General features: G+C 37.7%; 1 protein-coding gene across 5 annotated transcripts; it reads left to right on the top strand.

Annotated features, from left to right (window-relative positions):
- Window positions 1-14,930: 14,930 nt before the first annotated feature.
- Window positions 14,931-40,270, top strand: LOC103704337 (B-box zinc finger protein 19-like). 5 transcript variants are annotated; one of them, XM_088712978.2, is made up of 5 exons: window positions 14,931-15,473; window positions 35,281-35,377; window positions 35,457-35,572; window positions 35,697-35,939; window positions 36,736-40,270. In XM_088712978.2, exons 1-5 carry the CDS (start codon window positions 15,381-15,383, stop codon window positions 36,760-36,762), a joined length of 576 nt encoding a protein of 191 aa, XP_088569104.2. In that variant the 5' UTR covers window positions 14,931-15,380; the 3' UTR covers window positions 36,763-40,270. The 5 variants fall into 5 exon arrangements, with proteins under 5 accessions (XP_088569104.2, XP_008785801.2, XP_088569106.2 ...); XM_008787579.6 differs by lacking the exon at window positions 36,736-40,270 and adding an exon at window positions 36,092-36,515; XM_088712980.2 differs by lacking the exon at window positions 36,736-40,270 and adding an exon at window positions 36,038-36,073.
- The last annotated feature ends 31,819 nt before the right edge of the window (window positions 40,271-72,089 follow it).

Here is a 72,089-nt window from a genome sequence, read left to right as displayed (position 1 = left end):
GCTTGAGAGGAGGAAGAAGAAGGATGAAGATGAGGAAGAAGAAAGCCTCCTTTTCTTCCTTGCGTTGGATCAACAATGGAGTAGGGAGGAGGCCACCAACACCTTGGATTGCACCTTCCTTGCTTGCGGCTGAACCAAGGGAGAAGAGAGGGAGGAGGCCACGGCACTAAGGGAGAACCCAAGCATAGCTAGGGCGCCGGCCCTAGCTCCTTTTATAACCATCAAGGGCTCCTAAAAATTAGGAGCCCTTGAATTGTTACCAAGAGGGGGCGCCGGCCCCTCTCTTCATGCCGCACACAAGGAGAGGAGGAGGGGCGTGATCCCTCCTTCTTGTGATGCCCTAATCCTCCTCTAAGGAGGATTAGGTGTCCCTCTTATGGCTAAGTCCTAATCCTATTAGGCTTTAACCAAATCATGAATCAATTGGGTTCAATCCATGCTAGTCCTAATCCAATTAGAACTTGAATGAACCATGACTCAATTGAACTCTTCAATCCTAATCCAATTAGGAGTCATGTTGATTCATTGGATTAATAATTAATTAGGACTTAAGGAATCCTAATCCAATTAGGATTTGTTTAATTCTAGTCCTAATCCAATTAGGACTCTAATTTAAATTCGGAGTCCTAATCCGATTAGGACTCTAGGAATCCTACTCCAAGTAGGAATCCAATTTTAATTCAAAACTCCTAATCTCATTAGGATTTTAGGAATCCTATTCCAAGTAGGAATCCCAGTCCTACTCCAACTAGGATTTCCAGTCCTAATCCAATTAGGACTCTAGGAATCCTACCCGAAGTAGGACTCTTGTTTTAAGTCCAATTAATTAATTCCCTTTGTTCCTTCTTCAACTTCTTATCAATCAAATTGATCACTTGTGATTCCTAATCACGATTTCAACCATCGGATCGGTCAATACTTCTAGTGTGTGTGACCCCATAGGTTCTACTCTGACTGGTAGTGAGATATATTGTGATCTCTATCTCAATATCATTGAAAACTCCTTTCAATGGGTTGGAACGATTCCAACTCAACTCATTAGGGTTTATCGATCATCAAGATAATCCCTATGAGTCCCACCATCCACCAGTGACACCTAGCAGCATGTAGTGGCTACCCAGCAGAATAGAATGATGAACCTCTAGGTGCAGTTAACGTGTGATACAGTCCTACTATCGTGGATTCTTACAGGACGGAGGTCATGGACAACTCGTCAAACCCCATCGTCTGTCATATGTCAAGATTTATTCGACTCGAGTTCGATAGTGGAAAACTCTTTTTCCACTTAATATTACTGCCCTGGCCAAGGTCTTAGAACTCAGTCTAACAAATCACATAGGATCACTCCTCTTCTATCAAGGTCGATAGATTCCTTATAGGTGCATACCCTACTCCTATAGTGAACTTACTGCAGCCAATCCACACTGCATGGACCCATATGGCTAGAGACCATGTATGTGTGCAGTCAAACTACAATAACCTTACTGTGAGTAGCCGAAGCACCGCAGGTCAAAGGATCAGTCACACTACTGCAACATCAAGCAAGTCACTGACGAGTGGATAGACATCCAAGTGACTTCTTGTCTTGGTCACGCTCAGTACCCTTGTTCTCTAACAAGCACCTGCACTATCACTTCAGTGTCCCTACACTGTGGACTCAAGTCTCGTCCATCCAGAAGGAAAGTGATCTGTGCACTGATCGGATCGATCACCGTCCTCGTGATGATCCATTGATTATGAGCATTTAGAAATTAATCACCAATGATACATGGCTCAAATTCTCAACTCTTGAGAATATGTATCATCATCTTATTAATTCCTTGGACGATTCATAGACACATAAATAATATGAATGAAAAGATGCCTTTTATTTATTCAATAATAAACAGTCAAGTACAAAATTATGTCCCTAGAATCAACAATGTGTCAGCCAAATTGGCTTCTAGGGCATACATCTAACAATTAGAACTCCTAGAGTCCTAATTAATTATTGGTCTAATAGATGAAGATGACTCCTAATTGGATTAGAATTGAAGAGTTCAATTGAGTCATGATCCAATTGGGTCCTAATTAGATTAGGACTCCAAGGATCATAATTGATTTAATCTTATGGATAAGGATCTTGAATCAAATAGGAAGACAATTGAGTCCTAATTAGATTAGGATTTAATGAACCAAGGGCCACCTAAATTCTAATTCGATTAGGATTAGAAGGGAGGGGCAAGAACCCCTTCTTTCCTTGGGTACTGATGAGAGCACAAAAGTGCGACCTACATGTTACTAAAATTAGTGTTATTGTTAACCGATAATAATAAATTCACTAGATTAATATTATATTTGGATTTAACATAGATTAGTATAAATTATAGATAAAATGCACATTGAGTACAAATTTGACTTCAAATCGGGTCCGAGTCGGGTTCGGGTCCGAATCGGATCCATTTCTTTTTAGCCTTTGGAAAATAATTTTGGGCAAATCTAAATTTGCCATAAGGTGCTGGGTGACCCATGACTTGAAAGAATTGCACTTGACCTCCAGCCAGAATAGATGACCCAAAATTTCATATCATACTATATGACTAATCGGATGGAACTTGATGTCTCCCATATCCTCCCAGCCGTCCGCACGCATCACAAAGCTCCCGGCTCCTCCCTCCTTCCGCGTTCAAGATCCACCGCATCCGTGACACACCTCTGCACCCACGGATCCATGTCCTTCCCATGGTCCCGTTCTTCAACGCCTCAGCCCGCCAGCCAGCCACACCTTCCGCTCCTTCCCAGCAACCAAAGAAGGAAGTCCTTCCGCGTGCCAGCCACCGTGCCAGCAACGCCTGGAATCCCATCATCCCAAAATCCCAGCACCCGAAGAAGGAAGCCCCAGCCGTGATCCAATCTCCGGCGATCCCGCACCGCGTTCCCACCTTCTGTTTCAGCTCCCAGCATCTTTCCTCTTCCGCTTTCAATCTCCTCCACGGATCACGCCAAGATCGCTCCTCCTCCGCCTCGCAGCCGTCCATCTCACCGCATCCAGCTCCTCCCAGCAGCCGTCCACGAAGCTTCCGCCCGTGATCAGCGATCCAGCCTGCTCCCAACGCCCGGATCTCGTCCGTGATCGACTCCTCCCCGCATCTGCCATCTCCCTTCCGCATCAGGCGTCCGTCCGCGGCTATAAGAGGAGAAGGAGGAAGAGGGAAGGGGGGTGTGCTCGGTTGGGGGTTGAGGCCAAGAACCAGAGAAGGAGGAAGAGCTCGGTTGGGCCAAAGCTCTCGGCTGAAGGGGGGTGGCCGGCTGGTCCAAGGGAGAAGAAGAAACAGGGGAACGGAACCTTCTGTTTGTGAGAGAAGAAAGAGGGGAAGAGTAATGCTCTGTTTTCAGATTTGAAAACAGAGCATCACGCTTCCTTAGTTTTTTTTATTATTGCTTTTGTTGTTTATTTTTTTAGAAGTTATGTTTTTAATTTGTGTATTAGTGATTTTAGGTATTATGTTGTTCCTATTTCTTTAGTTTAATTGAGAGCAATGTTTTAATTTTTTTTAGTAAGAGTTTTATTTTGAAACATGTTGTTTTGGGGTTTTTAGATTTAGTTTAATAAAGAGTTTTATTTATGCTAAAGTTTTTAATTTATGTTGTTTTTAATTTCTGTTCCTCAGATTCTGTAAGCTTTCTTTAATACATTAAAATTTCTTTCATGAAATCGATGTTCTAGTCTTCAATATTCCTAGCACTGTTTTCATCCATTTTAGTTCAGAGCTTTCTTTTTTTTATTAAATATATAAACGTTTTTTAAATCTAAGTATATGTCCTCTAGTTGATTTCAATAAAAAATAATTCTCTGGTAGACCAGGAAATCAGTCAATATCCCCGACATAATGTTTTCTTCCATCATTCAAAAGTTGATTTTGAATCCGAGTGAATGTTCTAATTTTTATGCAACTCCAATTGCCTCCCTGTGGATCGACCTCTTACAACCGCTATTCTTCGAGTAGAACAGGTAAGAGTAGAATTAAATTTAACTTTTGTTCGTTGGTTCTAACAACGATCGGTCTAGCATATTTTTAGTTAGACAGAAAAAGGACGAACAAAATTTTGGCGCCGTTGCCGGAGAGGCAAATCGAGAAGCAAGAACGATCATGAAGATCAAATCGGATTTTGGATGCCCGGAGTGAACGCACTCCGGTAGTAAGTTTTTATTTTTATTATTTTCAGTTAATAATTTTGTAATTATTAAATTCTGAAATTTGAAATTCAAAAAAAAAAATTGGAAAAACAAATTTCAAAATTCAAAAAATTCAAAAATTTAAATTCAAAATTTGAATTCTGAAATTCGAAATTTGAAATTTAAATTTAAAAAAAAATAAAAAAAATTCAAAAAAAAATAAAAAAAAAATCTATATTATTTTTGCTAGTAATTGATAAGGTGCAATCCCCCGAGGTTATCATACTTTTATTGGGGCTCCTCACGGAATAATCTCCAGAGCTTATTCAACGGGCATTCGGAGATTGACTGATGCATAAGGATTGTGTTTAGTTTACATTCAAGTTATTGCTAAAAAGAAAAATTTAAAAAATCTTTTTTTAAAAAAAAAAATTAAAAAAAAAATTAAAAGTAAAAAAAAATTGCTTGCTCATTTAATCAATACAACCTAATGACATTGCATAAACTTTAAAAAAATATTGATTATTTGCTGCATTTAGTATTAAGCATTTGCATAAAGTAATTAAGGGCAAAACCCATTAAAAAGATAAGGTCGGAAAGTCATTACCTGTCCTTAGCCCAAAAATCACCACCTTGCATACTTATCCTAAGCCAAATTAAATTAAAATCAAATTAGACGTTGGCCTTAGGGTTTTCGAGCTCAATTAGGCTCTTGGAAAGAAGCGGCTGAAAGCCACTCCAGTGAGGATTTAGTAATTGGTGATGTCTAGGAAAGTTTTACAACAGTGAGAACTGTTACGGATATTGTGGTATCGGTGTATCCCTTCTGGCACCACCGCACACCCTGGGACTTTCCTGGTCACTGGTTACTGGATCAGTTAACTGGTAAGCTTAAGCTTAATCTGAAAGGAAGATTAGGAGCTATCTGATCTAGAGAGAATTTCAGGAACTTTTTTTTAACCTGATAAGTCTCTGTGCAACTAGATTTAAGAAGCTACTAAACCTCACTTAGCTCTAAGACTAATAGAGTCAAATTGTTGTGTGGTGTTGATTGTGGTCATCTTGGTCTAGCCCTTCTTCTTATCTTTTAGGATTTCGTTTAAAAAATTGAGTCTAATTAAGTTGTGGAAAATGTATGCATGGTAGAAGGTCATTAAGGGATAAGTTAACCCCATTTGATCCTGAGATTGACAGAACTTTTTATCATAACCTGCGAACTGTAAACCAACCGTCGATCTCTACAATGGGTGAACATATTAGAACCCTGAATGAATTATTCGCTCCTGCATCCGCTAGTCCACCTACATGTATAGTATTGCCAATAAATAATGCAACCCAATTTGAAATTCGGGCTGCAACAATAAACATGTTACCCAAGTTTCATGGGTTCGAGAGTGAACAACCCTATATTCATCTAAACAAATTTTTGACAATATGTCAAACGTTTAGAAATCAAAACTTAGATGAAGAGGGTATTAAATTAAGGTTATTTCCCATGACTTTAGAGGATCGTGCTGCTGCATGGCTGTATTCCCTAGCTTCAAATTCCATCACATCATGGGAACAACTATCTAGGAAGTTCATGGCTAAGTTCTATCCTATGGTAAAGACTGAAAAAATTAAGGATGCCATCAGAACTTTTAGAGGAAAATCTGAGGAGGAATTTTCCCAAACTTGGGAACGGTTCCATGACTTGTTGGTCAAATGCCCACACCATGGGCTTGATAAGGCTGATCTAGTACATTTCTTTTACAAAGGACTACCTCCGGCACATAGAAACATGATTGAGTCCATGCACAAGGGTAGGTTCATGGACCAAACCCCGGATCAAGCCTATGAATTTCTTGTTGACTTAGCCGAGAACGCCCAAAATTGGAGTAGCTATGGTGAGAAAGTAAATAGAGATGAGTTCGGGTCTAGAAAACTAAGTAATTATGAAATGAAAGTAGACCCAGAACTCAAAAATGTCATGTCCAATCTGGTGACTGGAATGAACAACTTAAGCAAAACGTTTGATGCTTTCACTGTTTCCACTAGCTCAAGTTCATATAAAGAGTTAAAACCCATCATGAAAGTGGATCATGAGTTACAAAGTTTATGTATCTTGTGTAACAGTTCTGAGCATCTAGTGGAGTGTTGTCCTAGTTTACCCACCATAAAGGCCGAGCAAGCAAATGCTCTAAATTCATATAGTGCCTTCAAAAAGCCCACTCCCAATTCATTCAGTCCAGTCTACCACCCTGATAATAGGTTCCATCCAAATTTCTCATACAAGCAAAATGAACCTATTCAGCATCAAAGTGGTCCACCAGGTTTTCAGAACAACTTCCCCAGGATAGGTCCACCACAAATGAACCAACCTTTGGTTCCATCTGTACCGCCTTATAATGCCCCTATCCCACAGCAACCTTCACAATTAGAAACCATGATGGCTAATATGATGAAACAACAACAAGATTTTATCAAGCAACAACAACAGACCAATACAGCCCAAGCCCAGACTAACCAATTCCATGCACAAGCAATTGCAAAACTTGAGGTTAGTCTGAGCCAAATAGCTAACTCTCTAGGGGATAGGAAGAAAGGTGAACTACCTAGTCAACCAGTGCCTAACCCTAGTAGACAACAAAATCAAGGTCAGATAGGTCAGTATCAAATCAATTCTATTGGAAATCCGACCTATGAAGTCCAAGCAATTACCACTTTAAGGTCTGGCAAGCAAGTGGACAATAAAGTCCAACTTCCTGAAAATGAAAAAGAAAATAAAACTGAATCCAATAAAAACCCTATTCAGAAGAGGGGTCAAGAACAGGACAAACCGGAAAAAAGGGAAGAACCCATAGAAATATACAAACCCAAGGTTTCCTTTTCCAGTAGACTTCAGGACTCCAAGAAACAATCTAATTTTGATGAAATCATGGAAGTCTTTAAAACTGTTCAAATAAATATACCTTTTCTCGATGCCATAAGACAAATTGTCTCCTATACAAAATTCTTGAAAGACCTCACCACGGTCAAAAGAAAAACAAGTATTCCTAGGCAAGCTGTTATGGCTGCACAAGCCTCATCCCTCATTCAACAATAGATTGCCCCGAAATTCAAAGACCCTGGTTGCCCAACTATTGAAATAAAAAAAGGAGAGACGATCATCCAAAGAGCTCTATTAGATTTAGGAGCCAGTGTAAATCTACTTTCCTACTATGTGTACCAAAAGTTAGGTTTGGGGGAATTAAAGCCTACAAATATTACCCTTTCCTTAGCAGATAGGACAGTGAAGTACCCCAAGGAGATTGTAGAGGATGTAATAGTGAAAGTAAATGAGTTTTACTATCCTGTGGACTTCGTTATCTTTGAGACCGAACCTGTAATACATCCAGACAATCACACACCTATAATCTTAGGTAGACCCTTCTTAGCCACAGCAAATGCTGTGATCAATTGTCGGAATGGGATGCTGAAGTTATCTTTTGGCAATATGAAAGTCGAACTTAATGTCTTTAATATAAGTAAACAACCACCAGATGACAAAGAAATCAATGAAGTTGACATGATTGAAAGTCTGGTTCAGGAGACTTTCTTACAAACTTATAATAAGAACCCTTTAGAAGCTTACCTTACCCATTCTGAGGAAGTGGTCGAGCATGCACCCCCTAGTTCTGTTCCTCTTATAAGCATAGATCGTCACCAGCCAACTGTTCTTCCTTGGACTCTTCCAAAACCATTCTTAGATAATGGTTGAAAAAAATGGGGATTTACATTTTGTCTAGCTGAAGACATAAAACTTAGCGCTCTTGGGAGGCAACCCAACATGTAAATATTTTCAAAAAAAAAAAAAATTGCAGGTTTGTGATTTTTGCCCCTATTGTCACTTTACCTACCCATATCAGGTAACTTCTCCTCTATCCTATTACTGTTTTAAATTTTCTTTCACATTGAGGACAATGTTAGATTTAGGTGTGGGGGAGAGAATATTTTTGATGCAATTAAAAAAAATATTAAAATTAAAAAAAATAAAAAAAAGGGATTTCAAATTTTTAACTCAAAATCTAATCTTTTTGGCTGTATAAAGTAGGAATTGCTTTGACAATAGCTTTGAGTTAAGGAATATGATAGCAGTTTTAGCTTGAGTTGTCGTCCCACCTATCTTCTGCTAACATGATACAAGATGAGTTAGCACCTACACATAAGCACATGAATAGTGGGGTATGTAAACTTACGACTAAAATGAATACTTTTAATCTTCGGGATAATTTAGAGTTATATGTGTGATGAACACCCTAACCTAACCAAAAAAAAAAGAAAAAAAAAGAAGAGATAAAATAAAATAATGAGTTTAATTTAAGTCTCCTCACTGAGTAACCGGGCTTCCTGCTTGGCAAGCAGCGAGTGTTCGCGTAAAAAGGTGAGGACATTGAGATTAAACTCTGAGTGACTAATTTGGCCTTGAAGCCTAGTTAACTTGAGTTATTAAGCCTGTTAGGGTGTCTCTACACCTAGTGCCCTGAGCTATCTGGATCGGGAGTCATTGGCCTAACACTCGCTACATGGGTTAGCTAGAAAGCTTAATAAGGCTAGATATTGCACAAGTCATTCTTCTTAGCATTCAGTCTGAAAAAAAAAAAGAATAAATAAATCCGGGGTGTTCATTACCATTTAACTCTAGAAAGTCTTGAAAATTGGAGTAATCATATTGGAAGTAAGTGAAAGCCACTCATTTATATGATACTATCTTGCACCTCACTACATTCTTGACTTGTTAGCAGATAGATGGGGTGTAATAAAACTTGAGTTAGAGTCTGTTTAAATATGATAACAACAAGTCTCTATTGTCCTTGCAATTCTAGTTTCATACAGTAATACTTGTTCAAAATTCGAGTTAAAATTTGAAAATTTCTGACTGATGAAGTTTGTGGGTAACTTCACTGCAAACCCTCACGAGACAACACTCGTCCACTAGGGTAACCTAGGGGTTTAACGGCTTGTTGCACATGCTAAGTGCAATGGTAATGCTCTACGAAAGTGAGTATTTATCTTAGGATATTTATATAATAAATAACACTTTTGCTCTCTCATTTTATCATTTTCGCACTGAATTGCTAGAGACTAGCAATAAGCTAGTTGGGGGGTGTGATGAGAGCATAAAAGTGCGACCTACATGTTACTAAAATTAGTGTTATTGTTAACCGATAATAATAAATTCACTAGATTAATATTATATTTGGATTTAACATAGATTAGTATAAATTATAGATAAAATGCACATTGAGTACAAATTTGACTTCAAATCGGGTCCGAGTCGGATTCGGGTCCGAATCAGATCCATTTCTTTTGAGCCTTTGGAAAATAATTTTGGGCAAATCTAAATTTGCCATAAGGTGCTGGGTGACCCATGACTTGAAAGAATTGCACTTGACCTCCAGCCAGAATAGATGACCCAAAATTTCATATCATACTATTTGACTAATCGGATGGAACTTGATGTCTCCCATATCCTCCCAGCCGTCCGCACGCATCACAAAGCTCCCGGCTCCTCCCTCCTTCCGCGTTCAAGATCCACCGCATCCGTGACACACCTCTGCACCCACGGATCCATGTCCTTCCCGTGGTCCCGTTCTTCAACGCCTCAGCCCGCCAGCCAGCCACACCTTCCGCTCCTTCCCAGCAACCAAAGAAGGAAGTCCTTCCGCGTGCCAGCCACCGTGCCAGCAACGCCCGGAATCCCATCATCCCAAAATCCCAGCACCCGAAGAAGGAAGCCCCAGCCGTGATCCAATCTCCGGCGATCCCGCACCGCGTTCCCACCTTCCGTTTCAGCTCCCAGCATCTTTCCTCTTCCGCTTTCAATCTCCTCCACGGATCACGCCAAGATCACTCCTCCTCCGCCTCGCAGCCGTCCATCTCACCGCATCCAGCTCCTCCCAGCAGCCGTCCACGAAGCTTCCGCCCGTGATCAGCGATCCAGCCTGTTCCCAGCGCCCGGATCTCGTCCGTGATCGACTCCTCCCCGCGTCTGCCATCTCCCTTCCGCATCAGGCGTCCGTCCGCGGCTATAAGAGGAGAAGGAGGAAGAGGGAAGGGGGGTGTGCTCGGTTGGGGGTTGAGGCCAAGAACCAGAGAAGGAGGAAGAGCTCGGTTGGGCCAAAGCTCTCGGCTGAAGGGGGGTGGCCGGCTGGTCCAAGGGAGAAGAAGAAATAGGGGAACGGAACCTTCTGTTGGTGAGAGAAGAAAGAGGGGAAGAGTAATGCTCTGTTTTCAGATTTGAAAACAGAGCATCACGCTTCCTTAGTTTTTTTTATTATTGTTTTTGTTGTTTATTTTTTTAGAAGTTATGTTTTTAATTTGTGTATTAGTGATTTTGGGTATTATGTTGTTCCTATTTCTTTAGTTTAATTGAGAGCAATGTTTTAATTTTTTTTAGTAAGAGTTTTATTTTGAAACATGTTGTTTTGGGGTTTTTAGATTTAGTTTAATAAAGAGTTTTATTTATGCTAAAGTTTTTAATTTATGTTGTTTTTAATTTCCGTTCCTCAGATTCTGTAATCTTTCTTTAATACATTAAAATTTCTTTCATGAAATCGATGTTCTAGTCTTCAATATTCCTAGCACTGTTTTCATCCATTTTAGTTCAGAGCTTTCTTTTTTTATTAAATATATAAATATTTTTTAAATCTAAGTATATGTCCTCTAGTTGATTTCAATAAAAAATAATTCTCTGGTAGACCAGGAAATCAGTCAATATCCCCGACATAATGTTTCTTCCATCATTCAAAAGTCGATTTTGAATCCGAGTGAATGTTCTAATTTTTATGCAACTCCAATCGCCTCCCTGTGGATCGACCTCTTACAACCGCTATTCTTCGAGTAGAACAGGTAAGAGTAGAATTAAATTTAACTTTTGTTCGTCGGTTCTAACAACGATCGGTCTAGCATATTTTTAGTTAGACAGGAAAAGGACGAACAGGTACTCCCGAAATCCGCATCCTGGTTGGCCAGGACGTGCGTCCCGGGTGCCCGGGATGTGAGACCCGGTTGGGGCGTGGCTCCTCCTAATTTTAAGGAGGAGGCCACACCTAGGGCATCTACATGAACAAAATAAAAAAGGGGGCCAGCCCCCCTTGGGTTTAGGCTTTTCTTTTCATCATGGCGGCCATCTCTCCCTCTCTTCCTTCTTCCATCCGCGAAGGCAAGGGAAAGGGGCAGCGAGCATGGTTCTCCTTCTTCCTCCTCTTCATCAGCCGCATGGAAGAAAACATAGAGAGGAAGGTGTTCCTCTCTTCCCTCCTTCCGTGGTAAAGAAAAGAAGAAAGCGTTTCTCCTTCTCCTTCTTCCTCCTCTTTGAAGCAATCAAGAGTTGATTGCTTAGAAGAGTTCTAACCATCAAAAGGGATCTCTACAAGGAAGCTAGCACCCCAGTGAGATCACGACCTTGATCGAGCAAGATCTTCGTATGGATATCCATAGAGGCCGGACGCTTGTGCGGCTTCAAACGAACCCAATTTCTACGATCATCAGATAGCGGTGAAGATCTACCTGCTCAAAAATAAAGATTTAATCTTTACAATTATTTTTGTAGATCTGAAAATTAATCAAGTAATTAATTTTAATCTATCCTTTAGATTTTATAATCTTCTGAGTTAGAGAACTCAGAATTTTTTTGAAATCTACGTTTCTAGGAATATTCATGAGATGAACGATCCCGCGCGTGTCTTTCCGCTGCGATCGTCGCAACGCGTGCGGGGGTAACCTGACAGATCCTTGGTCTCTGAGCCTTTAGACCTCTTTCCTCGCCATCTCCCAGGAAAAAGAAACTCAAAAACAAGCTCGACTAGCTCATCAATAGTTCGCAGGAGGAGTAGAGTGATAAGCGAAAATTGGAGATTGCTCGTTCGCTAAAGTCTTGTCTGCCTGTTGATTTAGTATGTTCCTATCCCCTTGGGAAGTTTGGGACACCCCTAATGGTTAGTATTGAGCAGCTAGGTCGGGCAGCTGTTAAATCCTTACTCTTTTTCTTTTTCTTAGCCTGTTACAAATCAGTTACGAGTCTGGTTATGAACTATTATACACACTGGTCCCATCCTTCTTTGTGCTTGCTGCGCTTCTTATTATGGAGCTGTCCACCAGGGGATGTTATCATCAGCAACATCAAAATCAGAAAATGAGCACTTCGTGATTTCATGATTAGGTGGTTAATGCTCTATATGCCTAAGCAGTCTTTGGTTACCAATCCTCTTCTTTGATCCTTTCTGATAACAGTAAGGTTGAGTTCAGAAAGAAGATATTTGTGTACAGAGTTGGCTAGTTTTTTAGCTAGCTAAAAACAAAAGGGTTGTTTTTGGGCTCATGGAAGGATGCTTGCTTGAGCCGAGTTTATTGGTTTCGAGTGAGAGTTTCCATGCCATGACATAAGAAGAACAAGCATGTGATTGTTAGTCCTTCCTCACTCGGTAGTTTCCACCGCCTGTCCAGGGTTGAGCCCTAGTATTTGACGGTGAACTTGAAAAGCCACCTACAATCTACCGATGCTTTATGCCCAAGCATGTCAAATATCTGATTATTCCGTGTTTAGGAGTGGGAGTCTTTTCTAAAGAGTGAAGCTCCTCATTCATATAGGGCTTGGTAATTATCGAGGTTTGCAAAGTCTAAAACTTCAGCATGCTGGAAGCAACCAAACCCCTCATTGGATGTGCCACATTGTTGGTTAGAGCATGCCACTTGAAGTTGGAAATTAAGTGTTACTAATTTTTCTAGGAGCCAAACATTTGAAATCGTGGAGTATTATTTACCTTTTTCTTTCTAGGCCTCCCACTTTTAGCACCTGAACTATCGGTTGCCTTGGCTTTTTGTCTAGAGGAAACTTCCCTCTTTTGGCCCACTTGTTTCCTAGGAGGTCTATCCTTTTTAGGACATTTATATGTTTTGGCATTGCGGCCCCACTCCAAGCAATTGCTATATATGAGAGAGGAGCCGCTTCTTTTGATTCTGTGTTGGTCCTGAATTTCATCCTCCTTCCTTCTACACTTCTTTGGCCTACTAGGAGATCTCCCTAGTGGGGGTGCATCTATTGGATCAAACTATAAGGGCTCCCAAAACTGAATACTAGGCACAGATGTAATAACTAACTCATAGGCTTTGAACAACATATCCTTGAAGTACCAATGGTCTACAAAATCCTCTACCTCTTTCTTTGAAAACATGATAGCTGCAGCTACATGACAATAGGGGATTCTGATGAGATCAAACTTCCAACACCCATAGATTCTCCTCTCTAAGTCAACTGCAAACATGTCATCTGGATGATTAACCTTGAAACTGTCCCCACCGCCCCATGTAACATGGCAATCCATGTTATGCAGAACACCTAACTCTACCTTCTTCTAGATTTTATGACGTCTGGTACCCCCATTTCTCTGCATAGCTTGTCTTTTAACCTAAAACTATTGCATAAGAAGCCTTCTTATAATCTCTAGCAAACTTATACGGAGAAAGAGAAAGGTAGTAGCTGGGGCTATAAGCCTATGCTAACAACTACGGGCTAGAGATAAACTAGGACAAAACAAAGTAATAGAGTAGATAAATAAAGATAAATGCAAGGTAAAAAATAAGAATAAAGATAAATGAAATGATAGATATTTGATCGGCCAAAGAGTTCTATTTTTTTTTTTTACAATTATATTCCAATATTTATATGCAACATTATAAAGATCAAGTAACGTCGGCTCCCAATATCAATAACTGTTTAGGTCTGTCCTTCACGTACCTCCAACAGTTCCCACAGCTATGTTCCATGATTTTCCCATTTTCTTATTTCGGCAACTCCTCATGTACTTCCCCATATCATCACAATTGTTATTAGGCCGAAGATTTTGTTTCCACACGTCATTAGACTGAGTTGACCTTATGCCTATGATCTCCGTCCCTTTATTACAATCGAGAAAAAAAATAGTTAATTTAACAACAACTATGTAAATAGACCTATTGAGAATGATGTAAAATTTATCATGGATGTGTGTGCATTTTTGTTTTATTATTTTCTTTTTGAAATCTTCAAGATTTTTATCAAAATTGTTTGTTATATAATCCACTATTATTCTACAGTATTTTGCCAAGCATATTAGGACTCTTTCAATTTTCTTTTTCTTTCTTCTAGAAACACAAAAATATAAAATCCATCAACTATAAAATATATGCAAAAAAACTATGAAAACGACAGATATTGACTCATTCTCTTGACATATAGCCACGCCCGACTAATTTAGATTCGATCATCATGCAACTAAACTATATGTCAGACATGACAGCTCGCTTTTTTTAATGTCAGTTTCATTATATTTTTTTTACAAAATCTTCATAATTTTATCAAAATTACTTGTTATAAATCTACTATTATTCTATAGTTTTTGGCCAGCATATTTTCAATTTTTCTTTTTTTTTACTGAGTAAACAGAAATACAAAAATCATCTACTACAAAATACATGCAAAAAATTATGAAAACTATAATTATTGCCATGGTCTCTTTAATCTACAAGTCAGCCGTGACAGCTAGTTTTTTTTTTTTTTTTGGAGCTTGTTTCTGGTGAAATAAGCTCCTAAAACGCATCCTCTCCCCGGTAATTATAATAAGACATATCAAGCGAAAAATTTTCAAACATGTCTACGAAGTCGCCGCTCACCACCGGCATGAACCAGTAAGAAATATTATGATCTTCCAATGAGAGAATTTTGACCAGCCAGACTTAATAGATTTATTCGAGGCCACTCCCTTTTCTCCGCCCCAGACATTCTTCCTATTTTAGGTTGTGGCTGAGAGCGAAGCCTTCCTCCAAAATCCAAATCTAAATGGCATCCTCGCCCGGCGCCGCCAGTTAGCGCGCGCCACGCAACCGCGTGCAGGGACTCTTCTCGAAGCCCTTCTCCGGGCTTCGCCCCACCACCCCCTTCCTCCGGGCCCCACCAAACCCGGCCCGAGGCCTCGAAATCTTATAAAACTGGCCACCAAAGGCCGCCGCCGTACCACCACTGGACACCACACCTGTCGCCAGTCGCCACTGACGTCTCCTCCTCTTCTCGCCGTCGTCGAGCTCTTGTTCTCTCGCCGCTGCTCCCGTGGGACGAGCACCGGCGGGTTCTACGAGGAGGAGGAGGAGGAGGAGGAGGGGATCGGGGAGGGAGTAGATGGGTGGGGGAGGACAGTAGTGGTGAGAGGGGAATGAAAGGGAGGGCAACATGCGAACCATCTGCGACGTCTGCGAGAGTGCCCCTGCCGTCCTCTTCTGCGCCGCCGATGAGGCCTCCCTCTGTCGACCATGCGACGAAAAGGTCTCCCTTCTCGAACTCCCTCCCGCCTTCCTCTTTCTCTTTCTTAAACTGAATTCTTTGGGATTTTGTCGCTGTTGGAGCCATCAGTTTTGCTGATATGATAACTCGAGCAATTGGCTCTGTCACGATGGTAATTAACAGATTTTTTTTACATTATCTTCTTTGGCCGCTATTTCGAGTGTTTGAATGGATGCTAGTGGTTTGGTTATAAGAGAGAGAGAGGGAGGGCTTCGAAGGTGCGGGAGGGGATCTGAATGTGGCTATTTTGTTGCATGCTTGTTTATTTCCTGGTCTTCTATTCCATAACATCCTTCATATATATATATATATATATATATATATATATATATATATATATATCTGTGTGTGTGTGCGCGCGCGCGCGCCTCTTATAGGACACTTAATTATGTCAATGGATTGAATGAAAATCTTGTGGCCAGTTACTTGTGCATTGCTCACCTTCTGAGATGTCAATCTTTCTCCCTTTACCGACTGAAATGAAGTTGTGAAACTTTATAGTGTAAACTTAATTGTTGTTCCTAGCAGTTAGTTAATTATTCTCTGCAGATTTTTGGAAGTAGAGGAACAAATTATATTCCTGATGGCCCATTATTTGTATTTTGCTCATAAGGTGTCGATTATATTCAGTTGTGCATCAGATGTTTAAAAAGTTGCTACTTTTTAATTTTTTGAGGGATTAAGAATAATTTGAGGTTGCAACTAAAGGTTCTGATTCAAGTCCTGGGTGATGCATCCCAAGTATTTGGACTTGGTAATTATAGTGGGCTTGGTCTCCCTACCTCCCTTGAGAAAAAAAAAGGAAAAAAAACAACAATTTGAGGATGCTATCAATGTTAAATTGTTTAACTTGTATGATACGTTTATTTAAATTATTTTACTATCTAAAGTGGTAATTGCTATTTATCAGGGATATAGTTCATTGACAATGTCTATAGACTAGGCTATTTTTCCCCTTTAGGTGTTAATGTATTATTAAATTTTGTGTACGCTTTCACTGTAAGCTCATTTCCTGTAGGTGATTGTTATATATCTGAGGCTGCTGCTTTCTAGAATATATTTTACCATTGAACTTTCTCCTGGTTGTCTTGATTGTTTTTATGTAGCACTCCAATGCGTCTTAAGTGAATAGGTATCTCAGTGGTTGTTGTATTCCAGCATACTAAGCAGCTTTGGATGTCTACTGTGAGAGATCGGCTCCCTCAAAGTGGATTGCAAAGATTGGCTTGGTCTTACTTTCACAAAGTAGGAATACAGTAAGAGTGGAATAGGGATTAAAATGGGGAATGTGACACTGGAACCAGAAATATTTAATCTTTTTTCAAGACAAGGTTTTAAAACTTGATTTCAGTTTTGATCCTTCAGGTGGAGTTTTGGTTTTAGTAGTTTTGGTGGTTTGATGGTTTCACTTAAAGTTTTGGAAGGTTAAAAAATGTTTGTACAAAATTCAAAAAAAGTGGAAAATAGAGATAATTATGGCAAGTTGTTTCACATCATTTTTGTTGGATTTCGAGTAATCTAGGACCATAACCTGTGTAGCTTAATTGATGAACTTCCATCCTCCTTTTCACTTTATCAATTCGATGGTTTGACACTCACCACACGTGCCTCAAACTAGTAAGTCATAAATTGAGCAACAGATAGAACATGTACAAGATTTTTTCTCCATTTTTGAATGCTTGGAAGAGTTGACAATGAAGAGAATGACTAGATGCTTCCTTGATAAATATTTAGCACTTATTCTGAAGCATGGCCTTGATGGGATCATGTTACTTTTTTGACCATCATCGATGAGTCATTAGAACCGAACTGATGTGGCCCTTCCTTTAGATCTGGTTATCAAAATGCAGTTGAAGCAGTTTCATTCACCATTAGTCTCCATTATGATGTGACACTATGTCCAACTTCCATAGGTTACTACATGCACTTAACCGTATCAGTTATGCTGATCCTTTATTCAAATATTCTAACTTTCCTGTTCTCTTAGGGATTAATACCTAAAAACTCAGGACAGCAACATATTTGATCTTCTCAGTAGATATGAGACAACATGCTTGCTGTTACTGATGTCCTAGATCAGTAAGACATAGATTAGAGGTTGCCCTTAATTTATGCATAGTATTCAGTTTTTTCAAAAGATTAGGGGTGCAAATTGGTTGGGTCGGACCGGGTCATGAATGACTCTGATCTAATCCGGTTTCTTGTTCGAGTCCTAATGTTTGACCCAAACCTAATTTAATGGAAGATCGGGTTGGGTCAGATCGGGTCTATTGTTAAAATTTCTGACCCAACGGGTTATTCGAGTTGGATCGGATCTATGTATAACCCGATTCCAACCCAAAAAATTCGGGTCTAAGTCGGATCTAGGTCGGATTCGAGTCGGATGTAGGTCAGATTCAAGTCAGATCTTTGTACTTGTCATTTCTTGTACTTAGTTTTTTTTGCAACGAGTAAAAATTACAGAAAGCAGGTTATGCAGTGCCATACAAGTGAAAGTGTCTAAGTGTCAATGATTGATGTCATTACAGACTAACCTAATAATAATAGGCTTAACCTTGTTAGCTTCAAGAAAAATTTTTTGTTCATGTATGCAATATTTTTTTTTTTTTGAGTAGAAAAGAATTGCATCTATTTTTACTCAGCAGTGATATCTCCTGAATTTGTTAGAATACATCTACTACTATTTTTCTAAATATACTATTATAAAAACATTCATGGGCCAAGATAAGAAATATAGTTTTGATAATGACACATGATAAAGTTCAATAATTGCAAAGGACTCATCATGAACCCATCTTCTTTCACATCGCAAAATTAACTCTATTTTGTCTTCATTAGTCCGAACTTCCTTCTTAAGGAAATAGTGTCCTATTTAATGTAACTAACCTAAGACTTAATATAAAATTAATGCCATTCGACAGTACACAATAGACAATCTCTTCCATTCCTCTCGTCCTCAAACACAAGAAGAGATTATAGAAATAAAGAGTTAGAGACCCTTAATAACCTTGCAGGCTCTAACGGTGCACCGGGTTTGGGTTGGGTCACAGCATAGGAAACTCAAAATTGCCCCAAAAATCAAACGGGTCAGGTCAAAATTTAGTAAACCTAGACCCGACCCAGAAAATGGAACGGGTCCAATTTTAGAACCCAACCCGACCCCATGTATCATTTAAATCGGGTCGAATTGGGTCTAAGTGAGTCGGGCCGGGTCAAGTCACGGGTCAACCCGACCCATTTGCAGCCTTATCAGTGATAATGAGATTAGTAAAATCTTTAAAAATCAGGTGGGCTTTTGTTGCTCAGCTATGCAGCCCAAGAGAGGGGGTGAATAGGATTTTTCAAAAACTTTTAGCTAATAATGCAGTGGAATAAAATTTGATAGAAGAATATAGATTTTTATAGCAAACTAATAAGTAAATATGCTAAAGATAAATGCATGTAAAAAAATTAATGCAAACACAAAAATTTATAATGGTTTGGTGCCAACTCTGCGCCTACGTCTACTCTTTAAGACTTTCTTCTTGAAAATTTTACTATAATCTTTTCTAAATTACAGCCCGATTGTTTTACACGGTATCACAATCAATCTAGTTGATTTTTTTAGAAAATCAACCAAAACTATATCTATTGTTTTACTCGAGCTCACAATCAATCTAGTTTATTTTCTCAGAAAATCAAACAAAACCTTCTCTGAGCCTATTCCAGCCTCAACACAATCCAATTCAAGGTTTGAATTTACTCGGGCTCACAATCAGCCCAGTTTATTTTCTCAAAAAATTAACCAAAATCTTCTCCGAGCCTATCCTAGCCTCAACACAATTCAATTCAGGGTTTGTATGGACTTTTTTTAAGTTTCAATTCTTGAAACTTGTTATAGTAGAGTATAGAAAGAATTAAGTGCAAATACAATGAAAACAACTCCAAGACAATAAATACAAAACAATAAATGGAGCTTGACTATGTTGGTTGGCTTTAATTGCTCTTGAAGGTGCTTCACCAACTTTCGGATGTTGAAGATGTTATCTTTCAGCTCACAATAAAAGCTTTTGAATGATGTTCTCTTTCAAGTAAGGTCAGTGAAATCGTTTCGAATCGGGCGGTTCCGGCCGTTTCGAGCCATACTGGTGGTTTATCGGTACGGTTCCGGTAACGAAAATGAGACCCATTGCCGGAGCCAGAGAAGGAAAGAGGGAGCAAGCGGGGGAGGGAGGGAGAGTGAGAGGTCAGGAGGACCGGCGGAGACCGTGGCAGGCAAGGTTGAAGCCGGTTCTCCTGTTTCGAACAAAAAAGGGGTCCGACTGCGACTTAAAAATTTCGCAATTTGTCGACTTTACGTAAAAATTGCAAAATTTTTTAAGCTATGGTCGGACTCTTATTTCGAACAAAATAGGAGAACTGGTTGTGACCTCGCCAGCCATGGCCTCCGCCGGCCCTCCCTCTCTCTCTCCCCCTTCTCTCTCTCTTATTCTCTTCCACAGTACCGTGCCCTCTGTCGTTACAGGCCCGGCATGGCCCGTACCAACTCGTGCTGCCGGAGAACTGGTATGGTGCCCGGTACTGGTTTCTCCGATCTTGCTTTGAAGTTCTTTCTTTTTGCTTTCTTTTTCTTGATTTTGTGGATTTTTCTTTATAGTGCTTGAGCTCTCTTGTTCTTTGGGTGTTCCCATGTATTTATACTATTTGGAAGAGCTTGGAACACTATCCTAACCATTAGACAGGTAAAAGAGCCGTTGTGACATGAAAACAACCATTCTGATTCACAGAAAAATTAGTTGTTACTGTTGTCAGGCATAGAGGGGTCGAGTCGCCATTTTCTATGGTCGAGTCGAGATTTTCATGAGTTGATTCGTGATCTTCAGGGGTCGACTCTTTAATGGACTAAAGTTTGCAAATTCCAGTCTTTCCACTATGGCTATTTAGGGTCGACTCATTATTTTCTGGGGTCGACTCTTATTTGACTAAAGTCGGCTCGTGATTTTTATGGGTCAATTCGCCAATGTGATGAATTGTTTAGCTTTCTGTCTTTTTTCTATGGCCATCTGGGGGTCGACTTATTTGTTTCTGGGGTGGACTCTTGTTGGACTGGAGTTGGCTCGTATTCTTCAGGTGTCGACTCATCAATATGATGAAAACCACAACTTTATGTTTGTCTTCTGAGAATGATCTGGAGTCGACTCGCAGTCTACTGGAGTCGGCTCATGAAGGCGTATCAGTCAACGATAGTGTGCCATGGTTGACTTGTTGCAAACTTGTGGTCAACTCTTGAGTTAGCTTAGAATGAAATTCTGTCTTTGCAAGTGAGCTTCCAAGGATTGTTTTTATGTTCTTTTGGAGTAGTTCTTCTTGATGTAGAGCTTCATATAGGTGATCCTTTTTCGAGAGTAACTGAAGGCTTTCTTATTTGTTTTCTGAAATCAATCAATTAAACTCAAAGCAATAGATTAGTCAACTTTTCACTCAACTGTTTCGCATCATCGAAATCAATCCTTTAGGGTCAATAGGTTTGTAACAATACTCCTATCACAAGAAAAAAGAACTAACAATTCTACTAGGACCAAAAATTTGAAAAATTTGAAACTGGCTGAAATTGAATAGAATTGGCTGAAACCGACTGAATCTCAGTGAAATCAAAAAAATTTGGTCGTTTTAATATTGGTCTAGATCATAACTGATCTGCTTCAATTGAAACTTAAAACCTTGGTATAAGAGGAACATGAGACTATGATAGATGAGAAGAAAGTAGGAAAAGGGAGAGTTCCAGTGGAATCCACAAGTAGATTCGAAAAACTACAGAAAGCAGGTTATGCAGGACCAAGTCGGATTTAGGTCGGATTCGAGTCGGATTTTTGGACTTGTCATTTTTTGTACTTGGTTCCTTTTACAACAAGTAAAAACTACAAAAAGCAGGTTATGCAGGACCATACAAGTGAAAGTGTCTAAGTATCAACTATTGATATCATTACAGACTAACCTAATAATAATAGGCTCAACCTTATTAGCTTCAAAAATAATTTTCTGTTCATATATGCAATATTTTTTTTGAGTAGAAAAGAGTTGTATCTATTTTTACTCAGCAGTGATATCCCCTGAATTTGTTAGAATGCATCTATTACTATTTTTCTAATTATACTATTATAAAAACATTCATGGGCCAAGATAAGGAATATAATTTTGATAATGACACATGATAAAGTTCAACAACTGCAAAGGATTCATCATGACCCCATCTTCTTTCACATCGCAAAATTAACTCTATTTTGTCTTCATTAGTTCAAACTTCCTTCTTAAGGGAATAGTGTTCCTATTTAATGTAACTAACCTAAGATTTAATATAAAATTCATGCCATTCGACAGTACACAAAAGACAATCTCGTCCATTCCTCTCATCCTCAAACACAAGAAGAGATTAAAGGAATAAAGAGTTAGAGACCTTTAAGCACCCTTGCAGGCTCTAACGGTGCACGGGTTCGGGTCAGGTCACAGCGTAGGAAACTCAAAATTGCCCCAAAAATCAAATGGATCGGGTCAGAATTTAGTAAACCTAGATCCGACCCAGAAAATGGAACGAGTCCAATTTTAAAGCCCAACCCGACCCCATGTATCCTTTAAATCGGGTCAAGTCACGGGTCAACTTGATCCATTTGCAGCCTTATTAGTGATAATGAGATTAGCAAAATCTTTAAAAATCAGATGGGATTTGTTGCCCAGCTATGCAACCCAAGAGAGGGGGTGAATTAAATTTTTCAAAAACTTTTAGCTAATAATGCAGTGGAATAAAATTTGATAGAAGAATATAGATTTTTCCAGCAAACAAATAAGTAAATATGCTAAAGATAAATGCATGTAAAAAAATTAACGCAAACACAAGAAATTTATAATGGTTTGGTGCTAACTCTGCACCTACGTCCACTCTCTAAGACTTTCTTCTTAAAAATTTGACTATAATCTTTCCTAGATTACAGCCCGATTGTTTTACACAGGATCACAATCAACCTAGTTGATTTTTTTAGAAAATCAACGAAAATCTATATTTATTGTTTTACTCGGGCTTACAATCAATCTAGTTTATTTTATCAGAAAATCAAGTAAAACCTTCTCCGAGCATATCCCAGCCTCAACACAATCCAATTCAAGGTTTGGATTTACTCGGGCTCACAATCAACCCAGTTTATTTTCTCATAAAATTAACCAAAACCTTTTCCGAGCTTATCCCAGTTTCAACACAATCCAATTCAAGGTTTGTATGGAACTTTTCTGAAGTTTCAATTCCTGAAACTTGTTATAGTAGAGTATAGAAAGAATTAAGTGCAAATACAGTGAAAATAACTCCAAGACAATAAATACAAAACAATAAATGGAGCTTGCTGTGTTGGTTGGATTTGATTGCTCTTGAAGGTGCTTTACCAACTTTCAGATGTTGAAGATGTTATCTTTCAGCTCACAATAAAAGTTTTTGAATGATGTTCTCTTTGAAGTAAGGTCAGCGAAATCGTTTCGAACCGGACAATTCCGGCCGTTTCGAGTCATACTGGTGGCTCATCAGTACGGTTTCGGCAACGAAAACGAGATCCATTGCCGGAGCCAGAGAAGAAGGAAAGAAAGAGCAAGCAGGGGAGGGAGGGAGAGATCGGGACGCCGGCGGAGGCGGCGGCAGGTAAGGTCGCGGCCGGTTCTCCTGTTTCGAACAAAACAGGGGTCCGACTGCGACTTAAAAAATTTCGCGATTTGCCGACTTTACTTAAAAATTGCAAATTTTTTAAGTCGCGGTTGGACCCCTGTTTTGAATAAAACCGGAGAACTGGTCGCGGCCTCGCCTGCCGCAGCCTCCGCCGGCCCTCCGCCAGCCTCCCTCTCTCTCTCTCCTTCTCTCTCTCTTCCTCTCTTCCACAATACCGTGCCCTCTGTTGGTAGAGGTCCGACACGGCCCGTACCGACTCGTGCTGTCGGAGAACTAGTATGGTGCCCGGTACCGGTTTCTCCGATCTTGCTTTGAAGTTTTTTTTTTGCTTTGTTTTTTTTTGCTTTTGTGGATTTTTCTTTATAGTGCTTGAGCTCTCTTGTTCTTTGGGTGTTTCCATGTATTTATACTATTTGGAAGAGGTTAGAACATTATCTTAGCCGTTAGACAGGTAAAAGAGTCGTTGTGACATGAAAACAACTATTCTGATTCACAGAAAAACTAGTTGTTACTGTTGTCAGGCATAGAGGGGTCGACTCGCCATTTTCTGTGCTTGACTCGAAATTTTTATGAGTTGATTTGTGATCTTCAGGGGTCGACTCTTCAACGGACTAAAGTTTGCAAATTTCAGTCTTTCCATTGTGGCTATTCTAGGGCCGACTCATTGTTTTCTGGGGTTGACTCTTATTTGACTAAAGTTGGCTCGTAATTTTTATGGTTTAACTCGCCTATGTGATGAATTGTTCAGCTTTCTGTCTTTTCTCTGTGGCCATCTAGGGGTCGAATTATTTGTTTCTGGGGTGGACTCTTGTTGGACTGGAGTCGGCTCGTGTTTTTCAGGTGTTGACTCATCAATATGATGAAAACCACAGCTTTATGTTTGTCTTCTGAGAATGATTTGGAGTCGACTCGCGATCTACTGGAGTCGACTCGCGATCTACTGGAGTCGGCTCGTGAAGGCGTATCAGTCAACGACAGTGTGACAGGGTTGACTCATTGCAAACTTGGGGTCGACTCTTGAGGTAGCTCAGAATGAAATTCTCTGTCTTTGCAAGTGAGCTTCCAAGGATTGTTTTTATGTTCTTTTTGGAGTAGTTCTTCTTGATGTAGAGCTTCATATAGGTGATCCTTTTTTGAGAGTAACTGAAGGTTTTCTTATTTGTTTTCTGAAATCAATCAATTAAACTTAAAGCAATAGATTAGATAACTTTTCCCTCAACTGTTTTTTATCATCGAAATCAATCCTTTAGGGTCAACAACTTTGTAACAACACTCCTATCGCAAGAAAAAAGAACTAGCAGTTCTAGTAGGACCAAAAATTTGAAAAATTTGAAACTGGCTGAAATTGAATGGAACCGGCTGAAACCGACTGAATCTCAGTGAAACCAAAAAAATTTGATCGTTTTAGAATTGGTCTAGATCATAACTGATCTGCTTCAATTGAAACTTAAAACCTTGGTATAAGAGGAACAAGAGACTATGATAGATGAGAAGAAAGTAGGAAAAGGGAGATTTCCAGTGGAATCCACAAGTAGATTCAAAAAAGACATTAGCTCAAACTATCAATTCTTTTGTTGCTTTTTTTTTCTATTACATGGTTTTATATGAAGTTATAAACGCTATATGACTCTTCATATTCTTATTTTAGTACATCTCAACGTTCTAAAAAGCAAAATTACTACTTTTATAAAATCTAGGAGAACTATGCATGAATCATGTTAATAAATCCTAGTAATTCTAAGTGCATATATCCACATTCATGGACACATCTAAAGCTTAACAACCAACAATGGAATACCTAATAAATACTATTTGGCTGCTACTTAATTTAGACTAAGACATAGGGCTACTCTAAAATGACTAGGTACATTGCTCCTATGTCAGAATGTCCATTTATGTGACATTTTCTTAAATGTGCCTTAGAAATGTTCCAACAGCTTGTAGATCCATTATCTTGCCCTGTATAGTGATTGATTGAATATGTTAATGTCAATGAACAAGGATCATAAAGCCAAACCTTGGTGGATTAGTCATAACGTGACAACTCCACCATCATTTTATATATATGTCAATGAACAAGGATCATGAAGCCAAACTTTGGTGGATCAGTCATAGTGTGACAACTCCACCATCATATTATATGTATCAGAAGAAGACATTTTTTTAACATAATTTGGAGCCAAGATCTATGCAGCAGAAACAAGTTGGTGTAAATATATCTTTTCTGGATGAGGGTTTTAGGGCTTATATTTTCGTTGTTAATGCATGATTGTAATTCAAGAGCTGTTGTTTTTTAATTTATTCAGTTTAAAGCCTTTGTGTGGTGAACAAATTTAAAAAGTTTTCCTTTAGTTATAACTTGTGAGCTGTGACTGTGGAAGAATAACTTGATTTACAAGCAATCATTCCAAAAGTGATATCTAGCCCATAGCTGTTGTTTTCTGAACTTTAGCTGATTTGGTCAATTAGATGCAATGAGGTTGGGCCAAAAGTTCAAGATAAGTATGGTAAATTCCAATGTCATTTGTCCCTTCAACTTTGACATGAGTTTAGTTGGTTTATCATAGTTTTAACAGGATCATGTTAGATAATTTTGATCTTACCAACTGTATAAAACCGGGATTCCCGAGTTTTTCTCAGAAATACCCCTACCTTTAGAAAACAACACACCTAGGAATCTTGCATGGATTGGGATACTGTTACCAGTCCTACTTGGATCAAAACTCTTTACGAACCTCACTTCTTAAATGCGCAAGTCCATCAGTGTGCCATGAAGAGATTTTGAAACTCTCGACAGAATGAGTTACTCTTAAGCTCAATTGACACTGCTGTACTTTTAGATCTATGTCCAAAAGCATCCCATTCCACGAACTCTGTCATGCACTATGCCCACTAATCTCCTTAAGCAGACTCTACATGATCTGGTTCTAATACGAATCTCAAGATCTTATTGGCCATTGGTTCCAAATTTGATGCCCGGTCATCTTTTTCCATCCCACTCTATTCCATGGATGTTTCCCCAGTCCTGGAACTTCTCTCCCCCTCTCTCAGCATCTTTCTCAACCGTCCCATAAACACCACTTGTGGTCATGCCCTTCATAACGTATTTCTGTGGTAGATTGATATGAAGCAAGAAGTGATGATGTTTTTTTTTATTATTATTTTTATAATTAATGTGGCTTCTAGTGATGGATGTCTTTTAAAGATTGACGTATACTTGATGATGAGTGACTAGAGCTAAGCTAGTAATAGTACAAAACTATCATGCATGGATTTAAGTACTGGTCATTCTGTCCATTATTGGATGGAAAGGTATCAGTACTGCTATTCACCCCAGACCAATATCGTACCTGAGACATTTTTATTATCCTCATTTTTGTTGTGTTATCCCAAGAGGCCTATTGTGTGTTGGTATAGTACAATACCTTGTTGGTTCATACCGTGCTACCAATATGAGTACCATACTGGTGCTTTAAACCTTTCCATTATGTATCAATAAACAATAGAGTTAACAGTGCTTAGGAGATTAGCAAGCCATCAAAGAGCAAAGGATTCTAAATAATAATTCTAAAGTGACTTATATGTTGTAAATAGAATTATTGAATGTATACCTAATATTTATGAACTTCATGTACCTATTCTTTGAATTGTTATTGCCTATTGGTCACTCTGAATTTCTTTTATGTATTATTATTTTTCTATTTTTTCTTAGTCATTGTTAAGAATGAACAGCTTTATAATCAATTTTTTCCTCCAACATGTGCACTTGTATGTGCATATTTGCTAGTGGCCTTAAATGTGGGATGTATCTGAATCAATGGATATTTGTTGTTCCATAAATGTGGTAGATTTGTTTGCACTCATTATTTTTTGTTATTTTGAGTATTTAAGAGTATATTATATAATGGATGGTGACTTGGCTAGATCATCCATAATCTTTTCCTTTTTTTGATATTCGAAATTAAATTTTAGATGTGGATAAATAATCCTGAAAATATATTGCATCTTCAAGGCTCATGTTTTCCTGATTGGTCCTAAGTTTTCCCTTTTACCACTTTTGTACTTTTCCGATGTTGGAGGCGATCAATCATCAGATTCGAATGTTAACATTTCCTCAGAATTATCTAAACCATTCCGCTCTCTATCTAGACAGTCAGCAGGCTGTCGCATTTCATGTTCTAAAGCTCTCTCACCTTTTGACATGTCGATATTATCTGGAACATTTTTAACATTACCTCAAAATCTATTATCTATCCTGATGCACGCATAAAAATGTTTATAGCTCTTGACTATTCTCATTTGGAACTATATTGAGTACTTTTTGGCCTTCTTTTTTTTCTGATTTTTTGATCATTTCAGAGCTCTTATACTTGTCTCATATTATGGATGCATTTTTTTAACGCGTTGTTATTACTCATTTTTTTTTTTCTTTAGCAAAACCGTGGTACAAGCTCACCACACATTTCATTGAGCGATGAAATGAGAACACAAGGGCCCAAGGGCCAAGGAGGCCCAAGAGGAAGATTATATAGGAAGATTACATATTCCAGGGAACCTCTTTCCAACTGCACATAGGTAGAACAAATGGCATACCCCTAAGGCTCACGAAAGTCTAGATCAAAATGTGAGCAGGTGTAGACATCAGGTCGAAGAGTTTGTTTGTTTTTTTTACCTTGTATGCTGCTTATGTTTTCCGTTTTGATAGGTATATGGCACCTGCTTCCTTCTGGCTGTTTCCTTTAGAAAGCCTATTTTGACTTCATGTTGACCATTTCATGATGTTGTGCTTGCCTTATTGTGAACATTCCAGATCAATTTGAGCAACTATATTTTGGTTATTCACTCTCTATGTTTATCTTGGGGTCATGATCTGTGAGGCCTTTGTGGGTGGCTTCAATGTGTTACTTATCTCTTCACCCTTAACATGCATGACATCTGGTGCATGGTCCCTTACAGCATATTTTTCATTTGATTCAGGAACCAAATCGATAAAGATTTTTTTTTTAATAATTGGAGTTCTGCTTCTGTAATTTGTCATAGATCCCTGTTATCTAGAAGTCCGCTAATGCATGTGAATACCTTTTTAGGTATTTGCAGCTAAGTCAAGCCATATCAATTTCTCCGATATTTGTACTTAAAGAGGATGAGCAATCCATTCCAGAGTAGCATGCCATGAGTTGTAGGAACTAGCAGAAGCTCATGCATATGATTTCACCATCCATATATATGAGTGTGAAGATCTTGGAAACATTAGTTTTTTGTGCTGATGTGATCTTGCTGTTTTTGTGTTGCTCCGAAGTCCTTTTTTTGATAGTGACCCCCTCATCTGGAGGTTACACTAGCTAATTCCATTTTTTTTGACTTTTTACCTTGATTGTCCATTATGATCCTATAGCTGCCCACAAGACTGTATATGTTGCTTTTCATACAACTGTAAACTTTAAGGGTTTCTTTTTCCGGTAGGTCTTTTTGATATATTTATTGCAAACATTTGTCATTACGAAGAACCCTTAATGTTGACCAGTTCATGATGTTGCTGGCATGGTATGTGTTAGTTATGCCATGCCAATACTTGGTATGCATGTGATGGCTACGTGCCAAGCACTAGCACACATCCAGTATCATGGCAGTGCCACATATTAGTAAGGTACTAGCTTGGTGTATAATATGCTATGTTTTTACTCGAAAGAACATAACATGCTGTATCATGCATTCCAACCAGCACTTTGATCCATGTAAGGCCCTAGTTATTTGAAAAGAAAAGTACAATTCCTGTAAAGATTACCATCATAAATAATGCTTTATCACTACAACTTATCAAAGATCATCAGAGAATCAGATTAATGTGGTCTTTAGACTAAGCTTATTACGTTAAACTATTTTTGATCCCTGCAACATTTGAGTTTGTCCAAATCCTCTTCAATAGCACTTGAGTCTTAAAGAGATGTTTCAGAGTACAAGATCATTACAATAGAATACCAAGGTTAGGCTTGTAGTGGGCTGTGTGTTAGGTTCAACTGGCCTTACCATTATTTTGAAGCATTGAGTCAACTTATGCATTTGTGGCTTAAACTATGCAATCAAGGCAAGGAGTAAATATGCTAGTGGGTTCAAGTACATCTGTACTAAATCATGGTAGGTTGGGTTGTGTTTAGTTTAGGTCAAGTTTTTTACTTTGCTCCCTGATCCAAAATAGCGAGAAATCATATATCGAGTTGCAACAAGGATGCAGATCTATCCCTACAAAAGCCATAGTCTCTGGATGGTAATCAATCCAAATGGATAAAAAAATTTGTGGAAAAATAAGAGATTAACTTCTCTTTGTTGAAAAATTAATGGAATTTTTCTTACATGATATGGAAACAAACTTGCATCAAGATTAATACAGTTTTAAAATGGGTTTCCCATTATTTGATGTATGGTTGAAGTCAAATGAGTGTCTTTATTTGTGTGTGTGTGAGAGAGAGAGAGAGAGAGAGAGAGAGAGAGAGAGATGGAGATGAAGAAGGATAGGGAGAGGGGGGGAGGGGGAGAGCTTGGCATCATAAATTATATGCCATCCTTAGTTGAGCTAAAGATCCTGGTGGGTAGCAAAAAGTATAGTGGTCTAGACTTGCTTCAAAACCTTAGACTTGTGATGGATGTCCAAGAAGAGTTGTAAAGAGGAGAATTTTAGTCAAATTCACAAAAATATTAAAAAAAGTTTTGGCCATTGAATGGATAGCCAACAGCCAAGATTAAATATTTCTTCTTAGCTAATTGGCCTGGACCTTCAAGCAAATTATTAAACTGCTAGGAGATTTTCTAGTCATCTTTTTAGACATGCCCTAGCTATCGTAGGAGATAGCTTCCTACTTCAATTGTGTGGCTATTACCCTCGTCTTTATATCCTACCCATCAATCCTACCTTTCCAACATCCTATAACCCAATTCCTCATAAATTTTAATTCTCCAATTTTCCTTTTCTTTTTGCCCCTTCTCTAGAACCATGCTAGCTGCTCTCTAACCAACTGCCCCAGGTACCTATATGCACACACCCATACTCCAATAAGTCTACACTTGCAGAAAATTGCACTTTGTCTTGTTATATTTTCCACTGGTTATTTTAGTCATTGTTACATATTGGTATCCATCCTAATTGCACCCTTGCACTCACTATACATGTTCCTCTAATCGATACACACACCATTTAATTTATAGCACATAAATTTACGCATGTTCTGTCACTTGCTATTCTCATCTTCTCTTCCTTATTTTCACTGCCCTTTTTAGAAGCCTCATCTTCGCATGTACACCTTAGGGCACTTGGCATACTAGCAATTGGATACTACATGATTGTCTAGAAGCATCCTAGTCTCTCCCTCTCATACACTCACCTTATGCAGTAACATGCACATCCCCCAAAGATTACAACACATGACATCTTCATATTTACTCTCTGAAAATATGTAGAAGCACCTCCACATGTAACTATAACAACCAAGATTCCCTATCCTCTCCTTGTGCTGCATGTGTAAAATGCACCACCCCATTCTAGTTTGCCATCCCTACACCATTTCTTCTCCCTTAACTTTTATATTAATGGGAGAGGTTTGTCTCCTTGTTGTTGCTATACTCTCAGTCGTAGCTGATGTTTTCTTAAAAGGTAAAATAAATGATGATGGGGAAATATGCATAAAGGGATCATATGTTTTGTATTAGAGACCACGGGGCACTCCGAATAGAAGTGGGAAAACCATTGATCTTGATGATGATTTGCTTCTCTATATCTCATGTTTTCATATTACTCCCCCTCATCAAGGAATCCCAAATATCCCTTCACCTCTTTCCATGTTATTCGAGGTTCACTACATGGAGCAGCCAAAAACAAATTCTTTGGATTTTAAAACCATCAATAATTTTTGATCTTTTCTTTCTCGCCTAATCCAATTTCATTTGCAGATGGACTCTGTTCCCTGTTTTTTTTTCTCAAGCATAATTAACTTTCATATTACATTCTAATGCTAATCACCTTAAATCAAGATGAGCATGTCCATCTCCTAAGGCATCCATGCAGTTTATTTCTCTCCTATCTATGCGTGTTGTGTTTCTCTTCAATGTGCACTAGATGTGCTTTATTCTAGTAAGATGCAAAAGCTTTCTCATTCAAAAGCTTACGGTAAGAAACTTCTACCCAGTGTTTCTTACAGGCTTTCGAAACTCTGCAGAAACTTGAACTTGCATGTGCTTTTAGAGTGCTTCCTTGGTTCAAGTGTTCTTAATATACCTGCTTCACCGGAACTACACATGTACTTGTTCCCGGTTCCAACAGCTAAGTTCAAAAGTGTGCTTAGGAACTATATGAATAAAAGGCATTTTTAATAGAAAAAATTGCTTTCTATATGTCATAAGTAATAGATTGACCAAGGGGACAACATATCTGAAAGTGAAAAAAATTTATGAAAAATAATTCGTTTCATTGATTATATGAAACCATATTTGCTGCTTGTTAGCTAGCTTTGTTCCTTCTAGTGAGGCAAGCATACCAATGTTCACATTGTTAGCCCCTTGCTCTGCTACATTTCTCCACCTTCATCTCAACACTAAATCTACGGGGGAAGCTTCTTAGTTCCTCTATACATACTTCAAAAAATACATTTCTCCACCTTCCGCTCTTCCTTTTCAGCCTCTTCCCTTACTGCTGTTCTTCACCTACTCAACAGCTTACCTCCACCTTCTCTGCTAGTTCTTGCACCACCTCCCATGAGTCCTTTAGTTGCTGCTCCTTTGCCCCTCCACTTACTATTTTCCCTCCAGTTGTACTCCTTTCTCCTTGCTTAAGTTGTGGGAGTGTAGAGCGGTCAATTTGATGGACACACGAAGCAAGGAAGAAGGGCAGCTGGTGGGAGGTGCTTCAACATGTCACTTGGTGGCAACTTGTTGGCATATGTCATGCGACATGCGATCAAAAGTAGGAGGTTAAAACTAGTGAGATGGAAGGGTTGGAGTTCTGTTGGATGGATTGTGTGATTTGGAAGAAATGAAGGAGTTACATGAAGGAAAGTAAAAGTTGATGGGAGCCTGGTTATGTCATGCTGCAAAACTAGGACATAGCTAACTGTCTGGATCTCAGTTTCTGTTGTCTCGTTCACTACTTATTATATGAATTTCCAAGAATTTTATGCATGCATTGTTGATCATTTGGGGCTAGGATGGCTAATGTCGTTGCGAACTCTACGACAATACTTTTGGCTTGATAATATCTGTGCCTGAGGCCATAAGCTTATGTTAGGGCATGATCAAGTTGAGACAACCTTGGTTCATTTAGTATCCTGTTGATAGTTAATGAGCCTAGTACGTCACTTCTAAGTTGTAGTGGAATCCATGTGATATTATTTAGCATTTTGGTGGGGAATGCTAGGAACAAATTGCACAAATAATTTTCCAACATACATCATTAAAAATCAAAGGCAACTCATTGATCTATAATTAAATTCAACAAAGAATCAAGTCTTTTAAAAGATAAGGCTGATGCTAATGATATTTCATACAGTTTAATTGATGTACATTGATTTTATCTTCTACAGTTCTTTTGCAAACCACATGCTAATTTTGTGAATAATTTTCCAACATACATATCTAAAGTATGAAGATTAGCTATTTTATATTTTCCATGATTTGTTAACTTGTTGGTGTTGTATGTGTTATGTGTTCATAGAATTCATTAACTTATGATTTATAGATAAAACCACTTAGCAACTAAAAAAAAAAAAAACTAATACACAATACAATACCTTCTAAGGCACTAGCAGAGTTTGGATTCCGATAACAGAAAGTTACATAGGAAAATCATAGATACGGGAAAATACCACGTAGTTTTTAGAATTTTGAAGCCAAGTGAAACCTTAAAACTGATTATAATATTCAGAAAAATGATCGAATCAAAACATAAATTCGAGGGCATGCAGGAAGTTACTTCATGATCCAAAACAAATCCTATTTCTCCTTATCTAAATTTCCTTCACCAGCACCATCATCTTCGTTTTCTATTCTAAAGGCCCCAGCAACCCTTAATTTTTCCTCCCTGACCAGCTCCATTGGTTTCTTAGGCTTGATATTACAGTCTAGGAGGTAGGACCCACTAGATTGGTTCCCCTAAGTAGGTTGAACTGCTTGGTCAGTTGACAGGTCAGTTGGTTAAGTGGCTCTGTAGGAAGGCTACTAAAGATAGACAGGTAGGCAAGCTGAGTTCTTTAAGACATTACATGTAAATAAAGTAGCATGCACTATTTGAATTCAAAGAAGTTGCTTAAAAAAATTAAATTCCTCAAGGATAAAATGGTGATTTCCCAACTTCAGTTCAAAATCTCTATTTTTGGTTAAAATTTGAACTTTTGAAATGTTAAAGAATTTGTTAAATTCTAAAGTTTCATCAATTATGTTAACCTAAATATTACTAAAACGTAGAAGTCCAGTAGAAAAAGTTTTATAGATCAGTCTCTAAGGCACATTACCTATTTCAGTACTATTCAGCACTTGGCACATTGATAGAAGGTTCATTTCAATCTTACATATATCCATGCATAGGAGGGATGTTACATTTCCTCTAAATTTGTGTATCATATGACTCCAATTAATAATTTCTAGCTAGCTTTTCTCGTTGGTTGAGGTACTAGGTAACGGGCTACTATAACGTGAGGTCATGGGTCCTCCACTGATCAGGCTAGGTAAGGACCAGTTATGAGGCATGAATGAAGACAAGCGGCTTCACAAGGCTGTCATGACAATAGTCGAGATAAAGAGACTTGGAGAGTGAGGAGGAGAGATGAAGAGGAATGGATGGCCAGAGAGTAGAGAACATGGGGAGGAGAGAATAGAGGCAGGGGATTGGACATGAGGTGAGGAAAGATGGGGTTGGGCTGATTTGTTGCTGGATTATTTTTTATTAGTTTTAAGGTTAAAGGCTTAGAGTTCAAGTAATTAAATGATATTGATAAATAGTATAACTTATTCATACATATGAAATTCTGACATATCAGGTCAGAACCCTTTGACCAGCTAGTGCATCAAGTTTATGGATCCATACCCAAAAGGGATCAGGTGGGGTAACTTGAGCCTAGGATAGGTTGATTTGGATATCTAGGTGCAGTCATGATTTCTGTCTTCGCATAATTATGATTTTTTTAACTTAGAAATTAAATTATTTGAGTTATAATTTTACTATTCCATGTTGCTATACATATCTATGCTAACTATATCAATGTTGCTAGATGTATTCTATGTTTTGTTTCATTTTAGAAAGGTGAATACTGATATCTTATGTGCATAAATTCCAATAGTTTTTTTATTTTTGTAACCATGCATGCATACACATTTTTTTACATATACATTGTACAGAGGGACATTATGTACTCTTTGTGTGTCATCTTAGTTATGTTCTCTATTTTGATAAATATCCTTTGATATGTCTCTTTTATATCGATAAATATCCTTGTCTGTATGCATTTCTATGCTGACAGATTCCTATTAATAGGATTGAGGTTGCAATCCTATCTGTCTGATACCGAAGATGGTTGTTTTAGATTATCGATGCATAGAATTGGTCATGATATGCTATACAAAGGACCTAAAATTGAAAATCATGCTTCTCGAGAGTCATTTATCTTTGCATCAATTGGCCCAAAAATATTCTTTGGCTCCTATACTCTTTCAATATGATTTATGGTTTAAGGACACCAAAGTTAATTGACTTTTGGTTCATACATTTTTTATGGTGTGTGGGTTGCAATCAGTGGTATGGATCCAAAATCATCTGTATTTCCATCTATTTTGACATGATAGGGCTATTGGTACTGTCTGTCTGTGTCCACTTGATGTATAGAATACGGCCCCCACAACACAATATTTTAGTTCCTAGGTATTCTGTATGCCCTCAATCTAAAACAACCTTCAAAGGTTTTGCAGATGGGTTGAATCCTCAATCCTTCAGGAAGGAGAGTATTCCTAAAATTAGAAGAGGAGATTAAAAATGAAAGTCTATTCAAATCTAGAAAAGCTGAGTTGATTAAGTGCTCGGATCATAATGTACCTCTTAATCCTTATTTTTCATAATCTTCAAATTTGGTGCAGGTCCACATGTGCAACAAGCTTGCTAGCCGACATGTACGAGTAGGACTGGCTGACCCTAGTGAAGTTCCCCGCTGTGACATATGTGAAAATACACCTGGTATGCATCTCCTCATTTTGTCTACTTTCTGTTTACTTGTACTTAAAAATTAAAGATTTTCTTTGGGATCTGGATGTAGCTTTCTTTTACTGCGAGATCGATGGAACTTCTCTATGCTTGCAATGCGATATGATAGTGCATGTTGGAGGAAAAAGAACCCATGAAAGATATCTCCTATTAAGGCAAAGGGTTGAGGTTGGTTCACCATATTGAAGTACTCATTCAGACTTCACAATAATGCATCAAACTTGCAATAGTTGGTAGTTTTTTATACTGTATGAACCCCTGAGGTAACTAACTATCAGTTGTTTGTTTGTAGTTTCCAGGCGATAAGACGGCCCACATCGAAGATCTATCCATGCAACCCAAGGACCAACTTGAAAAACAGAGGGATTATAATCACGGTCCTAAAATGACGTCGAGAGAAAAACTGCCAAATCACAAGCTTTCTACCGATCCTGCAATAAATGCTAATAGTGATGGTCATGGAAAAATTAATTCGAAAATGTTTGATCTAAACACAAGACCTATACGAACTCATGGGCAGGCATCAAATACCCAGGTATGCACATTTTGTTTTCTTGAAGTTACTTTACCGGTAAGATCTTGGATGCAGTAGTCTACCATCAAATTATGGCCACGATTATTTTCTAAAACCAGAGCCCAATGTTGCACTACTGATTCATTGTTTCATCGTCCTCATTATAAATGAAGACTCAAGAAGTGGATCATTTGAGTAATAGCAACCACGATGCTGCGGGTGTGGCTCCTTCGGGGCCTTTCCATAGAGATGCAGAGTAGCAGCATGGTGTATCCAATGCTCATCTCCGTGTATTTGCTCTGTTTTTTGCTGATCATTACTTTGGAAATGGACAGCCCTGATTAGCCATGTTTAGGCTGCATGGAAGGCACCCATAATTTATGTTGCAAGGAGTGGAATGTAAAGCATTGCTTGGATAATTAATAGTTCATGGGTCCAGTTGTGCAATTGTGAGAAATTTCTAGTTTGTTGAGCTGTATAGCCACATCTTACTTCCATGATGAGTGTGATACAGTCCAAATCATAATAAGTTTTAAAAAGTACAAATAGATTGCAACTGTAAATTGTATCAGTATATTGTCATCTTTTTTTCTATAATTTCTGCTGGAGCCTTCTCATTGTCTTCAGAAGTTTGAAATGTAGTTTTGAAAATTTCGGCAAATATTTATATGGCATTTAGAGATGCTAGTGCTATGCTTGTGTTGCCTTGCCTGCACCAACATGGTACGCATGGATTACACCAGCAACACTGTTTTTGCTTTACATGCAAATCAAATATATGCTCTAAATTATTTTCATTTAATATGTTCTTACACAGCATTTAAGGGATGGAAATGCTTCTTAGCACTCTAGAGTTGCATTGGGTTCGGTGCTGTAGGGTCATGCATCTTTCTCCTGGCTTGGCTGATGAGTTCGGACTGAGCTCAGGATGGATAACTAGGACATAACCCTATCCCCGATGTCTGCGACTGTTAAGTTCGTTTACTGTTTTAAATCACCTGAGTGGTTTTAACTTTGGGCACTCCTGTTGATCAACATACGTAAGTTTGGAAGATTAAGAAAGACCATTAAACCCCTGAGAAAAATTAAAACTTTGCTTCAAATTCTGATCCTGTTGATAGGCCTGCCCATAGTTAGACTGCTACATCATGTAATTACATAAATTGTTTAAATCTTTTCTCTGTATTCTGAATGTTCAACCTACCTATATTCTATGTTGAAAGTCTTGAATTGTTGGCCCTGTAATTTGCTAGCCAATTTACTACTCTATTAGGATTGGCAATTTCTAACATAAACCAACCAATTGACCCAAAGCCATAAAAAACACATGGGTTATGAGTGAGGCGTTTCGATAATTGCATCGGATTTAGATTAGTGAACATGAACCTAATTAGAAAGGGGTCTGGTTTTAGCTGGGTTCCGGAGTCCTACGGTTCAGCGAAGGGCTTCATAGATCCTCAAAACCTAGTGCTATGTCATTAAAATATTATTAATAGTTCAGGGGCTCATAAGATTGCCAAGGTTTGGTTCAAATGATAATGAAAGTGATACAATGGATTTGTTTTCTATTCCACTAGTACTAGGCTTGGCTGATTGCTTCCCCTTCTCTTCTTTCCCCTTGTTTCTTTCCTTTCTTCTTTTCTTCTTTTCTCTTTGCTTTCTCTCCTCCTTTCTTCCTCTTTTTTTGGTGGGTTGTTGTTTTCCCTTGGGTTGGAGGTGGTGGTTGGTGGTGGGAGATGGGTTTGCTACCTTCTGTTGTCACTGGGGTCTATCTAGCATTCAGCTCACCTCGTTCGGTGGACCAAAAGATGATGGTGGTGTTTCGAGGTTAGTTATGTTTTTTTTGATTGGTGGGGGCTCTATCTAGCAATCATTTTAGAAGTGCAAACCCTTTTCTTTATGCTTCTTTTCTTGTTTATTTTCTTTTTTTCCCCCCTCTCCCCTTAAGGCATATAACTGATGAATGAAGACATGCAAATGGATTGATGGGTATGTAAAAATAAATGGATTGAGTATGAATTTACCTTCTAAGTTTGATTATAAAAGGTCAGGGAGCAGTACAGGATTTTGTTGTCTTTCTTAAGTTGCATCCAATTCGAACTCAACTTGACACTTTTCATGCCCACCATTGATCCATAGGTACTCGAATCTTTTGACTGCATAAATGATCGTTACATAGCAGCAGTCAGCTCTGCCAGTGAAATCAAGTTAAAGTAGTTGAGCTCCAGGAGGACATGTTGCTCTTCAGCATTTCTAATGATTGATTCCAACTTTGAAACAAACTCATTTCTTAAGAAACACGCTACTTTGCATTTGCTAATCCTTTGCACTACCATCGAAACCTTAACTATTTTAATGCATTCTCCTTTTGCCAAATAACCGGCTAGTTGTTCGGCGATAAATTGCAATCAATTCTCTCTTCCATTGTAATCAACTTCTATTGGAGAATTCTCTTGGGTGTGAGTGATGGCTCGTCTTATTGCTTTCATTTTTTATGTAATTCTCGTTCTAATAGAGTTGTGATGGTCCTCTCGCCGAGGCAATATTGAACCTTATATCTTGATTCAACCAAACTTCTTGATCGATCCACTCAATTTGGCATGCTAACAACGCTATTAGCCATAGTTTAGTTTTCTCTGGAAACATCTTTTGGCACTCTCAATGGCGTGAGATAGGATATGAAGGAAAGCCTCTAAGTAAGTTAGGATCATTTGCACTACTTATCGACCCTTCAATTAATGAACCTGAGGATCCTCTTTATGATGACCTCGTGGTGATAGACAAAAGTGGTGATGAAAAACAAGACCGTGAAGTGGCTGAAGAGTCTGGCCAGAATATGGTTAATGACAAAGATAATGTTCCTGAATTGGATCATGATGGCCAAAAGGATGGTCCCGATAAAGGACAACTCAATGAGGCCTTAGTAAAAGAAATTGCAACTGTCATTGCGCAAGCACTATAACCCTTTCTTCAAGCCATTCTTGATTCTCAAAAAAACCTTCAGAAGATAGCAAGGGCAAATGTAGAGAGAAAGCTAAAACAGAATGCATGTGCTTCTCAGCAGCCGGTCCCTAAGATCAATAGAAATGAGATTGCATACACGCACAGCTTGGCCAAGAAGGCAAAGGCTAGACAATTTCAATTTTGAGGATGAAGAAATTGATTATCTTGTTCAATACAACAAGATCTACAAGATGAAAGACCATTAGAAAATAGGTTAAAAGCGACCTTAAATCAAAATGTGTTAGATGATATTTGAACCATGGAAGGGGCCGAATAAAGAACATGTGATTCATCTATTAATTGAATTAATTGGAAATACCCCAAGAAGATTTGATCATCCCTTGTTTTTTTGCTACATTGGACGACTCATACAAGTTTAGTATGAATAAATCCAAAAAAGTAAAATATAAAAAGTCTGGAAACGCTATAGGCTGCTCCCCCTCACCAATCCAGAGAAGCGCTCCGGAATGATTAGCCACAAAGAAGCCATCTAGTCCATAGCTCCATTAGCCTCCCTATATATGTGCTTTGCCCGAAAGGTAATGTCACCGCTAGCTATGTCCCAGATGTTCCGGAGCAGAGGGTGGTGGTGGACTGCAGTATCACTGTGGCCAAGTCACCTTTGAGTAGGATAGTATTGAGCCGTAGCACACGCCGAGCATAACACAAACCAGCCCAAGCCGCTCTCAGCTCCGCCCCAGAGACCGAGATGTCAAAGATTGGGCTCCCTCTAGCTGCCATCACTCTAGAGTCTGGGCCTCTAATCACGAAACCTATACCACCCCTCTCACCACAATCAAAAACACATCCATCAAAGTTGATCTTAAAGAAGCTTGGGGCTGGGGGCTCACAGGTTACGTATACCGTCTAAAACACTGCAAGAGCAAAGGTAGTGTGAGGACCCGTGCGGGTGTGTGTTTAATCCCACATCGGTTATTTGCTGGATAGATCTTGGGTATTTATATAAGATCAAGAAATCTAAATAATGCTTTCCGGCTAACCATTTTGGATGAGATCTTGGGTTGTGACAATATGGTATCAGAGCTTAGATTTAAGATCATTAGAGATTGTAACAAAATTAGAATCAGAGCATAGGTTTAAGACCAATAGAGAATGTGACAAAAATGTATGAGAGCTTATGGTTTAAGATCATTGGAGATTGTGATAGAAATGTAACAAATCTTGAGGTTATGATCACTTGGGATAGGACAAAAGTAGCAAAAAAAAAGGTATAAGTTCACTAGGCATCGTGATAAAATTTATGTATTAGGTTTGGTATTCGATGAATACAGAAGGATTGATGATCATGATTAGAGAGGGTTGACCTAAGGTTATGTAAGAAGTTTAACCATGGCATATTGTATTAGTGGGTTATACCGTATTATATTCATATGTTGTTTAAATGACTTGAAAGTTCAAATTTGATATGGGTATAGATGTGATAGCACTTTTAGTCTTACTGCTAATTATTATAGTAAAATTTGTACATGAATTTTATAGTAGAATTTGTACATGGATCTTTCATAGTATTGGAATGAGCTAAGAAAGATTTTTTATAGTATTATAAAGTAAAATATTTTTCAATGTTTGTGGATTATATTTGGAATTGGAATTTTTAGATGCTACAAATAGGTGTATTTTCTATTGGTGGATTTAATTTTATATTTAACGCCATACAGAATTTATATTGGTGGGAAATTCTAGTAATTTGAATTTCCATACTTGGATCAGGCTAATAGATCTTTCTCAAAATTGTAAGAGATTATTGAATGTGTTAATTTAAACTCAAGTCTATATTCATAATTTGAGCAAGGATCTTTTGTCATTGTTGATAAAGCCACTAGTAAAATATAAAATTGAGTAGAGACTTCGATCATGAGATGTTTATATGAATTATCACATGTAGTATTAATGATAGATTTTAAGAATCTTGGTGAAGTTTTGGAGGTTAATGGAGTTAATTCTACTCATAGTGATATTGGCTTGGAGACTTCTAACCCATTGAGTTTGGAGTAAATCTCGTTGGAAAAAAGATCAACCTAGTTTATCTAATTATCAAATTGCTAAGAAAATCTAGGGTTAACCCACTTTAAATTAATCCTCTAAAGAACCCCTCTCTGGGCAATGGCCATCCTGGTGCTACACATTGATTTGTTAATTCAGAAACATTTTCCCTGATGGATAAAGAATTATATCTAGTTAAAACTAAAACCATATGCGTCATGCATGATATATGTTATGCCTTCGATCTGAGGTGCCTCAAATATGCAAGAAGTTTAAAATGCTAGTATTTAAAGTCTTGCTGTTGTGGTATTGCTGAGCTGGTTTTTCATATGATACTAACGAAGCTGTACTAGGAGATGCTTTTGGTCATCATGGTGAAATTACAGAAGGTATTCTCATTCAATTTCTAGATTTATTTTTCCTAGCATTCTTTGATGATATGTGGACTTAAATTGAATGAATCATGCATGTAATGTCATAGAATAATTGAGAAGTCAAAATAGGGCTTTGTCCAATTTTGTATGGAAAATTAAGCTACCAATGCACTGGAAAAGATGGATCATCAGGTCTAGCCTTTGTATTGGATAATATTGCTAATATAGCAGTTATGGTCATTAAAAATCAAGGAAGTAGAATCTGATTTGAATATTAATCTTGCTAATAACCTGAAGGATCTATCTTGGATAGTCATAGTTTCATCTTGCTCAATGGCTACTAATCATCCATGGCATATTATTGAAGCATGAAGAGCAAATTACCTAATTGCACCTAGTCATCTTAAAGGCATTTGTTGTATGAGGTTCCAAGAGGTTTTAAAATTCTTAAAATTTGGAGCAAAACTCACATGAAAGGGCCAGGTTTTTGGGTTTGGCTCTTAGTTGATGCTGAAAAGCCGGTACTATTAGCTGCATTTATATAGTGGTAGGATACATACATAGTGTTGACCCCCTAATGGGTTTTGTTGAATGCAAAACACTAGAGTAAAATTTCATTATATCTTATCTATTTAATTGAGGAATTCATGTGTTTTATTAAGAATATTGCTAAGAAATGTCTAGGCAAGTTCCCATAATTTTTATGAATTTATTGAAGAATATTTTGAGCTAAAGAAAAGTTCAGGGATAGCCGAGACGTCTCCTGATAGTTTCAGAGACGTCTCTGGCACAAACAGGAAGAACTAGCACAAGCCGAGACGTCCCCGGCACCTGCGGAGTCGTCCCCGCAAGTAAAAAGCAGACCAGCGGAGACGTCCCCTGAAAAAGCGGAGTCGACTCTCTCAGAGAATTCCAGAAGACTTGTTTTTTCGGAGATATAACGGCGGAGTCGTCCCCGAAGCAGCGGAGTCGTCCCCATGCAAAAAGCGCAAACAAGCGGAGACGTCCCCGTAAAGTGCGGAGACGTCCCCGAAGCGCGGAGACGTCCCCGTAAAGCGCGGAGACGTCCCCGGAGCGCCTGGGACGCGACTGACAACTTTTTCAGGTTTGATTTGAATTTCAAACGTCTCTTTTTTGTGTCTAACGGCTATATTTGCTTTTTGGGCTATAAAAGGGACCTCTTAGGTGCTTCTAAACAACCTCTTACCAACCCAACACAAGATCACTCAAGAGAGAAGAAAGAAAAAGAGGTTCAAGGGGGTTAGAGCTTTCAAGAGGAGAAATCAAGTGCATTCAAGCCTTCCCAACTGATTTCGTGCTCAACTACTCACTCCCATTCGGCATTCAAAGCTCACATCCAAGCCAACGCGATCCACATCGGAAGAACCATCATCTCCCACGCTTCCAACGGCTAAAAGGGTTCTTGCGGGTTCCATTGTTTATATTGTTATATTTGCTTGTTTAAGAAGCTTTGATTTGTTTTAAACCTTTATTCTAATATCTTGTAACTTGATTCAATCAAGGGATTGAATCAAGGGGTTAAGGTTTGTTGGTGAGCCAAAGGAAAAAACCAACGTTGTAAGGTTGTGGTTGGTGAGCCTTTGGGGAAAACCAACCGGGTTGGATTGTGAGCCCGTGAAAACAATCGGTTGGTTCGAGTCGGTGAGCCTGTGAAAACCGACCGAGTTCGTTGTGATCTCATAAAACAACAAGTTGGGTTGTGAGCTTGTAAAACAACCGACTGTAATCTAAGAGATTATAGTGAAATTCCCAAGAGGTCTTGGGGAGTGGATGTAGGTGCTGGGGTGCACCGAACCACTATACATCTTTGTGTTTGTGATGTCTTATCTCTTCTATTTCATGCCTTACATTCATGCTTGATTGTGTAATATCTCTAGCTTTGTTTTCTATAGAGTTATAAGTGATTTGCTTAGCTTCCACTCCATTCTTACCATAAACATAGATTAAAATTGATCATACAACTATAAGTTAATTTTAGATCAATTGCACCCTAAAGCCATAGTGTAATTGCTCTAGCTTAATTTTCCACTGCTTTACTTGTAATTGCCTAGAGCTTAAGTAAATAACATCTTATTATTCCGCTGCACTCTATTCAAAATAAATTAATTAGGGAACATAATTTTTAGACAACCCAATTCACCCCCCCTCTTGGCTTGTCACCTTGGGCAACAAGTGGTATCAGAGCAGGTGCTCAAATATTATTTGTAGTCTTAACCGACTAGAGCCAAAGATCATGACAACTCAAATAGATAGTTTTCTAGGAGAAGGACAATCAATTGATACACCTCCACTATTTAATGGCACAAACTATGCACATTGGAAAATACGCATGCGCATCTTTATTCAATCACAGAACTATTATTTATGGAAAATTATAACAAATGACCCTCACACAATCTCTCAAACTTTTTATGAAAAGGACTTAGCACAATTGAACGCTAATGCTATGAACATATTGTACTGTGCTATTCAAAAAACAAAGTTTAATGAAATTTCTGCATGCTTATCTGCTAAGGAGATCTGGGATACTTTAGAAAATATTTATGATAAATCTCAGATTAGCTCTCATGTGCTTCAATCATATACTAACTATGAGACTGCAGAAAAGGGTGTTGAATCTCCCTCAGTCGAGTCGACTCCAAGTATCTCAGAGTCGACCCTCAAGTTAACCGAGTCGACTCCAATAAGGTCCGAGTCGACTCCGAGGCAAATTAGCTTCCTAAAGACAAAGAAGAAGAGGAAGCAAGAAGAAAGGAAGAAAGCGATAAAAAGGAGGAAAGCTTTGAGCAAGAAAGAGTCAAGCAAGAAAATAAAAGTTAGGAGCAACAATGGTGATATTAGCTCCAAGGAACTACAAGAGGTAACTAATTTTTGCTTTATGGCACAAGAAGATAAGGTAGAGTCTCAATCTACTTTTACATCAAATAATTTTCAAGAAGAATTTTCTTATGATGAACTTTTAAATGCTTTTCATGATCTGTATGGTGAATGTAGAAAATTAGCTGTGAAGAATAAAAATCTTAAGAAACTAAATTTGAAAATTTCAAAAGAAAGAAATTCTAATGATGAAATACAAGATAAACTAAATTCTGAAAATGAAATCTTAAGGTCAAATTCAGAACAATTGATCCAGAAAAATCAGAATTTAATTAAAGAAAATCAAAACTTAAGTAAAGAAATTAATCAATTAAAATCTTTTATTAACAAATTCACCGTAAGTTCAGAACGATTAAAAATGATGTTTGAAAGCCAATATGCTGCTTGTGATAAATCAAAACTTGGCTTGACCCCTTTACTTAACTATAAATCTCTAGAGAAAAAGGTTATCAATTCATCAAGCAAACCATTAAATAAGATAACTTATTTCAAAAATGAAAAGAACAGGCATAACAACTTTACCTATCGTTCTAACACAATTAAATCAAATGGTAAAGTTATTACTATCAAACAGATTTGGGTTCCAAAAGGAACCATATGTCCTAACTCTCAAGGACCCAAGCAAGCTTGGGTACCGAAAATGAAAATATGAGGACGTAGACATAAATGTGCCAAGATACCCATGGATCAAATAGATTCGTACAAATGGGTGTTCTAGACACATTGAAACTTAAAACATATTTATGAAAAGTAATTTTTTAAATAAACATAATAATTATAATAATAAGAAAATTAATAATCCTTGCATCTCATCATTACTTTTATTCTAGTATTTGATTAAAGTATGAATTGCATGTGTTGATTAATTTTGGGATATAGAAAATACTTTTAAAAAAAATATAATCAAATCACTTCATTCTTTACTCACTATTGGATAAGTTGCTAAATGATTAATTAATTTATTAAAAATAACTCTATGAACTCTCTATATGCTTGATTAAGAATTATTATCCACGGCATTATTTTTATTGACCATAAACATGAGAATGTGTACTTGGTATGTTTTTGAATATATGTATCAAAGAATCCTTTTTGGCATGAAAACTTACCTTATGCTAGTATGGACCTAATTTTAAAAAAGACCTTGTCATCAGTTTGCTTAGATTATCTACTTAAAGGTCAAAGTTTTGCTATGCATGCTAGCTAAGGAAACAAACAAAAATCATTTCTAAATCTAAAGATGTTGTTTCCATCTCCAAGTTTTTCAAAAGCTTACATTGGATTTATTCTTGGAAAATAAAACTGAAGTATTTTTCTGTATTTACTAAATCTTGTAAAAGTGTTTTAAATGATAAAGGCTTTCAAACTGTGAAGATAAAGAGTATCATGGCACAGTGTTGAAAACCAAAATCCTGATAAAAGTTATACAGAAAATAATATTAAATCCAATGATTTCAGCACCAAGGACACCATAAGTAAAATAGAGTTAATAGAATTCTTGAAGAAATGAAAAAGGACAATTATGTATGATAGTCATCTACTCAAATAATTTTTAAAAAAAAAAGACTATCATCACTGCTTGTCATACATATGATTTCTATTAAATCTATTGTTGATGAAAATTTTGATCTTCTGGAAAATGGACCATTGCATATCTTTCATATTTTTCAGTCGTACATGTTTGATATGCTCTTATGAAAATAATGCCAAATCTGATAAAGATATTTCTATTCTTGGATATCGTTCATCAAGCAATGCATATAGAGTATTCAATGAAAAGTTTTTAGGTGCAAAAATATCAAGGTATTTTATTCTTTATGAGACTAATGATTTATTATCAAGATACTAAAATTAAATTATGTATGTATATGGTTAATCTTTTACATATAACAATCTGAAAAACTTGTTAATAATTAGAACCAACTTGGATTTTTCAGATATGCTCTTAATGAAGAAAAAGTGATGACTATTAAAAGACTAAATCAAAAAGATGAAATAGATCTTGATAAGATTCTTGCATAATTAGAAGTAAAGATCATCATTTGCTTGCTCTATGAGCTTTATATTCTAACAAATGAGTGCGTAGAATGGACTCCTATATGCTTACTTAAAGAAGATGTATGTTAAATTACCACCATATTTGAAAACACTCATTATGAATATGTTAAAGCAATATATAATTTGGAACGAGCATCAAAAGAATGATACAAAAGCTTAAGCAACCTTTTTGATAGAAATTATTAGTGATAAATCTTTGCAACAAAAAGAAGAATGTGTGAAATCTTACTTGCTCAGAGTATACATTAATGACATCACTTCTGGTTCTACTAATGAAGAGTTATATTGCAAGGTGAGTTTGAAATATGTATGATGAATGAATTAACATCTTCTCTCAAACTCCAAATTAAGACAAACAGGAAAGGGGATCTTCATTGACCAACGTTAATCCACAAGAAAACTCTTATAGAAGATTGGCATGAAGAAGGTATATCTATGACCCCATCTTGTAGAATTTGAAAAGGATGAGCAAAGTAGATCTATTATTTTAAAAGCTGTATTGAAGCATGATAGAATAATTATTTTATTATACAGCTAGTAGACCAGAATGTATGCTCATTATGTGTCCTTGTGCAAGACTTCAATCCAACTTTAATGAATCATATTTCATTGATAACAAATAAATCATAATCTGAATTTTGATAGAAACAACCGTTTAAGATAAGTTGACTAAAACTTAGCTAACATATCTTAGTGATAATTATCTTAAGCAAATAAAATTTAAACTAAAATGATTTTGGAAAGAAGAAATTGATTTGACCTTGATAAATCTTTTCATTGCCTCACATGCTTATCCTTGAACCATCTTAGTTAATGAAACTATCTCTTTAGTTCAAGTGATATGTGCTTGCTTATATTTAGGCAATCTCTTGAGTAAAGTGACTCAACAAGCAACTATTGTCATATCTTATAATTGAGTCATCTAGTTAAAAAATATGTTGGATGAATGTTTTGTATCTTGAAGAAACTAATGGCTCTCTTTCGAGAAAGAAAAGGAGTTTGTTAATGATGCAGGATCCTTGAGCAAGAAAATGAGAGATCTCAACTTGAAGGATATCCCCATGTAAGATACAACAAACATTCACATGCAAACAAGAGAGAGGACCTTCTTCAGCCAAAAGTTCATACATAAGAAATCTAGTAGGTATTTGACTGAAGAATGCAGAATGAAATGGTAATTCTAGATACTTCTCTCATAAATTAATTGAGCCAAGTCAATAACTTAAATCTTATTATGGCATGATTAAGGTCTTTAATTATTAATTTTTGATTTCATGTCTATAATTGATTGACTTATACTTTTAGAGATTGTTTCATGGTTCGCCAAAACTAGAATATATCTTTGCATATGTCATAACCATGAAATACACAAGTTTATGCTTAAAATTTTGATCTAAAATAACTTGTGTGAAATTATAAATCCATGAGCATAATGAAAATGTTGTTTGCATGATACACATATATATGATACACAAGATTAATTCTTTATTCTGCTCTTTCGTGTAAATTACTTGAGAATAACAAAAAGAGAGAGAGATAAAGAAAAGAAAATGGATATTATTCAAGAGAAGTAAAATCCAAGTAGAGGCAAACACTCCAATCTTAAGGAAAAGCAAAACAAGCATAATATATTCAGCACATTTGGAAGAGATAAAATTCGTAATTAATTACACTAAAACAGGGAGGATTTGAAGTAAACATTTTAATCTTTCTATATTGCTCATCATAGGAATGGTGCCAATGGGGAGGCTAGTGGTAGTACCCGGCACTATTTGACCCAACTATTCGGTGTAGGGCATATTAGGGACGGCACAAGAGGGAGGCTAGTGGTAGTACCTCGTGCCCCTTCCCAACTCCACCGGATAGGGAGCAAATAGAATATAGAGCATAAGAAAGTAAAAATGAAAGACAAAGTTAATGAAAGTATATAAGAAGAATCAAGTCAATTTTTCTAATCACTTGAAAACACACTTTAAGGATGAAATCAGTGCAAAAGTATATTTAAATAGGGAGAGTTTATTTGAAAAATATTGATTTGGATCCTTGACATGCTTGCTTTTAATATTTTAATGCATGACTTAACACATGATATATTTTGCATATGGTATGATGTCTTGATTTATGGCTTCTCAATATTTTGTAATGCTACATACTTGGACAATTTGATTGAATGGTTGAGTTACTACATAACATCTTTTGTTTGGTTCTATTGAAAAGAAATTTCAGATTTGTCATTCATAATCATCTCTAAAATCTGAAAGTCGAATAAAATTGTAGAAAGGAGAAGAAAAGGATATCTCTATTTAGGCAAAATGAATTGAATTTGTTTTATCCTTCAACTTGCTAGACTTTGATATATAATGTGCTAACTCATACCAAAACTCAACATAAATACAAAGATTCTGAAGGTGCTTTAATGGTATTGAAATATGTATTTTTCAATCGTAATAATTTAAGATGAGCCACAATGTGGAAGATACATGTCTCAAATTATGACTTAGAAAGCCTCTATTGAAAATTCTATGTAATTCAGGATCTGATTTTGTATAAAAGTTTAAACTCCATATGATTACTAAATAAAATGTTAATATAAGAAAAACAGAATTTATTTTGATTGCCCCGATACGCATCCGAAACATATCATTTCTTATCTTCAAAGTATACTAGTATTGATCCAAATGATATGTCTTACGATGATCTTGATTGCAAGTAAATATTTCTAAAATATATGACCTTATTTTAATATTTAAAAAATTTATTGAGCTTCATGTATACATAGCTGAAAAACTGTGATTAAGAAATTGAATTCTATAAATATACATACGTCAATGATCATCTATATGTTTTTCTCTCCTACATTATTAAAGACCTCCATTAATAGAGTGAATGATCTTAAAGCTAGAAATATTTCACCTCACTCAAATGAGTCTAAAAGAAAGAAAATGTAAATGCTTTTGAAAGAAACTGAGCTTCAAATGAATCATTTTGATTAATATTTCAGTACATTTTCTCAAAGTTTAAGAGGAAGCATACCTTGTTCTTAAAGGATTAGAAAGAGTAATTGCTACAAATTTTGAATAATACTAGATTACTCTACATTCTCGATATCATAGAATTTCAGTGTTATTAACGTTTATCACTAAAATCTGAAATTCAACCAAAAAAAAGAATGATTAAAGAAGAATGCATCTTTTGAGGGGGAGCTTTAGATATTCAGTATCTTATCCTAAAGAAACTTTAATTTGATGCATACCTTGATTTTTATGGATTGATTTTGATGAACCTCCTTATATTGAAAGACATGCTTTAATTACCTTGAGATGAGTTCTATAAAGGTTGTCTTATCTCAAACCTTGAGTCTTATGAAAATAAGCTGAAACTTATAGAAAATATATTTTTGAGATTGATAATTTTATTGAACATTATCTTCAAATTCTAAACTCTTAAATAGAATAATCAATTGAGGGGGAGGAAGAAAATTTCAGAAGGAGAGGTATTATGGAACTTAATTGCATAAATCTATAACTAAAGGAGAGAGAAAGAATACTAAATGAAAAGTGATCCCAATACTCTCCAATATGTATCATCTGAAACTTAAATTGTGTGCCAATTCATATTTTTTGTGTATCAAATTGTGCTTATTTTCTAAAGAAATAAAAGAAAGTCTTTAAAAGAGCTTTAAGAATTGCATGATTTCATATTTTGGTTTTTGTGCCCCAATGCTCTTATTATCATAAAAGAACTTTGAAGTCATTAAGAATTAATGATCCAACATAATGATATATTTTTCAAGTATATAAGTTTTTGATCTTTTACTCTGAGAATTAATTAAATTGCTCTCATGATTGATAAAATACTTAATAGATTGGGCAAAAGATCTTAAATGAACAAGCTTTCACACTTATTATTGAAGAGAGGTTAGATTTCCACTCGTGTTTTCTTTGAATATCATTTGTGGGACTTCTTGAATTAACTTGATTAGAAAACTATCTATGGTATCAAATTAGAAAACTTCTTGGAATCACATTAGATGCGCTCTCATCATAATTTGCTCTAAAATTATCCAAAATGGCTCTGATCTATGCTCATTTATCCTTTTCACTATCTTTTTGATGTTGTCAAAAAGGGGGAGAAATATCTGAGTATATGTATACTCATAATGCTTTATGTGTTGCATTTACTCCAAGTTTTGTCAAAAAGGGAGAGTAGAACCAATATGGAATGCAAAATGCAAAATTTAAACTCATACTTGAAATTTTAATTAGAATCAACAAAATGAAAAGATAAAATTGAAGAATATTGGCTTTAAGACAATTGTCCTTCTGGAAAAGAAAGGGGGAGTCAAAAGTATTTGGTTTTTAATTGTTGTTAGCATCAATATTTCATCAATTTACATCTTAACTTGATTCAAATTCAGTTGATATGCTAAAATTGCTCAAGAGCTACTAAGATCAATACTTATGCATAAGGATAGAACTGGAAATTGAATATTTTGAATTAATGCACATTGTAAAACTGAGCAAATACTGTGTATATGTTATTTTTCAAATTTTGCATATACTCAGTGTTTTGTCATCATCAAAAAGGGGGAGATTGTTGACCCCCTAATGGGTTTTGTTGAATGCAAAACACTAGAGTAAAATTCCATTATATCTTATCTATTTAATTGAGGAATTCATGTGTTTTATTAAGAATATTGCTAAGAAATGTCTAGGCAAGTTCCCATAATTTTTATCAATTTATTGAAGAATATTTTGAGCTAAAGAAAAAGTTCAGGGATAGCCGAGACGTCTCCTGATAGTTTCAGAGACGTCTCTGGCACAAACAGGAAGAACTAGCACAAGCCGAGACGTCCCCGGCACCTGCGGAGTCGTCCCCGCAAGTAAAAAGCAGACCAGCGGAGACGTCCCCTGAAAAAGCGGAGTCGACTCTCTCAGAGAATTCCAGAAGACTTGTTTTTTCGGAGATATAACGGCGGAGTCGTCCCCGAAGCAGCGGAGTCGTCCCCATGCAAAAAGCGCAAACAAGCGGAGACGTCCCCGTAAAGCGCGGAGACGTCCCCGAAGCGCGGAGACGTCCCCGTAAAGCGCGGAGACGTCCCCGGAGCGCCTGGGACGCGACTGACAACTTTTTCAGGTTTGATTTGAATTTCAAACGTCTCTTTTTTGAGTCTAACGGCTATATTTGCTTTTTGGGCTATAAAAGGGACCTCTTAGGTGCTTCTAAACAACCTCTTACCAACCCAACACAAGATCACTCAAGAGAGAAGAAAGAAAAAGAGGTTCAAGGGGGTTAGAGCTTTCAAGAGGAGAAATCAAGTGCATTCAAGCCTTCCCAACTGATTTCGTGCTCAACTACTCACTCCCATTCGGCATTCAAAGCTCACATCCAAGCCAACGCGATCCACATCGGAAGAACCATCATCTCCCACGCTTCCAACGGCTAAAAGGGTTCTTGCGGGTTCCATTGTTTATATTGTTATATTTGCTTGTTTAAGAAGCTTTGATTTGTTTTAAACCTTTATTCTAATATCTTGTAACTTGATTCAATCAAGGGATTGAATCAAGGGGTTAAGGTTTGTTGGTGAGCCAAAGGGAAAAACCAACGTTGTAAGGTTGTGGTTGGTGAGCCTTTGGGGAAAACCAACCGGGTTGGATTGTGAGCCCGTGAAAACAATCGGTTGGTTCGAGTCGGTGAGCCTGTGAAAACCGACCGAGTTCGTTGTGATCTCATAAAACAACAAGTTGGGTTGTGAGCTTGTAAAACAACCGACTGTAATCTAAGAGATTATAGTGAAATTCCCAAGAGGTCTTGGGGAGTGGATGTAGGTGCTGGGGTGCACCGAACCACTATACATCTTTGTGTTTGTGATGTCTTATCTCTTCTATTTCATGCCTTACATTCATGCTTGATTGTGTAATATCTCTAGCTTTGTTTTCTATAGAGTTATAAGTGATTTGCTTAGCTTCCACTCCATTCTTACCATAAACATAGATTAAAATTGATCATACAACTATAAGTTAATTTTAGATCAATTGCACCCTAAAGCCATAGTGTAATTGCTCTAGCTTAATTTTCCACTGCTTTACTTGTAATTGCCTAGAGCTTAAGTAAATAACATCTTATTATTCCGCTGCACTCTATTCAAAATAAATTAATTAGGGAACATAATTTTTAGACAACCCAATTCACCCCCCCTCTTGGCTTGTCACCTTGGGCAACACATAGTCTTCCATAGTCAATCTTTAACAAATATATGACTAAGGGTGGGGGGAGACCATTACTTAAAGAAAAGTATATTTTTTAAAAAAGCAAATTATATTTAATAAATGTGATTAACCCATGCATTAATCCATATAGTGTTTATATGCATATGAAAATTGTTTTCAAAGCATACACTACTCTAACAGTTTGGTCGGAAAAAGCATACATTAAGTGGTTAAATACTTATGTGGTTATATGATCCAAAAAATGTAACATTACAGAATGGTAAAAGGTTAGGGATAAAGGGTAAAACAAGAGAAAATGAGGAAAGGAGCTTAACCAGGTGGTTAAAGTTACTTCTTCCTAGCCAGGTAAACGGATGTTCATTGGCTAATTTTAGTTGGCCAAACAGTGGTAGCGTTTGGCTGGCTAAAAGGGTAGCCGCCGCTTTGCGAGTGATTATCTAGGTATTATCCAATCTATATTGGATACATATGCAACTTGGATATGTATTGGATATTTAGATATTTTCGAAGTTCTTTAGTAGCCACTTATATATAATGGAAGACGAGAGTCACACTATTCCAATAATGAGTTAGTTAAATTGTTCCAACAATGGGTTTGGTCCTCAAACTTGATATTAAGAGTGAGTAGATGTCTTTTTTCCAGTTGTGTTAAAATTGTAGGTATTAGAATAACTTTGTAGTATATTATTTTGCTAACATCCTTAAGTTAATTGAGAAATTTGAATGAGAAACATGTATATTGAAAGATCTTTAGAAACAATATCTTCTTAATATTTTTTGATATTTAAACAGATATTGTTTAAATAATTGAGTTAAATTTATATGTTATGCTACATATTCCCATCTTTCCTTTTATCTCTTGTCGAGTTAGATGCTTGGATACATGTCCAAATCCGATTCTTGTATCCATATCCATATCCATACAATAGTGTATATAGAAAACAAATTGGACCTTAAAGTCTAAATCAAATCATCTAACCAAAAATAGTATGCATATATGGAAGCAATGTCAATTATCATATCTTTTCTCCACAATTCTACAAGTAACTCATCCATCCTAATCTACATGTGTGCTTGTTTGATTGAATCCTTGGAACATTTTCTTAAAACATGAGCATGCATGCATGCATTCTCTTTGTTACTTTACAAGATAAGCTGAAGTTCTTGTGGATATATGCTTGTTAGGAACCCAAGCTAAAGCCAAGGCTATAATGTTACATCTATGTACTCTATCTTGTTGTATGTTGAGATTCTACTTCACCATGTTGCTAGCTTAAAAAAAAAAAAGGGCAGCTTAGTGCAAGAGGTTTCTACCATTACAGAGTCTGAGAGGGTTAGTTGTACGCATGCGAGCTTAATTGAACAAGCTGAGAGATTGTTTATGTTCTGAATCCATGACTTTTAGGTTATATTGGAGCGATCTTACTGTTGCGCCGAGGCTAAATTGTATTGCTAGCTACTCCCACAACAATATCAAAGAACAACAAACCATGCGCTTTTGTCCACTAACAACAAAGTCATCGGATTGTTCCATGTAAACCTCTTCCTCTAGATTATTGTTGAGAAAAGTCGTTCTCACATCCATTTGATGTAGCTCTAAACAAAAATAAGCTATTAAGGCTATGACAATCCAGAGAGAGTCCTTTGATGAAATTGAATAATAGTCTTTAAAGTCCATTCCTTCCTTTTGTGTAAATCTTTTTACCATAAGTCTAGCTTTATACCATTCAACCTTACCATCAAAGTTTCTTTTAGTCTTATAGAATCATTTGCAACTTACTAGTCACACCCCTTCGGGTAGGTTAACTAAATCCCGAATATGGTTATTATCCATAGGGCTTAGCTCTTCTTTCAGGGTATCCAACTATTATAAGGAGTTATCACTTTTCATGGCTCATAAGAACATCTCAGGGTCATCATCCTTTTCACACTTGTCAGTTAGATACACCACATATGTTGGGAATTGTATCCTAAATGTCAATCGTCAGCATATTGATGATTGAATTTTGCAAATGAATTGACAAATTAATAAAGTATTATTTGAGTCCTTAGGACTTATGTTATGATAAAGGAGGATTTATCTTTGAGTCCTTAAACTGGTTCGCGACCAAATGATATGTTGTCACTAGGACGACAACATTATCGAGATTAGGTCATTGTGTGACATATACGTTGGTTGTCCTCTTAACCAAGGAGTGTGGAGATACTGGTATGCCATACAGGTGAATTGTAGGAGTACATTTCACTGAACGTGGCCAATTTCGGAACGCTCTGACCTGAGATCGCAACCTGTGACTAGCAAGTTTGACCCTCTGACCTGAGATCGCAACCTGTGACTAGCAAGTTTGACCCTCTGACCTGAGATGTTCCGATTTGGGAGAAGCATCTTACATCTTAGGGATGAAGATCTATAGAGATAGATCTAAAAGATTGCTTGGATTATCCCAATCCACATACATTGATACTATACTGAAGAGATTCAGTATGATTAATTCCAAGAAAGGCTATCTTTCAATGGGCCATGAAATTAACCTCTCTAAAAGGGATTGTCTGACAACCCCTCAAGAAAGAGAGAGTATGGATAGAATTTCATATGCTTCGGCAGTGGGATCTATAATGTATGCCATGATATGTACTAGACCAGACGTGGCATACTCACTAGGAGTAGTGAGCAGATACCAGTCTGATCTAGGTAGTAACCACTGGAAGGTTATAAAAACCATCCTTAATTATTTGAGAAATACTAAAGACCAGTGGCTTGTCTACGGTGATTCTGACTTAAAACTTGAGGGATATACCGATTCAAGTTTTTAGTCAAATCGAGATGATAGCAAGAGCGTGTTCGGTTATATCTTTACTCTTAAGGGTGGTGCTATCTGCTGGAAGAGTTCCAAGCAGCACACAGTGGCAGATTCTACAAAAAATTGATACAAAAGAAAATATAACTGACCCATTTACCAAAGTCCTCGACATCAAAGAGTTCAACGAATACAAGTCGAAGATGGGTATTAGATACTGTGTCGATTGGCTTTAGGCTAAGTGGGAGTTGTTGGAAATTGTATCCTAAATATCAATCGTCAGCATATTGATGATTGAATTTTGTAAATGAAGTGACAATTTAATAAAGTATTATTTGGCATTATTCATCATTTCATCTTCAAATAAACTCTTATATGATGAAGTCCTTAGGACTTATGTTATGATAAAGGAGGATTTATCTTTGAGTCCTTAAACTAGTTCGCGACCAAATGATATATTATTACTTTATTAATTTAGCAAAACCTTGGCCAGGGTAATCCCAGTGAGGAGTCACGGGATATCTAAAGTTAATCACATAATGGATGTACTAATTATAGGGTTGATAGTGAGCTTTAAGTCATCCTGGCATTAGGAGTCAAAGGGATTGAATTATACAGTAACCATAGTCCAGGGTTCCAGAATATTTGCTTCGCATATATTCGGCCTATCCGGACATCGGGTACCATTGCTAGATGGTCACATCGATTAGTATAGAAAGATGTTCCTATACTACCGCCTTAGGTTCGAACCTATGAGGTCACACGCATAGAAGTTTCTAGGTTGATCAAATGGCTGATTGATGATTAAGAATCATTCAGGAATAATTTGGTCAATTCGATTAACAAATTAACCTAAGCAAAAGTTGCATTAAAATAATTATTGAATTATTGAAGGATTAATTAGCAATTAGATTGCTAATGAACTCAATTTGATTGAGTAATTGGGCTTAGGTTGAGCCAAATTGAATAGGATTCAATTTGGGCTGCATCACGGTTTGACCTAATTGGATTGGGTTCAACCCAAGTAGATTGAGCTTGATCCAATTGATGGAACTTGACCCAATTGGATTGGGATTGATCCAAATTAATTAGAAGACCTTATTTGATGAGGATTATGAGTCTAAATAATCAGAATTGGATAAGGAGAAGAATCCCTAAATTTTAGGAATCCATCCTTATCTTCTTGGAGAAGAATAACACCTTAATTTATCCCGAATATTTTCTATGCGTATCCTCTTTATTTTTGGCCAAAAGTTGGCGTGAGAAGAGAGGAGGCGTGGGGCTATATTTTATATAAAAATGGTGCCTTAAATCTTTCTAGAAATATTTAGATGAATTTTCTAATTTGTAGGATTGCATGGCGCATGAAATAGGGTGGTATGTGGCTGAACTTTGGATGCATGAATTCCTATCTTTTAGGAATCCAAAATGCACAAAATTTATATATGTTTATCTCCTCTTAGCTTCCAAACCATCAAAATTTTTTGGGAATTTTATCAGCCAAATTAGTTGGCTAAATTAGGTGTGAGGTGTGGGGTGGTCTTTTAGCTATAAAAGACCCCCATGCCTTGGGTTCAAGGTATACCATATTTAGAGGTTTCAAAAAATTCTGAAAAAATTCTTTGAGGGCCTCCATCCCTTCTTCTCCTTCTTTCCCACATCCATCTTCCATCTTCTTGAAGAACAATCAAAGGTTGAGTGTTTAGAAGGAGAAAGCTTCAGCCATTGCAACGTTCCTGCGCGAGCTAGCACTCCTGCGGAAGATGGTCTACCTAGGGCTTCGCATTACTTCTCATAGAGGTCATTCGTGTGCGTGGCTGCGAAGTCAAGGATCAGATCCACAAGTTTCTTCTATCATAAAAGGTATTAATCCCACATCAATATTTTATTTTGGAGTCAGGGTCTATGTCTGATTCTCCGAGGTTTTACCCTTCTTTGGGGCTTCTCACGGAGTTATCTCCAGAATCCATTCGATGGATATTCAGAGATTAATCGGAATAGAGTGTTTACCTTTCAGATCTGATAGTTAATCATGCATGAATATTTTAGCATAATTGTTTAAACGATTCCGGCATAATCCTATGTGTTCTTAAGGTGCTGATTTCTAGATTTGATCTTGTAAGCATGTATGAATTAAATTATTTGATTTGGTTTTTCTGCTGCATTTTAAAACTTAAAAAGAACTACGTATGGCTTGATCCCCCTTATGAAGGGGTACGTAGGCAACCCGATCAGGTTCAGCCATGGTTTTAAAAAAAAAAAATTCAGCATGCTTAATACCGAAGAACCTAGGAATCACTTTCAGTGGTATCAGAGCCAGATTCGTGTTTAAACTTTTATGTTTTAATTCTTGTAATTAAATAAAAAGTTATTAATATATTTAGATTAGATCTAAAGTGCTTTTTATGATTGATTTAATTACTGATTATGCATGATTAAGTAGATCTGAAATTTTGGATGCATATGATGCATGTTTGTATTAGGATTAGTAACATAAATAAATCTGAAATCATAATATTGTTTAGATTAGATCTAAATAAAATTTATGATTTATATGATCTCTGATTTTAATGAACAAATTAGATCTGAAAATAAAAGTAAAAAAATAAATACATAAGATGTATGTTGTTTGTATTAATTCATGTTGTTATGTATATGTGATGCATGAACATTAAATATGATGACATAAACATGAATTAAATCTGATTACATGTGATTAATTATAAAAACTCAGATCTGAAAATATGTTTTAAGAACTGAAAAATTGTAATTAATATGTAATTAAAAAAAAATATGCAATAATCAAAACTTTCATAAGTCTAAACTTAATTGAGAATTAAGTGTTATGAAATAGAATTGTAACTCAATTAATTGACATTGCATAATTCTTTGGGCATATGGGTTAGCTTGAATCAAGTTCCTAGGATTGGGTTAGACCTAAGGTTAGAATCACACATGGACAAATAGAATTAATTGATCAAATCTAATTAAGTAGTAACTAGATTAAGTCAAGGAAATTCTAAGTCAATTTACAATAGTTGTAGATGGATCAAGTCCATGTCTTTGATTAGACCAAGATGGAACTTGATTTAGGCTCAGAGGTGTAGCCCGAGTCATTTGAGTAATCAAATTGAAATTGATTAACCAGTCGGTGTCTAAGGTAAGTTTGGCAGTTTTGACCGGTAGTTTTTAATTGGGAGCTACTCGCACTGATTCGTCTTTGTCGAGTTAATGACATATCCCTTCCACCGATCTCACTTACCTGGCCGATATGGTCAATCACATTTTGATTGGATCACTTAATGATTCGAGTTAGCCCATGCCTATAAGAAAAATCAGTTTGACTGATTTAGGTGCCTCCTTAACCGGTTTGAGTCTAATCTGATTTGGTGAAGTCTGAGAGAAATTAGACTAACCGGATCTTCTCATCTATCCAAATTATGAAATTCTCTAAAATTATTAGGTCCTTAAAATGAAATGGTTATGGGGATAACTAGGTCATAGCCTCTCATTAAGTTGGGTGATAATGGGTCCAATATTTTGATAATTATTGGAGGCGCCACACGCCTGGTACTTATCAAGCATTGAAATTGTCATTCAATATATGATGAGTTAAGTGTACCTTCAATAGGCGGTCAGGTGAGTCGAGCCACACTCGGGCTTGGTCGTCTATTAGTTGATTAGACTTAACGCTATCATTTAATGGTTGGACCTGACTAGGATATTCGGTGGAGGCGCCACACGCCTGCCGAAGAACCTAGGGCAAAATTATCACTAGAAGTTGCTTGGTGAAGCAATTGGTTAAGAACCTACCAATAGGTGCATATGGGTTAGCCGAGCCACACTCGGGCCTATATGCGATCTATTGGGTTCTAGTGCCCACCAAAGAATTAAGAGTAATTTTTCGAATTGGAGGTAGAGGCTACCAATTTGTATAAAATAGTGGAAATACCTTTAGACTAAAGTCCAAGTCTAATGTGTTTAGTCAATTCATATACTAATAGCCAAATTTTTTTTTATGCAGAAATAGCCACAAGTTTGTCACTTCACTCATTATTGGATAATGACAAATTGACTGGTCCCAACTTCAATAATTGGTATAGAAAACTGAAAATTGTGCTAGAGCATGAACGGATCCTTTATGTGATAACGGATCCGGCACCTGAACAGCCCGCTGCTAATGCACGGGGTACGGTTAGAGACACTTATCAGAAGTAGCTCAGTGATCGTATCACTGTCCGTTGCATTATGCTTGCTGCAATGAATGATGAGTTTAGTAGGCATTTTGAGAATGCGCAGCCGGAAGATATCATTCAAGTGTTGAATGAATCTTTCGATATTTCTGATGATGTTGAAAGGCACAAAACCAGTTGTGCCATCTTCAGCGCCCGAATGAAAGATGGGACCTCGGTAACTGATCATGTACTGTACATGATTGAGTTGATCGAATGTCTAAGCACTCTTGGCTTTCCCCTTCATGATCAATTGGGGAAGGATGCCATACTAAACTCATTGCCTGGATCATACTGTCTTTTTCTCACTCATTTTCGTATGACGAAATCTGTAGTGAATTATCACCAATTGTTGGGGTTACTACAGACATTTGAGAATGATCATCAACTTCTTAAGAAGACGGTGAATTTAGTGGAAGGTTCATCCAGGGGTCGTGGTACCTTTAAGAAAGGGAAGAAGAAAAATAAGAATAAAAAAAAAAGGTGTAACCAAGTCAGACCAAAAAGATTAAGGCTGACTACAATCTGGCAGAATGCTTCTATTATAAGAAGCAGAGGCATTCGAAGAAAAATTGTCCTCAGTACCTTGCCTCACTTGATCCAAACAAGACAAGCAAGAGAAAAAGGCAATCAGTTGCTGATCAAGGTATTTATATGATAACACCTTGTAATTTCTCTATATGTGATAATTCGACCTGGGTATTAGATATTGGAAATCCGTTTAATATATGCAATTCATTGCAAAGACTTCAGGTCAATGAGAGATTTGAAAACAGCGAGAGATTTCTGAATGTTGGAGATGGAAGATCTATTCCAGTTCTAGCTTTAGAAAATCTCAAACTTTTTTTCAGTTCTCATGTAGTTGTCTTGAGTGATTGTCACTATTGTCCTACGTTCTTATCGAATGTAATTTCCGTAGGCCTTTTGGCCATGAACGGTTATGAAATTTCAATAAAGAAATGTTCTTGTGATATCATTATGAATGGTTTTACTGTAATGAATGGACGATTGAGCAATGGCATCTACTTGTTATCACAACCTGTTAATGTAATGTCCATGTCAAGTAAGCACCCTGGAATAGATAATGTCACGGATGTCTACCTTTGGCATCATAGGCTAGGTCATATTAACAAGAATAGGATGAACAGGTTAAGTAAAGAGCAAATCCTCGATGTTAATGATTGTGAATTATTGACAACTTGTGAATCATGCCTTCTTGGTAAAATGACCAAATCACCTTTTACCGAAAAAGGTAAACGAGCCAGTGACTTATTGACCCTTGTACATTCTGATGTATGGGGACCAATGAGCACAAATGCTAGAGGTGGGTATTCATATTTCACTACGTTTACAGACGACCTTTCTAGGTATGGTTATGTCTATTTAATGAGACATAAATCTGAATCATTTGAAATGTTCAAATTATATCGTAATAAAGTAGAAAAACAAACTGGAAAGAGTATTAAAACTCTTCGATCAGATCGAGGAGGTGAATACCTCACCAGTGAGTTTTTGATATATCTAGGAGAAAATGGGATTCTCTCTCAATGGACTCCTTCTGGTACACCACAGTATAACAATGTATCAGAAAGGAGAAATCGAACTCTGTTAGACATGGTTCGATCCATGATGGGGTTTGTTGATCTGCCCATATCCTTTTGGGGATATGCTCTTGAGTCAGCCTGCTACATTCTAAATAAGGTTCCAAGTAAGACTGTAAATAAAACACCACATGAGATGTGGACTGGACGTAAGCCGATGCTCTCTCATCTTAGAGTTTGGGGGTGTCCAGCGTACGTCAAACGTTTGAAGACAGACAAACTTGAACCCAAGTCTACAAATGTTTCTTTGTTGGTTATCCTAAAGAAACTAAAGGATATTACTTCTACTTTGTTAAAGAACAAAAGTTGTTCGTAAGCAATATAGTTGTTTTCCTGGAGAAAGAATTTCTTAGTGAAGGAACTAAAAGCTCTAATGTTGAGCTTAGGAAAGTTCAACATGTAGAAGACCCGATACTCTCTACTGAATCAATTAAGTTGGATTTGATTAGATCAGATCCAGAACCCATCTTAGATGCACCATTTCGGCGATCAGGTAGAGTACCACGTCAGCCGGATAGATATTACGGTTTCTTGATCCGGGATGGGGATCCTATCGAATTTGATGAAAACGATGAGGATCCGATCACATATATGGATGCAATGTAGAGGTATGACTCTGATAAATGGCTTGGAGCTATGCAATCCGAAATGGAATCCATGAAGGTCAATGATGTATGGACATTAGTTGACCCACCCGAAGGGATTAAACCCATAGGGTGTAAGTGGATTTTCAAAAAGAAACGGGGTGCAGACGGAAAGGTAGAGACCTATAAAGCCCGTCTAGTTGCTAAGGAATATCGTCAACGTTATGGTATTGACTATGATGAGACGTTTTCTCCTGTGGCAATGCTCAAATCCATTCGGATTATGCTTGCGATAGCAGCACACTTAGATTATGTGATCTGGCAGATGGATGTTAAAGCCGCTTTTCTAAATGAAGATTTAGAAGAGGAGATGTATATGATGCAACCTGAAGGTTTTATATCTGCAGATGAGTCTAAGGTGTGCAAGCTTCAAAAATCTATTTATGGATTAAAGCAAGCTTCATGGAGTTGGAACATATGATTTGATAAGGTGATCAAATCATATGGCTTCATTAAGAATGAAGAGGAACCTTGCATTTATAAATGGGTAAATAGTTCAGTTATTATATTCCTTATTTTGTATGTGGATGACATTCTTTTAATCGGAAATGACATTCCTGCATTAAAAGGAATAAAGGTTTGGCTATCATCTCAATTTGCCATGAAGGATTTGGGAGAAGCATCTTACATTCTAGGGATGAAGATCTATAGAGATAGATCTAAAAGATTGCTTGGATTATCCCAATCCACATACATTGATACTATACTGAAGAGGTTCAGTATGATTAATTCTAAGAAAGGCTATCTTTCAATGGGCCATGAAATTAACCTCTCTAAAAGGGATTGTTCGACAACCCTTCAAGAAAGAGAGAGTATGGATAGAATTTCATATGCTTCGGCAGTGGGATCTATAATGTATGCCATGATATGTACTAGACCAGACGTGGCATACTCACTAGGAGTAGTGAGCAGATACCAATCTGATCTAGGTAGCAACCACTGGAAGGTTATAAAAACCATCCTTAATTATTTGAGAAATACTAAAGACCAGTGGCTTGTCTACGGTGATTCTGACTTAAAACTTGAGGGATATACCGATTCAAGTTTTCAGTCAGATCGAGATGATAGCAAGAGCGTGTCGGGTTATATCTTTACTCTTAAGGGTGGTGCTATCTGCTGGAAGAGTTTCAAGCAGCACATAGTGGCAGATTCTACAAAAAATTGATACAAAAGAAAATATAACTGGCCCATGTACCAAAGTCCTCGGCATCAAAGAGTTCAACGAATACAAGTCGAAGATGGGTATTAGATATTGTGCCGATTGGCTTTAGGCTAAGTGGGAGTTGTTGGGAATTGTATCCTAAATGTCAATCGTCAGCATATTGATGATTGAATTTTGTAAATGAATTGACAAATTAATAAAGTATTATTTGGCACTATTCATCATTTCATCTTCAAATGAACTCTTATATGATGAAGTCCTTAGGACTTATGTTATGATAAAGGAGGATTTATCTTTGAGTCCTTAAACTGGTTCGCGACCAAATGATATGTTGTTACTAGGACGACAGTATTATCGAGATTAGGTCGTTGTGTGACATATAAGTTGGTTGTCCTCTTAACCAAGAAATGTGGAGACACTGGTATGCCATACAGGTGAAGTGTAGGAGTACATTTCACTGAACATGACCAATTCCGGAACGCTCTACTGTCAAGAGACGTTCCGAGTGGATATGGGTATAAGTTTGACCCTCTGACCTGAGATCGCAACCTGTGACTAGCAAGCAACTCACTGTACTTTGGTACCGAACTACCTAAATTTCTAATTCAGTGACGGAAGGTCACTGGGTGCAGTCAAGTACTTGCGTAGTCAGTTGTGAGTCGAGATGGAATTGACCCCTCCTGGAAACAGGAGATAATGTCTTGTGATTAATTTAGCAAAACCTTGGCCAGGGTAATCCCAGTGAGGAGTCACGGGATATCTAAAATTAATCACATAATGGATGTACTAATTATAGGGTTGACAGTGAGCTCTAAGTCATCCTGGCATTAGGAGTCAAAGGGATTGAATTATACAGTAACCATAGTCCAGGGTTTCAGAATATTTGCTTCGCATATATTCGACCTATCCGGACGTCGGGTACCATTGCTAGATGGTCACATCGATTGGTATAGGAAGATGTTCCTATACTACCGGCTTAGGTTCTAACCTATGAGGTCACACGCATAGAAGTTTCTAGGTTGATCAACTGGCTGATTGATGATTAAGAATCATTCAGGGGTAATTTGGTCAATTCGATTGACAAATTATCATAAGCAAAAGTTGCATTAAAATAATTATTGAATTATTGGAGGATTAATTAGTAATTAGATTGCTAATGAACTCAATTTGATTGAGTAATTGGGCTTAGGTTGAGCCAAATTGAATAGGATTCAATTTGGGCTGCATCAGGGTTTGACCTAATTGGATTGGTTTCAACCCAAGTAGATTGAGCTTGACCCAATTGATGAGACTTGACCCAATTGGATTGGGCTTGATCCAAATCAATTAGAAGACCTTATTTGATGAGGATTATGAGTCCAAATAATCAGAATTGGATAAGGAGAAGAATCCCTAAATTTTAGGAACCCATCCTTATCTTCTTGGAGAAGAATGACACCTTAATTAATCCCCAATATTTTCTATGCCTATCCTCTTTATTTTTGGCCAAAACATGGCATGAAAGAGAGGAGGTGTGGTGCTATATTTTCTATAAAAATGGTGCCTTAAATCTTTCTATAAAGATTTAGATGAATTTTCTAATTTGTAGGGATTGCATGGAGCATGAAATAGGGTGGTCTGCGGCTGAACTTTGGACGCATGAATTCCTATCTTTTAGGGATCCAAAATGCACGAAATTTGGATATGTTTATCTTCTCTTAGCTTCCAAATCACCAAAATATTTTGGAAATTTTATCAGCCAAATTAGTTGGCTAAATTAGGTGTGAGGCGTGGGGTGGTCTTTTGGCTATAAAAGACCCCCATGCTTTGGGTTCAAGATATACCATATTTAGAGGTTTCAAAAAATTCTGAAAAAATTCTCTGAGGGTCTCCATCCCTTCTTCTCCTTCTTCCTCACGTCCATCCTCTATCTCCTTGAAGAACAATCAAAGGTTGAGTGTTTAGAAGGAGAAAGCTTCAGCCATTGCAACGTTCCTACGCAAGCTAGCACTCCCGCGGAAGACGATCTACCTAGGGCTTCGCGTGTACTTCTCATAGAGGCCATTCGTATGTGTGGCTGCGAAGTCAAGGATCAGATCCATAAGTTTCTTCTATCATAAAAGGTATTAATCCCACATCAATATTTTATTTTGGAGTCAGGGTCTAGGTCTGATTTTTCAAGATTTTACCCTCCTTTGGGGCTCCTCACGGAGTTATCTCCAGAATCCATTCAATGGATATTCGGAGATTAATCGGAATAGAGTGTTTACCTTTCAGATCTGATAGTTAATCATGCATGAATATTTTAGCATAATTGTTTAAACGATTCCGGTATAATCCTATGTGTTCTTAAGGTGCTGATTTCTAGATTTGATCTTGTAAGCATGCATGAATTAAATTGTTTGATTTGGTTTTTCTGTTGTATTTTAAAACTTAAAAAGAACTACGTATGGCTTGATCCCCCTTATGAAGGGGTACGTAGGCAACCCGATCAGGTTCAGCCATGGTTTTTTTTTAAAAAAAAATTCAGCATACTTAATACCGAAGAACCTAGGATTTACTTTCAACATAATCTCGAGGTATAGCAGATTTTCTTATTCTAGTAGATCTCCAAAAACTTGTCCCTTGATTCGCTTGTGGTGATGGTTGGATAATTGATTTTTCAGCAATAGAAACCTTATAAGGTGGATCTTGATGAAGTGATGGTCCCTCCTGAGTGTTATCTCAAAGGATAACAATATGAACATCACTTCAATTTGCTTTTTAGGTATAGAGATTGTTTCATGTATCTCCTCAAAGATGATGATATCTTGAGATTCTCCACTCCTACTTAAACTCTATCCTCTAAAAATCTAGCTTTAATAGTTTCTACTATTTGTGGTGTACGAGATGGAAAGTAAAATCTATATCTTTTGACCTCTCTAGATAACTAATGAAAAAACCACTAGTCACCTGAGGTTAAATGCTTTTTCTTTTGAGTTGTAAACCTCCCGGATCTGATGAAATAGGATGAATTGAGATAGTATTTTGTAAATACGTAATTATCTTGAATATATCAACTATTTCTTTATTTTTCGATCGCCTGGAAGGGACAAAAGAAACATCTTGTTTTTTCTTCAAAAAATTCTGATCTCTAGTGGACCTCTCAGTAGGATTCGAACCCAGATGAAGTTCTAACCATCTGTCAGAGAAAAAAGAACGAATTGATCTTGTAGGATTCCCAAGAAATTCTTCGATTTCTTCCGGAAGCAGATGATTAGGCTTCAGCTTGACATCCTTATACACATATATATCCCAAACTAGATTTCTTACCAGTCCATAGCTTGTAAGGAGTCCTTTGAACTGCCTTAGGAGTGACCCTATTTGAAATATGTGTAGTTTTCTTTACTACCTCACCACATAAGGAAATAGATAGAGAGAGTAACTTATCATAGCCCAAACTATTTCTTTAAGTGTTTGGTTCCTTCTTTTAGCTACACCACTTTAATCTGGTATGCCTAACATTGTGTTTTGTGGTATAATATCCTGTTTCTTTAGAAATTTTGCCAATGGTCTTGGCCTTTGTCCCATCTCTATGTGTTTACTATAATACTTGCCACCTCTATCCGATTTGACCACTTTAATCACTTTTTCTAATTGTCTCTCTACCTTTATCTTGAATTTCTTAAAGGCCTCAAAAATGTCAACCATATCAAATAGAAGGTACATGTATACAAATCGTGAATAGTCATTAATAAAGGCGACAAAATTTTTTTCACTTGTTATACATGGAGAAAAAAATCCATATATATCAGTGTGAATAATTTCCAAAATTTCTTCACTCCTTCTGGCACCTTTCTTAGATGTGCATATCTACTTTGCCTTTAGCAGTCAACAGAGGTCATAAATTAGTGAAGTTTAATGATCCTAAGATCCCATTCTTCACTTACCTTTTGACCCTTTCTTTAGAGTATATACCCTAGTCTTTGATGTTATAATATAGAGGAGTTTTCATGAATTCTATCTCTTTTATTGCCAAAAGAAGAGTTTGCAAAAAAAAAGTTGCTCAAAAAAATGATTCAAGAAAAGTTTGTAAAAACTATCATATAGCAAACCAAAACCAACAACTATAGAATCTTTTATTAAATTAAATCTGGAATTCCAAAAGAAACATAAAAACCAACTTTATCTAAAGTAGGAACAAAAACTAAATTCTAGAAAAAGAAAATATATAAAAGGCCATATCCAAATCTAAGACAAATTCAGAATCCAAGGCTATCTTATGGCATCCAACTGCCTTGACATGTGAACTTGCTTGATTTCTAGTGATAATTCTTCGTTCGCTTTCAATTGGATGCTTTCTTGATAGGAAGCATTGCAAGTAGTTGGCAATGTGCATAAATGCACTAGTGTTTGTTGCCCAGATAGACAACCCAAGAGGGGGGGGGGGGGGTGAATTGGGTTTTTAAAATAATTTGGCTAATTAAAACTTTGTGGATGATTAATTAAAAACTATAGCAAGTTATTTAATTAAAGCCTAGTGCTGTGAGTAATGTGCGGGGAAGAAGATGAGGGACAATGCACTACAAACACCAAGTTTTATAGTGGTTCGGAGCTAACCCTTGCTCCTACGTCCACTCCCCAAGTCTCACTTGGGAATTTCACTATAACCCCCTTGGATTACAGCCGGTTGTTTTGCAAGCTCACAACCAAACTTGTTGTTTTACGAGCTCACAACGAACTCGGTCGGTTTTCCCAGGCTCACCGACTAGAACCAATTCCGATTGTTTTTTCGGGCTCACAATCAAACCCTTACACACGTTGGTTTTAACTTGGCTCACCAACCAACCTTAAACCCCTTGATTCAATCCCCCGATTGAATCAAGTAAATACAAGAGATAGAAGAAAACAGAAAATAGCTTCTCAAAAAGCAGATTTAAAACAATATAATCGTAAAGGAGTTAGAAGCCCTCAAACGCTTTTAAGCTGGTGAAGAGGTATGGCTTCTGGAACTCCGGTCTCCTCTTGAAAGAGTGGTCGACTTGAATGCAGGAGGAGGAAGCTTTGATTGTTGGGAAGAAGTTGTTGGAGCAGTAAATGCAGATCTTCCCTTTTTCGTTTAAGAGTACTTGGAGAGCTTGAAAACTTGAATGCTTGGAGTGGAATTTCTGTTCTCTACCTTGCTACAATCCTCTGTGGCTATTTAAGCCAACCCCCACGGAAACTAGCCGTTACTCTGCTTTTTCTGGCCGTTCTGCACACTCTGCGCAGCCTGACAATATGACCGTTGGTGGGTTGGAGTCGACTCGCACGATCAGGAGTCGACTCGGCTGTAGCAGGAGTCGACTCACGCTTTTCCGGAGTCGACTCGGCAACTGTTCCAAATTTGAATTAAAGTTGCCGTCTTGACTGGGAGTCGACTCGTCTTGACCTGGAGTCGACTCGCCAACTTCTGGAGCTGACCTGGCAATTTTGGAGTCGGCTCATCCACTGAAGTCCGTGGATCCAATTTTGAATTTTGTCCACTCGAGTCGACTCGACTATCCTGGGAGTCGACTCGAATCTCAGAGCCCGAACTCCCGATTCTCTGTCTTTTGGCTCATCCAGTCTTGGAGTCGACTCGAACTTCCTTGGAGTCGACTCGGCTCTCAGTTTCCGAAAGTTGGTCTTCTGCCTTTTGACGTGAAGCTTGTCTCGGAGTCGACTCGAGCTGTGTGTGAGTCGACTCGAATCTCAGAGGCAGTAACATGGTCTTCTGTCTGTTGATGGTCGCTCAGTCTCGGAGTCGACTCGCATACTGCGGGAGTCGACTCGAATCTCAGAGTCCGAAAATCGTTCTCTGACTTTTTCCTTGTGTTTCTCTTGGAGTCGACTCTTACTACCCTGGAGTCGACTCGTTGAACATTGGAGTCGACTCGCGCACTTCGGGAGTCGACTCGTTGACAGTTTCTGAGTTGAAGCTTTCTGTCCTTCTGTCTGTTCTCAGTCGGAGTCGACTCGTACTGATCTGGAGTCGACTCGAGCTCGTGCCAGTGAACTTGATACGCTTGGAGTCGACTCGTGATACTCGGGAGTCGACTCGAGTCTCAGACTTTGGTTCAGCAGACTTCTTACCTTATCCAAAATACTATGAACCAAATCTAGAGACACTTGGACAGGATTTTCACTGAAACACTCAATTGAATTCATTAGTAATCACAAGATATACTCAAATGCTTTGAGCTCATCAAAATCAAATGGGGTTTTAATCAATCACTCCACAATCTCCCCCTTTTTGATGATGACAAAACTTTGAGTATATGTAAAATGAATTGCTCATAAAACAATGAAGTAAAATCCATAAATGAATTCAAATGTCTGATAATTTAATTTATCCAAGTTTGAAAGGAGTGAAACATTAAATTTCGGAGTTAAAGCTCCCCCTTTCATTTGGAATTATATAAGCCTTTATATTATGCAATCAATTGTTTGGCTTATATGTCATTAATGATTTAGCTTGATTAAAATTCAGATTCTCCCCCTCAACATATGCATTCAACTATGTTTTGATTCTCTGAATTTTCTTTTAATGCTTTGAAGTTTTTGAACTGAATTTTATCTTTTTAGAGGGAAAATCTGTCAATTTGTTCTTAAGTAGGATTCAGCTAATCTCCGAATATCCCTTGAATAGATTCTGGAGATTACTCCATTAGGAGCCCCAAAAGAGAGATAATGAGCCTCGAGGTACCGAATCCACTTAGAACAAATTTGAGTGTGTTTTTAAGAGTTTATCTTTTTATTTATTTCCATTAATTTCTTTTACATATTTTTTCATATTTCTCCCCTTTTACACATTTTATACATATTTCTCCCCCTTTTTGTCATCATACCAAAAAGGAGGTAATCACACACAATCAATCATAAAGCAAAGCACATAATTGAAGATAAAATGTCTACTCATTGTATTGATATGAATGTGAATACATGTGATAATACAATAAGTAAAGCAAAGCAAGACAAAACACAACTCAAACACATCTATGTCCTCCTCGAGGATGAAGCTCCCCCTCTCGAGGATGCATCTCCTCCTCTGGAGGATGTGGCACCTCCTCTCGAGGATGGTGCTCCTCCTCTCAATCGGCTCTGCTCCATGAGGAGGGTGACTGCATCTGTCACATGTCCGAGCTGCGTGATAATAGACGTGGTGGCTCTGCTATGTGTAGTGGAGAGCTCTGTCACCGACGCCTGAAGCCCAGTCACCGATGTCTGAAGTGCGTCCAGCTTGTCGATGAGTACATTCGCCAAGCGCTCGGCCCCCTCAGTGGTGGTGTGCATGTCACGACCTATCTCCTCTCGCATCTGTCGAGTGGAGCTCGTGACCTCACTCATGCTGTGGAACTGGGCCTGGACCAAACTCCGGACATTGTAGATCTCTTCCCGTACATGAGCCGTCATGTCAGTCACGGCTGTCAAGGAAGGGACCAACTGAGAAGATACGGGTGCAGGAGTGGGGGCAGGCACCGCACCTCGGAGCTCCCGAAGCAGCTCATCCCTCAGATCTCGGACGATCTCCTGCCGCAGCTCCCGGAGCTGCTCTGTATCAATACGGACCTCCATAGATGGTGGAATTGAGGAGGAAGGTCCGGCAGAGGTGGTAGGAGCAGGAGGAGTGGATGGGAGGTCTGGATGGTCTGGAAGGTCTGGGTAGTCTGAATCTGGCTCAGGACTGGGTGATGGTCTGGTGGTCTGAGCAGTGAGAGTGGACTTCCTAATCCAGATCCCTTCTCTCTTCCGAAACCCCATCCTGTGCATAGTCCCCGTACATAAGCGATCAGTCCATCGCAAGGCACGAGAGGGCTCCCTCTCAGGAATGGGAATCTCGTACTGCCTAAAAAGAAGAGTGAATAACATCCCGTATGGGAGTGAGAGCCTAGGTCTATCTAGGGGCTCACACATATACCTATAAATGAGCTTTGGGAAGTTGATCGGGGTGTCCTGAAGGATATAAGACATAATAGCTAAGTCCCTCTCATTCACAAAATCAAATCTCCCTGTCTTAGGGAAGATGGACCTGGACAGAATGCTCAAAAGGATTCTCACTTCAATAGGAAGTGAGCTAGCAGATACCTCATCTAGGGGGGACTGAGGTGGATGCCCTAAGACGACCGTAAGGGCCGCAACTCTATCCTCAGGGTGTGCGGGAGCCACCCCTACTAATGGAAGGTGAAGGATATGGGCAATGAGGTCCTCTGTGACACGCAACGGGACACCTACTACCGTGCCCTCGATACCTCCATCTCCCCGATGGACGGTACTGTAAAACTCTTGAACTAGGCCAGGATAGGTGGGAAGGTCCAAGGTGAGGAAGTACTCTAGGCCCTGGGCTCTAAGCCTATCGCCTATGGTGAACCCCTCCCGGGAGAGATAGTCGAAATCGACAGACCTCCCGGAGGTGACGGCCTTCCCGGCCAACGGCCTAACGAGAACCACCCTAGGCGGGGAACGATCCGGAGGTGGTTGCCTCGCGGGATCGTGCCGCGCCTTGGAGCGCCGCTCGGGACCGGCCTCGGGACGGGACCTCTTCCTAACGACGGTCTTACGAGGCATCTTGACCTAAACAGGAAGAAAAATACCTAGAGGACGGTGAAGGACCGACAGAGGAAGCTCGGGACGGACCGGAAATGACCTAGGAACGGACGGAAACTCAATGTCCGGCGAAAAATCGACGGGAAAAGGGCTTGGAGACGATCGGGGATGACCTAGGAGTCGGCTCTAGGGCTTTGTGAACAGTGGCGGCTTGAGGAAAAGTGTTTGCGAAACGACAAACCTAGGGTTAAAAAGTCGGATCCCGACTGCGAGTCGACTCCCCTGAGTCGCGAGTCGACTCGACCTCGAGTCGACTCCAGAATATGCGCGAGTCGACTCCCGACAGTGTGCGAGTCGACTCCCCCTCAGCTGCCAACTTTGCGAGTCGACTCCCGCAAATGCGCGAGTCGACTCCCCCTTAGGAGCCGGCTCTGAAACTTACTCGAGTCGTCTCTAACCTTGGCACGCACCTAAAAACCATGCCATAATCGTGCCAAATGAGGGAAAATCACCTAATTAAGGACTGATTTGATGATCACTGCATAGAAACTCTATTTTAACCTCATTCTAATCATCAACATCAATTAATCTAGTGAAAAACCCCACTAGGATGGATCAATCACTCCTAATCCCCTTCTAAGCAC

Source organism: Phoenix dactylifera, chromosome 16, assembly GCF_051530095.1.
Source record: "Phoenix dactylifera cultivar Ajwa chromosome 16, Ajwa_hap1_PhDact_Kaust_v1.1, whole genome shotgun sequence".
Classification (NCBI taxonomy): Eukaryota; Viridiplantae; Streptophyta; class Magnoliopsida; order Arecales; family Arecaceae; genus Phoenix; species Phoenix dactylifera.
Note: the sequence above shows the minus strand (reverse complement) of the source record. Positions and strands in the feature narration are given on the sequence as shown.

Coding starts and splice junctions, on each gene's coding strand:
- LOC103704337 (XM_008787579.6), top strand. CDS start 15,381: ATGCGAACCATCTGCGACGTCTGCGAGAGTGCCCCTGCCGTCCTCTTC. Junction 15,474..35,280: donor GTCGACCATGCGACGAAAAG/GTCTCCCTTCTC, acceptor AATTTGGTGCAG/GTCCACATGTGCAACAAGCT. Junction 35,940..36,091: donor GGCAGGCATCAAATACCCAG/GTATGCACATTT, acceptor TTATAAATGAAG/ACTCAAGAAGTGGATCATTT.